This window comes from Eutrema salsugineum, unplaced genomic scaffold (genome assembly GCF_000478725.1).
Source record: "Eutrema salsugineum unplaced genomic scaffold, Eutsalg1_0 scaffold_23, whole genome shotgun sequence".
NCBI classification, from domain to species: domain Eukaryota; kingdom Viridiplantae; phylum Streptophyta; class Magnoliopsida; order Brassicales; family Brassicaceae; genus Eutrema; species Eutrema salsugineum.
This window is the reverse complement of record NW_006256805.1, coordinates 1012303-1084391: the sequence shown is the minus strand read 5'-3', so window position 1 is coordinate 1084391 and position 72089 is coordinate 1012303. Positions and strand designations below refer to the sequence as shown.

Here is a 72089-nt window from a genome sequence, read left to right as displayed (position 1 = left end):
TATAGGATGAATCCCGAGGAGACTAAGGAGGCAAGTCCGAGACTTAATGGACATAAGGGTATATCCGTGAGAGCCTCAGTCTTTGTGCTGTGCCAGTTCTCTTAGTGCCAAAGAAAGATAGTACATGGAGAATGTGTGTGGACTGCCGTGCCATCAACAAAATCACCATCAAGTACCGGCACCCCATTCTACGTCTAGATGATATGTTGGATGAGTTGAGTGGATCCACAATCTTCTCAAAGGTGGACTTAAAGAGTGGATACCACCAAGTTCGAATGTGTGAAGGAGACTATTGGAACACCGTGTTTAAGAGCAAACAAGGTTTGTATGAGTAGTTAGTTATGCTTTTTGGCTTATCTAATGCACCAAACACCTTCATCCGTCTTATGAACCAGGTTCTTCGAGCTTATATAAGTAAATTTGTAGTTGATTATTTCGATGATATACTTATATATAGTAAGAACCTTAATGATCATCTACAACACCTCGAACTAATGCTTAAAACACTTCGCAAGGAAGGCCTATATGCTAACCTTAAGAAGTGCACATTTTGTACTAACCGGCTTGTTTTCTTAGGCTTTGTAGTAAATGAACAGGGACTACAAGTAGACGAGGAAAAGATCAAGGCCATACGAGAGTGGCCTACACCAACTACAATCGGTCATGTCAGGAGCTTTCATGGATTTGCCAGCTTCTACACACTTTGTGCGAGATTTCAGCACGGTGGCAGCTCCACTCACCGCGGTGATAAAAAAACCGTGCCATTCTCATGGGGTCCAGCTCAAGATGCAGCCTTTGAAGCCATGAAGAAGCGTTTAACACAAGCACCTATTCTAGCCCTATCCGACTTTGATGAAATGTCTGAGGTGGAGTGTGATGCATCAGAAGTGGGAATTGGAGCTGTGCTACATCAAAGAAAGAGACCAGTGGCGTTCTTGAGTGAAAAGCTCAGTGGAGCCACACTAAACTATCCTACCTACAACAAGGACTTATATGCCTTAGTCCGAGCATTGGAGACTTGGCAACATTACTTGTTGTCCAAAGAATTCATCATCCATACCGATCACGAGACTTTGAAGCACTTAAGAGAACAAACCTCGCTTAAGAGGCGCCATGCTAAATGGCTAGAGTTTATAGAGAAATCCCTTACGTAATCAAGTACAAGAAGGGGCAAGAAAATGTAGTGGCCGATGCCCTCTCAAGAAGACATGCATTCAGCTTTATCATGGAGGCAAAGGTTCTCGGGTTTGCGCACATCAAGGAGCTATACAAAGATGATCCAGAGTTCAGAGAAACTTATCAAGGGCATGGCAAAGGAGCTTTTAGCTCGTACCACTTGCACGAATGGGTTTCTTTTCTGAGACAAGAGGCTATGTGTTACGCAAGGGTCATTAAGGGATCTATTGCTGAATGAAGCACATGGTGGAGGACTCATGGTCCATTTCGGAGTGGACAAGACACTGGCCGTAATAGCTGATCACTTCTTTTGGCCATACCTCAAGAAAGATGTGGAGAGACATTGTTCAGGCTGTGATACTTGCCATAAAGCCAAGTCCAGGTTACATCCTCATGGCTTATACTTACCTTTACCTAATCCTAACGCACCATGGATGGATATTTCTATGGATTTCGTACTAGGTTTGCCCAAGATCAGACACAAAGACTCGATCTTTGTTGTTGTGGATCGATTTTCAAAAATTGTGCACTTCATACCATGTGACAAGTCCAATGACGCCACACAAACCACCGACCTGTTCTTCAAAGAGGTGGTGAGACTACATGGAGTGCCAAGAACAATTGTCTCTGATCGAGACTCTAAGTTCTTAAGTCATTTTTGGAGAACCCTTTGGAGGAAGCTTGGCACCAAGCTCCTGTTCTCTACAACTTTTCATCCCCAAACGGATAGACAAACTGAAGTGGTAAACTTTACATATCTACTTTACTTAGGGTCACTCTTGGTCGAAATTTAAAAACATGGTTAGATTGTTTGCCTTTCATTGAATTCGCTTATAATCATGCTACTCACTCGGCTACTAAAATGTCTCCTTTTGAAGTTGTGTATGGTTTAATCCATTAACGCCCTTGGATCTTTCACCCATCCCACAAGCTGAACAAGTTAACTTAGATGGTCTTAAGAAAGGGGAGTTTGATAAGAAGATACATCAGAAGGCCCAAGATAACTTAGTAAATAAAATGGAGGAATACAAAAAGAGGGCTGAGAAGGGACGCAAGAAACTTGTATTCGAACCAGGAGAGTGGGTTTGGCTACACATGAGACCAGAAATATTCCCACAACAAAGGAGTTCGAAGCTTGTACCCCGAAGAGATGGACCTTTCAAAGTTCTAGAAAATATCAATGACAATGCATACCAATTGGAACTTCCAGATGAGTTTAATATCCCACATAGTTTTAATGTTGCTGATTTGTCTCCTTATGATGCAGGTGATACAGTTTTGAGGACAAACTGTATTTGGAACAAACTGTATGAGGATAAAACCTCTTGAAGAGGGAGGGAATGATGAGGTCATGATAAAGCCGGATTTTGACCATTTTTATGGATCGTTTTAATATCTTATGCAGGTGTTTTAACTTTTTTTCAATGGTTTTTAAGTGATTTCTATGTTTTAGAGTTTTAAAAGACTTTTCAGGAAACTTGGACTAAAAGTGTGCAATTTGGAACAAATGAGCAATTTTGGATAAATGCAGACCATCAAAAGTATAGCACTCGATGGAGATCTTCTCACCGCCTGATCAACCCCAAAATTGGGGACAGAATAGAGGGGATAACCAGCTTTCTAATGCAATTGGTTTGGAGACAATCCAACGGTTAGAGCTTCAGATATTCTCGATGCACTAAAGACAGAAAATGCAGTCTCGGAGGAGAGCATAGGCCGCGACCGCGGCCAGACCATGATTCCCCGCGGTCAGGACCAACGCGACTGCGGCCAGACAACGTTGACGTCCGAAAGTAACCTAATTCAAGCCCAAGTCCAGACCACTACTTATTCTTCAAACCCTATACGTTTCCAACGAATTAGAAGGCTATAAATACACATTTTAGGTCATTCTAATGACCAATCGTGGAAAGAGAGCAGAAGAGAGCCGCACGCGTCGGAGCCGTCTTTGGAAGAAGAAGGAGTCGCCAAAGGAGCCATCATCGATCTCCATCTTCATCCTCGTTCTTCGTTATTTACCCTTCTCTTATTTAATTTCCTGTAAACTACAATACTTCTGTGATGTTCTTATACCCTATGATTGAGTAATTTCCGTGTTGGGTTTTAAGAAAATTTTCAAAGGGATTCATGGATTGATTTCTGGTTTGTTAGATTAGGGTTTTTCTTTAGAGTTCTTCGTCGTTTATGTGGCTTGGATCGATCATCTAGCTACTGCGATTAGGTTGATTTACTCAGCGAAAGTGTTGTTGAATCGATTAACCCTATTTAGATGAACAAATTCTCTTAGAAAGCGTGAGTCGATCTAAAGCGTTTTGTGAAATTATCAAACTTATTTGTCTAGAAACTTAGAGAACTGAATGGGAGTTTAGTAAATCTGGGTGAACTGAATGGAACACATCTATAGAAAACTCTATGTTTGATTCTCTTGTTAGCTAGTCTATAATTTCCGGCGAATTCCCTAACGCCCAAGACCTTCTCGTATTGATTTGATCTTATTGTTTACTAGTTTTTAAGTTTATTATTTTCTATTTTCGTCACTGTTCACAACCCTAAAACAAACATCCATATTTTCATCTTAGCCCAGTTCTCATCTCAAGTAAACTCGTATTGCCATTACTTGGTCTTCAGTGGATCGACCCCTAAGTACTACAACGTACATCTGAGCGCTTGCAGAAAACTAGGGTTAAAAACCTGAGCACATCAAGTTTTGGCGCCGTTGCCGGGGACATTTATCGTCGCTTACGAGTTTCAGGTCAGAATCGAGTTTAAGGTACGTTCTCTTGTTCATTTTTGAAAAAAAAAATTATTATTTTATATAAAAATATATACATATATATAAATTAATATTAAAAAAACGAAAAAAAAAAATATATATATATATATATACTAACATAATTTTTTTAAAAATTATAGATATATATATAAACTAAAAAAACGAAAAAAAAATATAGAAAAAAAAAAAATATATATATATACATATATATATAAATTAATTAATTAATTAAAAAAAAACACACACACGAACACACACAAAATTAGAGATGGACGATAACGATAGACACTTGCAAGGTTTAGATAGGCTTAGAGATAACCACCACGTCCAGCATAACGTTGATAAGCACGTTAGATTCCAAAACGCTCCTCGCTTAACTCTAAGAGATTATAACACTCTGTATGCTTTCTATGAAAACCATTCTCCTATTAGTCTACAACCCATCAACGTAGACTATGAGATTAGTCCGAAACTCATAAAATTGGTCAAGAAGAACCGGTTCCATGGCAATGCATCGGAGAACCCCATGGACCATCTCGAAGATTTTGAAGAAATCTGCAGCACCAAGCAATCGATCGGAGTTCCTGCAGATTACATAAAGTGCAAGTTGTTTCCATTTTCTCTTTGTAATAAAGCACGTGCATGGTTTAAGTCTTTGTCTCCTGGTTCACTAGGATCATGGGACGAATAAGCAGCGTTCTGCTAATGTCTGCGAAGCAGTTAATGCAGCTCAGATTAATCATCAACTTGAAGCACAAGATCACGCCCATATGAATCTCCAATCTGCTCCAAAATCATCTCCAACCTCTCAAGACAACAAGCTCGAGCTTATGGTGCAACCACTTCTTATGAAGCTGCAAAGATTAGCAGACGATGTGGATATAAGAGTGGACTGCTTATACACTGACCTTAATGGTAAATTTGAAGCTCTTTCCACTCATGTTGATAGCATGGACATGCAGCTATCACAAACCATAGATAGTTCAAAAAGCACTGAAGTTATTGACAGACGAATCGCTGACATATGTGAAGAAATCGCCCATGACACCCGCAACCTTGAGCTTAAGTTAGACAACATGAATGATCTTGGGTACAAGTTAGACATCATGAATGATCAACTCAACAAGAACAATGAGGAGTCATTTCAGAAGTTCACTAACCTCTCAACTCATGTCAAGATGCTCGAGAAACAAATCTGACAAATTGGAGAAAGTGTGAAGAGACAAGATGGTCATCTTCCGGGAAAAACCGTAGACAATCCAATGTGGCGTTGCAATGTCATAGACACTGATGGTGAGAGAGAAGTCACGTCTATTCCTAGCAATCAGGACACTGAAGTTGAATCTCCAGCATGTCCTGAAGGGTATGATGCAATAGGAAAAGTTCCACACCAAAAAAAGCTTCATCAGATAAATGATTTGGTGAAGTTTGTCTTCCCCTGCATAATTGAAGGTATGGAATTTTCTGACTCTCTAAGTGACACAGGAGCAAATGTGAATGTCATGTCAAAAGCAATTGCAAATGAGCTGGGGATGTGTGATATCAAACCTCCTCACGGTTCTGTTAGGTTTGGAGACAATTCAAGCACGATTCCATATGGTTTCGTAATGGATTTGATGGTGCAAGTAGGAGGGTGTCTTGTTCCTGTTGATTTTCACATTTTTGATATGGAAAATGACTCTCCCAGGCCGTTAATATTTGGAAGTTCATTCCTTGCAACAATGGGGGCAGTTGTTGATTATCCCAACTGAAGAGTTTGTTTTTCTAAAGTCAAAAAGAGAATATTCTATCCTGCAGTCTGTAGTGGTGGAAGCTCTTACTGTATAACCATCTACAAGGAAGAGAAGTTGATTTTAGACCCTGGAGATAGCAAGGAAAGGTGCCAACACGTTTCTATACAAGCCCCTTTAGTCGAGCCTAAGGGAGTTATCGAGTCGAGAAAACCTAAGCACAAAGCAAGGAAGTCTAAGCCAAATCAAAGAAATCTAAATGCAAAACTACCTCACCTGATGCAAGCTCGACATCGACTTCTCAAGATCCTATTGAAGACGTCGAGAAAGATGGTAATGCTAAAGTAGTCACCCCAGAGACACGTCCAACCCCGCCTCCAAAAGCAAAACCTTCCGAGCTTCCTTGGTTTATGCATATCGCGAATTACCTAGCAGCAGAGGTCGAACCAGCACGATTCTTCGGCTACAACAAAAATAAGTTCTTGCGCGATGTTAAAAGGTACTTTTGGGATGAACCATATCTTTATAAACAGTGTGCAGATAACTTGTTTCGCAGGTGCATCTCCGAAGAAGTTCCAGAAATTCTTTTTCATTGTCACGGATCTAACTATGCTGAACACTTTGCTACTGATAAGACTGTAGCGAAGGTTTTACAAGCTGGTTATTGGTGGCCTACCATGTTCAAGGACGCCCATAAATTCATATCTAAGTGTGATGCTTGCCAAAGACAAGGGAACATCAGCAAGCGACATGAGATGCCACAAAACTTCATTCAAGAAGTCGAAGTTTTTGATGTTTGGGGAATCGACTTTATGGGTCCTTTTCCTTCGTCTTTTGGAAACAAATACAACCTTGTTGCTGTTGACTACGTGTCTAAGTGGGTAGAAGCCATAGCCAGCCCAACAAATGACGCAAAAGTAATAATGAAGATGTTCAAGTCGATCATATTTCCAAGATTTAGTGTTCCGCGAATCGTGATAAGTGATGGTAGTTCTCACTTCATCAACAAAGTTTTTGAGAATCTCTTGAAGAAAAATGGAGTAAAACATAAGGTAGCTACACCTTATCACCCACAGACGAGTGGTCAAGTGGAGGTATCAAACAGAGAACTCAAAACAATTCTAGAAAAGACAATAGGACCAACAAGAAAAGATTGGTCAGCAAAGCTTTATGATGCTCTTTGGGCATATAGAACCGCATTCAAAACACCACTGGGCACTACACCTTTTCAACTTGTTTATGGTAAGGCTTGTCATCTTCCATGGGAGTTAGAGCTCAGGGCAGAATGGGCAATAAGAAAGCTGAATTACGATATCCAGACGGCAAATAAGTTAGTCAAGATTCGCCATAAAACCTATGAGAATTCTAAGATCTATAAGGAAAAGACGAAGGAGTTTTATGACAGGAAAATAGTTCATAAGACGTTCTCACCTAATGACCAGGTTCTACTTTATAACTCACGTCTAAAATTGTTTCCCGGAAAGCTTAAATCTCAATGGTCTGGCCCTTTCAAAATCAAAGAGGTTTTACCCTATGGTGCTGTGGTTTTATGGAACTGCCAAGGAGGCGATTTCACTGTCAATGGACAAGGTCTTAAGCCATATCTTGACATTAAAGAAGAAAAGGAAGATCTGATCTCCTTAGCAGATGCACCTAATGCCTAAAAGACGACCAAGTCAAGCTAACGACTTAAAACAAGCGCTTAGTGGGAGGCAACCAACTTGATATGTTACTTATTTCCCTTTGATCTTTATTTTCTATTTTGTTGCTTTGTTTTTGTTTTATTTAATTTCAGTTTTTTACAAAGAAGAACGAATAAAAGACGAGAAGAAATCTTAAACCAAAAACGGCTATCACTCTGGCCCGTAGAAAATTCAACCTGCGGTGCCATCCTTCCAACCACGACTCATTCTCTGGCAAGGTAAGTACATCTAAACACTTCAAATTTCTATTTCCTTATCCATCATTTCTTAGATTTTATCACACTGAGGACAGTGTGAAATAAGTCTGGGAGAGGATGTTCATCCGTTACTAACGAATTTTTATTTGTTTTGAGTTTGTTTTGGACATAAAAAATTATTCAAAATGTTTTCAAAAATTTTTCAAAACGTTTTCAAACCAGAAACATAAATAAACAATACTATGATGATTTAGACCAGTGTGCTTCTACGCTATTTCCTCGTTTTTTGCTCTTTTTGTGATTTAGGCCTAGATTAGGCGGTAGCTAGAGTACTTACACTACAAACTCCCACCAGAGGACTTCTATTCATGGAGATTCTTTCTGACAGGATATACTAGCTCATTTTATTTGGACTTAATCTTGACTTAACTTTCTCATCAAAGCATTAGATCAGGGAAACGAATCATACATTCAGGACTCCTTTTCCCCTTTACCACTCTTTGTTGATCCTGAATGGCTAGTTCACCTTTAGCTAGTTCCCCACCGTAACCCAGCCTCTTTCAAACCACATGCACTCTTGTTTTTCACTGTCCTATATGAGGATATGTGCAAAAACGTCGGAGAGAAATATGATCAACGCGGTTTTCAGTCACTAAAGACAGAGACCTGCGATTTCATTGGAATGATTCAACAAAAGGAGAAAACTCAATTTGCCTTGGAAAAACTTCAAAATCTTGGTATAATTTCGTCCCTTAGACTCTCTCTCAATAAAAGGTTGTTTCCCCTTTCAAAAAAAAAATAATAAAAAAAATAAAAATAATATATCCAAAAAATAAAAATAAAAATAAAAATAAAAATAAAGAAGAAGGGAAAGGAAATTTAAAACCTTAGAGAGTCTAGGGGATCGAGTTTTATACTTAAGGCAAGCTTGAATCTGATTATCTTTCTGTTTCCTGGAAAAGATCTAAGTCTGGGGGAGTAATTGTTTACAATAATGGAGGAAGATTATGCCACAGAATTTGGCAAAGAAGAAGTGACTGAAAATCTGCGGTCATCAACATGTCCTTCTCTCTCTTGTGGTTTTGCATAATATCTTGCGGTTTTGCATAATATCTTGCATTCTCCAGTTCTTCAGGTAATCCGAAACACTTAAACTCCACCACTTAAATAGTCATTAACTACCAAACGCCATCTACCCTGAATGATGTTTTTCATGAGAATTCACTGTGCACTTAATGAATGTAAAGAGCTAGTTTACTGGAAGTTAGATCTAAGAGTGTAGATTTTCGCATGACGGATCAATGGACTAGTTATGTTTGTATTTTGGTGAGAATTTTCTAGACTAGATTCAGATAGATGTTTTACGATAGGTTATGGTTTAGAAGGACAGTCACTGAGATATAGTTTAGTTCCTGCGGGTTTTTAAAGATTCTTTCCTGGCTTGATCTATGTTTTGTTTGAGGACAAACAAAGGTTTAAGTCTGGGGGAGTTGATAAAGCCGGATTTTGACCATTTTTATGGATCGTTTTAATATCTTATGCAGGTGTTTTAACTCTGTTTCAATAGTTTTTAAGTGATTTATATGTTTTAGAATTTTAAAAGACTTTTCAGGAAACTTGGACTAAAAGTGTGCAATTTGGAACAAATGAGCAATTTTGGATAAATGCAGACCGTCAGAAGTATAACACTCGATGGAGACCTTCTCACAGCCCGATCATCCCCAAATTTGGAGACAACATAGAGGGGATAACCCGCTTTGTAATGCAATTGGTTTGGAGACAATCCAACGGTTAGATCTTCAGATATTCTCGATGCACTAAAGACAGAAAATGCAGTCTCGAAAGAGAGCATAGGCCGCGACCGCGGCCAGACCATGATTCCCCGCGGTCAGGACCACCGCGACTGCGGCCAGACAACGTTGACGTCCGAAAGTAACCTAATTCAAGCCCAAGTTCAGCCCACTACTTATTCTTCAAACCCTAGACGTTTCCAACGAATTAGAAGGCTATAAATACTCGTTTTAGGTCATTCTAATGACCAAGTCGTGGAGAGAGAGCAGAAGAGAGCTGCACGCCTCGGAGTTTCCGTCTTTGGGAGAAGAAGGAGTCGCCGAAGGAGCCATCATCGATCTCCATTTTCATCCTCTGTCTTCGTTCTTTCTCTTATTTAATTTCCTGCAAACTACAATACTTCTGTGATGTTCTTATACACTATGATTGAGTAATTCCCGTGTTGGGTTTTAAGGGATTTTTCAAAGTGATTCATGGATTAATTTCTGGTTTGTTAGATTAGTGTTTTTCTTTAGAGTTCTTCGTCCAAATTTGTGTTTCGTTTATGTGGCTTGGATCGATCATCTAGCTACTGCGATTAGGTTGATTTACTCAGTGAAAGTGTTGTTGAATCGATTAACCTTATTTAGATGAACAAATTCTCTTAGAAGGCGTGACTCGATCTAAAGCGTTTTGTGAAATTATCAAACTAATTTTTCTAGAAACTTAGAGAACTGAATGGGAGTTTAGTAATTCTGAGTGAACTGATTTGTGATTAATACTACGAGAGTAGGTTAGTCTGAGTTTGATTTCAGGAACACATCTATAGAAAACTCTATGTGATTCTCTTGTTAGCTAGTCTTTGATTTCCGGCGAATTCCCTAACGCCCAACACCTTCTCGTATTGATTTGATCTTATTGTTTACTAGTTTTTAAGTTTATTATTTTCTATTTTCGTCACTGTTCACAACCCCAAAACAAACACCCATATTTTCATCTTAGCTCAGTTCTCATCTCAAGTAAACTCGTATTGCAGTTACTTGGTCTTCAGTGGATCGACCCCTAAGTACTACAACGTACATCTGTGCGCTTGCAGAAAACTAGGGTTAAAACCTGAGCACATCAGGTCATCGAACCAGAATCAAACCAAACACTTGTTCCCGAGCTCAAAGAGACACCAATGACTCTTTCCAAAGCAAGGAGGCTAAGGGAAGGGTTCAACTTGGCCGTAGAAGCATTACTAAGCATCATGGAGCTTGGAGATGCATTCAAAACCGGTTCACAAGAGCACTACATGTGAGGCAGTCCCAAAGCACCCGATTTAGACATAATGGAAGGTTTCGCGCGTTTGAGCCTCAAAGAGAACCAGCCTCAACCCGAGCAAGGTATGCATGTTTACTTGCCAGGAAATGAAGCTCGGAAGACCAAGAATCCTGAAGAGACCGCCTCGGAGCTTCAAGATACAACAATCCCAAAACATGAAGCCGATAGCGAGTAAATGGAACAAGAAGAGGGACATGAAGTTGGACACGTGAAGATACTTGAAGAACTCACGGGACACCACATTAACAGGACTCAAGATGAAGAAAACATCAAGAATAACGAGCTGCATGGACCGGAACACGACTTAGTCAACTTCACATCAAACAAGACCCCACCGGCCTTAACCAGGTATTCTCAATTTATACGATTTGTGCAGGTAATATGGAAGTTTCCTAGTGGTGTCTAACACGCTAGTGAGCCTCAGAGATCGTCGGTTCAAGTCCAGAAAAGGCTGCATGTAGTTAGGTTATTTTTCTTTTTAGCTTAAGTAAACTTTCCTTTTGTGTCCAAATGAGACGCTTTGCCAGTATTCGTCTTATTTGTTTTACAATTCCTGTCGTTTAAGAGTCTTATGTCGTTTTTCTTTCTTTGAGTCGAATCCAAGAAGGTTCAAAGGTGACGGACTATTAACAAATTCCACACGTAGCTGTTGTAGACACACTTTTTACCTTATCAATAAAATAATGTTGTTTTCCTCTTAGCTTGTGTTTGAGAGACTTTGCTTGTGTTCTTGCGTGTGTGATTCACCGAAAGACAAGTCTGAAATATCAGAGATCCTTACATCATCTCTGTGGTGCCGTCAATCCACTTCACAACCATTCACCAATCCCTCAAGAGAGAGCATCAAAGCCAGCTTGACAGATCACATCTCGATTCAAGTCTTGTGGAAACAAGCCTTATCTTACCATCTCTATCCACTGATCATGAGAGAGCGTGAAACCCAGCGTGTTGATCCCACCAAGCCATCGATTCCGCAATCTTATAAGCCTCACCCGAGTCTTATATCAAAAAATACGATCACGCAGGATGTAATTGAAATCAAAGCTGTAAGCATAACCAAATAAGCTCATACAATATTAAATCAGGGAAAACGGTCAATTCATATTTCAACTTTTTCAACTGGTATCGATTAGTACCTGGACAATTTTGCTGTGCTAACTAATATTCAAACTTTTGAAAATTTGAATATTCATATCTCAACTTATATTATTTTGGCTAAAACCAACTTTGATCTAAATTCTGTTAGTCAATTTTGTTAAAATACTAACGGTGATGACTCAAATGCCATATGTCATCTTCGTTGGCACATAACAGTAAAACGATGTCGTTTTGTAAAAAAAAAAAAATTAATCATAACATGCACATGACATCTGAGTCATCACCGTTAATATTTTAACGGAATTGACTAACAGAATTTGGGTCAACTTTCGTTTTGGCCAAAATAATATAAGTTAGGGTATAAATATATAAATTTTCTAAAATTTGAGTATTAATTAGCACACCAGAATTTTTCAGGTATTAATCAGTACCAATTGAAAGAGTTGAAGTTTGAATTAGCCGATTTTCCTATTAAATGACCATCATCAAAAAATGAGTACGTAGGAGAATTGGATGAACTCCAACCATCTAGAAAGTTCTGGCATTTGAAGACTGAATTTGTGGTGATTCGATGGGAGCTCGATCTAAACCCTCGAATTTACTTCGAATAATTTGTTGAATCTCTCGAATCACGCATACAAAAAAATAAAATAATTACATATATGTGCCGTAAGGTAAATATCAAAATATCTTCCAATATTGTTACACTAGTGAATTTGCACAAGTCTTGCATGGGCTAATATATTTTTTTTGTTGTTGTTTAATTTATTTTGTATTGTTGAGTATATTTGTTTGTTAGATTTTTTTACATTTTAATGTTTGAAGACATGACCATAAAAACAGTGTAAAAGAGAGTAGATAAAAACATATTAATATTCAAATAATTTAGTTTAAATAGTTTTGAGATCTTTTGATCACTGTTCTATGTATTTTAGACGTAGTTTTTTGAAGTATCGTACGAACTTATTCGAAGAAGAATGAAGGAGTTAAACAATATATAAGGTTGTGAGAAAATTAGAGATAAGTCATACATATTTATACTAAAATATTTAAAGTCGAAAACCCTAATCTAGACATTACAAGTACCGTCATTCCATTAGACATTTCATTTATTCATTTTTTACATTTTTGTTAGATTTGACTAAATATCGGTTTTATTAGAGAAAAATGGTTGATATTTATACTAAATCATAAGAAATCGAAAATCCTATAAACATAAGAAATCGTAAACACTAACCTATATATCATAATTAGCGAAATTCTATTAGGTAGAGATGATTTCCTTTTTTTCAGTGATATTTCATTAGTTAGAGGTATATATTTCCTTTCTTAACATTTTTGTTAGATTATTTTTAAAATTTTGGTTTTCTAAAATTTTTAAAACGGTTTGATTTGACAGCGAAATAAAGTATTAAACCATAATAATTTAGACCGGTTTATTTAAAGTTTTTTTTACACATCATCAGATAAGAACCAATAAAAAAATAACATGTAATTGCAAAATAGGGTTAAACGATCTTTTTACAGCAGAAATTCTAGAGCTGACGCGTAAGCGAAAGACTCTAAAACTTGTTGTGAGCGCGACACCTAAGCAAATTAATACACAAATAAGTATATAGATAGGTCTAGATAGTTTATTTACTTCAAATTTTATTTTTCCGGTTTGGTATTTCTAAACAGTGACGGTGGTTAAAATATGAATTGCGAGAACCCAAAGCAATCGGGATGTGCTTTCCACAATAATCTGCAACAAAGAAGTGAGTTTTATTATGGCTCTATGCCTTGAAATTTTAAATGTTTGTGTGCAGTTTTGTGATTTGTTTGAAGGGATGATCATCTTAAAAACTTTTGACTTGTGTTAGTATAGAAATCATGAAGTTGATTTAGCGTATAGTAAATCAGATGTAGAAGAGTGGAAGATGATGGCACCTGACTTGGAATAGTTCTGACTTCTGAGTATCAAGCTATTCTTATTCATAATATCATTTGTCCCACTTATATGAATATGTATATATTGATATAATGTTATCTTATCTCATGTTTTAGAATGATGTAATAGATTTTACATGTGGAGTGTGCTATTATATTTTAAATAGATGCTTGTATCGTTTCGTTCCACGATTAAATTGGAATAATTTTTCAAGCTTCTTGGAAATTTCAATATCTTGGTAACTAGTTTCCTTGCCGCTAAGTTTTACAAGGAGAAAGTGGAGAACCGCATAAGCAATCATTACCCGCGAACACACTGGCCGAGAACTTTGTCCCCGAAAGCTTTCCACAAAGATGATTTTGACTCAAGTTTAGTTTTTTCAGTCCAGCCACAGACGCCAGCACCTTCCCAAATACCAAGTTTCGTGACAGATCCAGCTTTTGCAGCTTCTTCGCCAACGTCAGCTTCCCGAAGTCGAATCTTAGTTTGTTCCCAGACGCTTGGAACTCGTTCAAAACCTCTGTCTGGTTCAGGAACCTTGTTGGATTTCCTGAGATCTCGTTTTCTGATAGATCGATTTCATAAAAAGATTTGGTTTTTATTGGCTTCCAATCATCTAAGCTCATTTTGATTCTGGATTTAGCCAGCTTCAAACTGTAGATGATAGGCGATGAAGTCACCCATTTCGGAATTGGTTTCAGCTGAAATCTGTTGTACGAGAGATCCAGAGAGCCGATGCCGTTGTAAGTGTGGAAGGCCCAACACACTCCGCAGGCCCAACAAGCAAGCCCACCAACGGTAACTTGAAACAGAGGAGCTCTGCATCTGTCCTTGCCAAAGACGTCATGCACGGAAAAGAGATGCTCCTCCTGCAGAACAAATTTGAAGCTCTTAATTTATGTGTATAACAGCTAAGATTACTTTACAGGTCATGTAGATAAGATCTAGAGGGTTCTAAGACCCATATATAAGCATAGACCAGCTCACTTGTAAAGATTAACAAAGATAAGGAAAACATTTCCAAAATACCCTCTTTCTCTTTTGTTCTCATGGTATCAGAGCCATTGTGAACCCTAACAGGTCATTAATGGCAGATCCAAACACTCCTTACCCGTTTCCTAGCAATGTTCATGTCGTGAGCTCCGTTACACAACGTCTTATTGACTCAAACTATTTACTGTGGAAAACACAGTTTGAATCTCTTCTTTCCAGTGAAAAGCTTCTCGGCTTTGTCAATGGCGGCATCACGACTCCTCCGGCAACTCGCACTGTCGTCAATGGAGCTGTCACCACAGAAGTACCAAACCCTGATTACGACGCTTAGTTCTGTACGGATCAACTGGTTCGTTCTTGGCTACTCGGAACTCTCTCAGGAGAAGTTCTTGGCTCAGTCCACAGCCTCACCACCTCGCGCAAAGTGTGGTCTTACCTTGCTGAACACTTCAACAAAAGCACCATAGCTCGTGAGTTCACGCTCCGGCGAATCCTCCAACTACTCAGCAAAAAGGGTAAAACTTTGGCCGAATACACTTGAGATTTCAAGGTTCTCTGTGATAACTTGAGCTCTATTGGTAAACCAGTGGATGAATCTCTGAAGATTTTTGGATTCCTCAACGGCTTGGGACGCGAGTATGATCCTATACCACAGTGATCAAGAGTTCTCTCACCAAACTACCAGCACCATCTTTCAACAAAGTAATATCTGAAGTCCAAAGCTTTGATAGTCTTCTGCAGTCTTTTGAGAAAACTGAGATAGTGACTCCACACATGGCCTTTCAAACCCAGACCTCGAACCCTCCACATTTCAACCCTAATCAGAGGGGAAGAGGTCACAACAACCGTGGCAGAGAAGGCTACAACACCAGGGGGAGGGGTTTCTCTCAACACAACTCTGCTACAAACACCTCCGATGAACGCCCGACCTGTCAGATCTGTGGCAAGACTGGACACACAGCTCTTGAATGTTACAACCGGTTCAACAATAACTACCAGCGTTCTGACAATCAACAGGCCTTCTCCGCTCTCCAAATCTCGGATCCGAATGGCAAAGAATGGTATCCGGACTCAGGAGCCTCCGCTCATGTCACAGCAACTACAGGAAATCTTCAGACCTCATCTCCTTACGAAGGTAATGATACAATCCTAGTGCTGATGGCACTTATCTTCCCATAACACATGTTGGCTCTACCACCATCTCATCAGGTAACATTCAGTTAAAAGATGTTTTGGTTTGCCCGGATATTCATAAGTCCTTGATATCAGTCTCCAAACTCTGTGATGACTACCCATGTGGTGTCTAATTTGATGCTAACAAAGTTTGCGTCATTGATCTTAACACTCAGAAGGTGGTGTCAAAGGGTCCCAGGCGTGAGGGAAAATCAGGAGCTTGTGGCCTTCTTCTCAAACCGTCAAAGTGGAGCTACAGAGGAGATATGGCATCAGAGATTGGGGCACGCAAACTCTCATATTATCCAACAACTCAAAGTCAGCAAGGCCATTGCAGTGAATAAGAGCAGCACTTCCTCCATTTGTGAACCTTGCCAGATGGGGAAATCATCTAGATTACAGTTTTTTAGTTCAGAATCTCGTGTATTGCATCCCCTAGATCGAATTCTTTGTGATCTATGGGGACCCTCTCCAGTTATATCTAATCAAGGATTCAAGTTCTATGTCGTATTTGTGGATGATTTCTCTCGTTACTCTTGGTTTTATCCGCTGCAACATAAGTCTGAGTTCTTTGCAGTATTTAAAGGTTTTCAAAAGATGGTAGAAACACAATTTAACAGCAAGATCAAAGTGTTTCAAAGTGATGTAGGTGGGGAGTTTACAAGCAATAAACTCAAAGAATATTTCACTGAACAAGGAATCAGACATCTTATATCATGTCCTTACACGCCTCAGCAAAATGGTATCGCTGAAAGAAAGCATCGGCACACTGTGGAACTTGGTCTATCAATGCTCTTCCAAAGCCATTCCCCTCTCAAATACTGGGTCGAAGCTTTCTTCACTGCAACTTACCTTGGTAATCTCCTTCCCTCAACAGTCTTGGACAACAAAAGCCCATTTGAAATGCTGTGTCACAAGTCTCCAAACTACTCAAGTCTTCGAGTATTTGGCTCTGCCTGTTATCCGTGTTTAAGACCTGTTGCATCTCATAAACTGGACCCAAGGTCTCTACTCTGTGTCTTCCTTGGTTACAGTACACAATACAAAGGCTATCGATGCCTTCATCCCCCAACTGGCAAAGTCTATGTATGCAGACATGTAATTTTCGATGAACAGAAATTTCCTTTCAAAAATAATTACATGTCTCTTGTGCCTCGGTATAAGACTCCTCTTCTCTGTGGATGGCAAGCCTCTGCACTCTCTCCTGATCACTCGCAGACCTCTCAGACCTCTGCAGAGCCAGTAACACGCATTCTTCCCATCCCACCACCTCCACCAACACCTGTTCAGGCTCTTGTTGCTCCAATCACTGCAGCACATGATCCAGCACCTGTGGATAACGATCAGCAGGTTCCTGAACCCATGTTGCCTAATACTCATCCCATGACGACAAGAGCTAAAGCTGGCATTCACAAGCCCAACACCAGATATGTTGTCCTCACTTCTAAGTTTCACACGGTGGAACCTAAGTCCATCACTGCTGCGATGAAACACCCTGGTTGGAACACGGCTGTAATGGATGAAATGGGGACTATTCATATGTTACACACTTGGGATCTAGTTCCTCCGACTCAAGAGATGAATGTACTGGGTTGTAAATGGGTCTTCAAGACCAAACTCAAACCAGACGGTACTATTGACAAGCTTAAAGCCCGGTTAGTCGCCAAAGGGTTTGATCAGGAAGAGGGTCTCGACTATATGGAAACATTTAGTCCTGTCGTGCATACAGCAACTATTCGAATGGTCCTTGATGTGGCTACCTCTAAAAACTGGATGATTAAACAATTGGATGTCTCCAATGCATTCTTACACGGTGAGTTTCAAGAACCGGTCTTCATGATGCAGCCTCCTGGATTTGTGGATGAGAACAGACCAGACTATGTTTGTCGTCTCACAAAAGCCCTTTATGGACTCAAACAAGCGCCGAGGGCTTGGTTTGACACGTTCAGCAATTTTCTTCTGGAATTCGGGTTCATCTGCAACAAATATGATCCCTCTCTCTTCACATATCATAAGCACGGTAAAAACTTAGTCCTGCTATTATATGTGGATGACATTCTTCTCACAGGAAGTGACCAAGATCTACTTGAAACTCTTCTTCAAACACTGAATAGAAGATTTTCAATGAAGGACCTTGGTCACCCGAGTTATTTTCTTTGGATCGTGATTGAATCTCACTCTGGTGGTCTGTTTCTGCATCAAACGGCTTATGCTCAAGACATTCTCCATCAGGCCGCCATGTCTGACTGCAACCCCATGCCGACACCTTTGCCACAGAATCTAAACAATCTTGATTCAGAACCATTTCCAGAGCCAACCTATTTCAGGAGTCTTGCCGGAAAACTTCAGTACCTCACCATTACGAGACCTGATATCCAGTTTGCGGTTAATTTTGTTTGTCAAAGAATGCACTCGCCAACAATCTCTGATTTCAGTCTGCTCAAACGAATTCTGCGATATGTGAAATGAACAATTCATATGGGATTACACATTCGCAAAGACGCTGACCTTTCTCTCTCTGCTTACTGCGACAGTGACTGGGCTGGATGCAAAGAAACACGCCGTTCAACAACCGGTTTCTGCACGTTACTGGGTTCAAATCTGATTTCATGGTCAGCAAAAAGACAGGAAACGGTTTTGAGCTCATCGACTGAAGCAGAGTATCGGGCCCTCGCAGCAACCGCAAGAGAACTCACTTGGTTGTCGTTTCTACTGCATGACTTCGGACTCAATCAGCCCTCTGCAACACTTCTCCAATGTGATTATCTCTCCACCGTATACCTGAGTGCGAATCCGGCTCTGCACAATCGATCCAAACATTTTGACACAAATTATCATTATATCCGTGAACAGGTAGCCTTGGGTCTTATTGAAACTCAGCACATTCCAGCGACAGCACAGCTCGCCGACATCTTCACAAAATCCCTGCCTCGCCGAGCGTTTGAGGATCTCCGGCGGAAACTCGATGTATCGGAAAAACTCACACCAAGTTTGAGGGGGGCTGTAAGTGTGGAAGGCTCAACACACTCCGCAGGCCCAACAAGCAAGCCCACCAACGGTAACTTGAAACAGAGGAGCTCTGCATCTGTCCTTGCCAAAGACCTCATGCACGGAAAAGAGACGCTCCTCCTGCAGAACAAATTTGAAGCTCTTAATTTATGTGTATGATAACACCGTATTTTGACCACTTTTATGGATCGTTTTGAAATACTTTTTCTATGTTTTTAATTGCTTTTAAGTACTTTTATCACGTTTTTCTAGTATTTGTAGTTCCAAGACTCTTTTCAGGTAACTAAGGGAAAAACTTAACAAAATGGATAGAAAACCAGATTTCAGCTCAGAGTCAAACCGTCAGAAGTTCACCCCTGATTGAAGGCCTCCTCACCGTCTGATCCAGCTCAAATTTGGAGACCTTAAAGATGGAAGTATCAGCTTTCCAGTGCACTTTACGGCTTGGCAATCCAACGGTTCAATCAAAAGATACGCGAAGAGCAAGATGTCCCGTAAACCAGCCGGCAAGCACTTCCACCCGCGGCCAACAAGCATTTTCCCGCGGTCAGGAGCATCCCGACCGCGGCAAATCACCCATTCCCCGCAGTCACAGCACTCCCGACCGCGGCCATCAACCTCCGAGCCCAAAAAGCCCATTTGTGAAGCCCACATTTGGAGATACCCTAAGTGACGTCCAGAGAGGTCTTGAGCACTATAAATACATGTCTTAGGAGCCCTAGAAGAGGGTGTAACCGAATCACCACCGAAATATTTTCTTCATACTTTTATTGTTTTTGCTTTAGCTTTTAGGGAGAGAGAGATTTGTTCTCTTGTTCTTTCTTTTTCAATTTCGGTTTCTATTCTACTTCTTAATACTATGTCTTTGATTTCGTTCATTATGTCTGAGTAGTTTTATTGTTGGGATTAAGGGATTTTCGATGGGGATTTATATGTTCGATGAGGATTCCATGAGCTTTTGAGCCGAATCTTAGAACTTTTTCTTCTGAATTCGTTTTTACTGCATGAGGGTAGCGTCATGAACTACAATCTGATCCAGATGCTTGGTGACACGAAAGTGTTCATCAGGTATCAGATCTAGTTTGGGAGAGCAAAACAAACATAGGAGTGGAAACCTACCTATGGGCGATTTGTGAATTAGGACGAGTCTTAAACATAATGCATCTCTTCTCTTCCAGGGCCAGAGTGGAAACCTACTGGTCAGGGTTGAGAGAGATAGTTGTCTATGATCACGACAGTGGCGTATTCATACGTCCGTGACTCCAGTTCGAAAAGTTTAAGCTAAGATCTTACCAATTTCCTCTCTAGCAATGTTTTGAATCGTTCGTACCCCTGAGAAAACTTCCTTGAACCCCAACGCCTTCTTTCTTATTGATTTACACCGATTTTCTTTAAAGCTTTAGTTCAATATTATCTTTCCTTTTTAGTTCATTTTCATTTAAGCAATTAGATATCCGTTTTTTATCATTTTTAGTCATTTTCGTTAAGTTTAGTTATTACGCCATTTAATTTCCGTATTCTCTTCGTTTTTAGATTTTAAACACACTACCAAACCCCTACAAAACCGTTTTTGTTCTAGACTTCCTTACTTTAACTTATTTCAAAGGCTTTTTGCAGGAAAAGATCCTCCTTCCCTGTGGATTCCATCCCTAAGTACTACAATCGATCAGCTGTGCACTTGCGGCTATTGATTTCAATTAGGATAAAACTTGACAACCCTCTCAACACACGACAGCACACATCAGTGTATAACAGCTAAGATTACTTTACAGTTCATGTAGATAAGATCTAGAGGGTTCTAAGACCCATATATAAGCATAGACCAGCTCACTTGTAAAGATTAACAAAGATAAGGAAAACATTTCCAAAATACCCTCTTTCTCTTTTGTTCTCAGCCGTCAACGAACTTCAAAGCGGGGAGTGGACCGGTTAGAAAATTGTGTGAGAGGCTGAGTCTAAAAAGACCGGTCAGATTGGCGAAACTCATCGGCACGACACCTGAGTACTTATTCCTCGAGAGGTCCAGTGTGGAGAGCGTTTGGAATCTTGATAAATAGTTAGGGATCGTCCCTGAGAGGTTGTTCTGGCTCAAGTCCAGATACGTGAGAGTCGGTGCAAGTGATGAAATCGAAGGAGGAAGTTTCCTGGAGAAACCATTGCGGGAGAGATCGAGAGATTTGAGCTCCGTTATGGATTTGAAAATGTCAGGGATGGTGCCAGAGAAGCGGTTGTTGGCTAGACTGAGCCAATTTAACCGAGTCCAATTGAAAATTGAACTCGGGATTGAACCGGCGAACTGATTATCTTCAATAGTGACATCTGTAAGCCTTAGCATTCCAATGTTATCCGGAAAGGGACCAGAGAGAGACGAGTGCCCGTGATATGAATTAAGTATAGCTTTGGTAATTGGAAAAGGAATTGGGGAAAAGGTCCAGTGATCTTAAAAAAGCTGAAGTAAATCGCCTCGAGGTGCTGAAGTTTGGCTAGCAACGGTGAGATAGTTCCCCAGAGATAGGTTCCGGATACTACCAGTTCGGTGACGCGGCTGCTGCCGCCGGTTTTGCAAGTTACACTCACCCAGGAACAGCAGTCAGTTCCTTTCTTCCAAGCGCCCAGAAAGCCCAAAGTATCTCGGGTGATACCCGATTTGAAAGCTAAAAGACCCACCTCGTCATGGGGATGACACGTGGCTGCTCTGGTGGAACTTAAACAACGGAGAAAGATAATGGCCGCAAAGATGAAGGTAGTGAACTGTGAACAAGTAAGAGTTCATGGTGGTGTTGTGTGGTGAGACTCTGAGAGGAAACTCTCACGTCGCTATCTATTAATAACGAAAACCTTCTTTTATTTCTTGTAGAAAAGTTTATTTTTTCGAGAGCAATTTGTACGTAGCTATTGAACTATTAATCAAGTGACAGAGACGCCTCGAGATTTGCGGAATATCTTAAGCTCGAGAATTTCATTTTTTATTTATTTTACAAAGTTGACGGAGTTTGACCAAACCATTTGCATGTGGCAGTAATGGTGTCTATGTTCGGATTTAGACCAAACCACTCCGACGGATCACATTTGCTTCTTTTCTTTGTTTATTACTCCCTCCGTTTCACAAAGAATGTCGTTTTAAGGTTTTTTTTTGTTTCACAAAGAGTGTCGTTTTATATTTTCAATGTATAATTTTAAACAATATTCCAGTTTTGACCCTATTGATTTAATGTATTAATTAGAGAAAAAAGTTATTTAATGTATTAATAAAGGGTAAAGTAGTATTTTTAATAATTTTCTTAATAAGTGTGAAAAATGTCAGAGTGACACTCTTTGTGAAACGGAGGGAGTATTTCTTACGTATCGTCTGTACCTAAACACGTGCATGTGTTTATAAAACCAAGAGACCGGATTTATAAAAAAAACAAAAAAAAAACTGCCAGAAACTGCTTAGAAGGATTTGAATTGCTAAAAGCAACAAATTATAGTTTTCGAGAACACTAGATATTAGATTGAATTAAAGTAAATAAATTTCATGGGATATACTCTAAAATTGAATATTTATGAATTTAACCGCTATACTGATGTGTATTTATTAAAATATTATACTAATCAATGGAATCCTTCATTTAAACATAATCGATAGTTCTAAAATGTTATCAAAAGTCAAAATTCAGAAGAAACGATTTGGAAAAGTGATGTGATCCTGAGAAACACCGTAAAGAAGGAGAGTTTGAACCAAAGCAAGGAACCAGGGAGCAGCTCAAAGCTGAGGAAAACATATTTGTAAGAACAAGAGTTAAGGCTACTAAACTCAAAGAAGGCATTGGCGTGAAACTCAAACAAAGGCAAGACCAACACCATTCAAAGACACATCAAACCTCACTGGTTATGATTCAGGCCCAAAGAAATCACTAGATGGATTCTTTGTGATTCATTTGTGTACTCTTTTTCCCTTGGTTTGGTTTTGTCCCAATGAGTTTTCCAAACTAAGATTTTAATGAGGCCAAATGATTCACAACATCATTGACCCATTTTTGTGATCTTCCTCAAGTCTAACAAGCACATTTCGTGGAGTGAAAGAAGATCAAGGGCTCTTAGTTTCTAATTCAAACTCTAGTTAATTATTTTGCTTATTTTCGTGAAGAGTTTAATGCTCTTCATGCATGTGTTGTGTTTTTCTATTTAAAATCTTTGTGTTCTTCTTTGTAACTCATTCTGGATTGGATCATCAAACCTATTTATCAAATAAACTCTTTTCTTATCAAAACTAGTCGAAATGCTCTGATCTCTTGAGAGTGATTCGCTGCTTGTGCAACATCTTTATCATCTCTCTTTTCAACAGATCTTTGTTTTCTCTTGAGAGTGAATCGCTGCAGAAAATCGCTGCTTCTGCAGCACCTTTTCATTTCTCTTCTTTCTCTTGTGATCAATTCAACTCTGATCTATTCATCTCTTCGGTCTCTGATCAATCTCTTTCAAGCTTCTGAGTGCCGAGCCTTGGGAGGATAACATCAGAAATACAACATTTTTTCTGGTTTTCTGAATTATAACTAGAAAATAGATGTTATCTCAAAATATCTTTGCATGATGTTATATAAAAACTCTCATATGTTTGGTTCTGAAGTATCATAATAAGAATGATATTTGAGAAAGTTGTTAGATCTCTTTCATGATTTAAAGATGTGTTTTCGTATTGCAAGAAAGAAATCTAAAGGAATAGATATGTATTTAAGAGTATGTAAAATAAAAACGCTTAGAAGACCGTATGTAAAAAGAAATTTGGCATGAAGTCCAAGTAGATGAAGAAATATTTTCTATGTGAAAAGGATGTTATGGACCAGAAGCCCAATATCCTGAGAAATTATGGTAGTCATACGAGTGTATTAACTTAGATTATGCTTATATCAATTTTCTAAAGATATATATAATTAAGATGCATGGCATGAAGACAATACTTCAATGGGAGAAAATGATGTGCTTGGTTGTACTTTTCTGTATTATTATTTTTATCTCACTGAATTTTTCTATGATAAAGTTTTAACGAAGCAATAAAGAACATACAAATGATAGATACCTAAAAGAAATGCAAATATGAAAGTCAATCATAATTTCAAAGATTACTGAGATCATCAGAAGCAAAGAAAATAGTAAAGATAAATCATCTGCAACACCCATTAATTGCAGAAGAATGGTGGTGTACATCTACTACATATTCGTTCAAGTAAAGATTTGGAAGACTTACTTATCAAGACATCTCCAACTGCTACTTCAAGAAATTAATTTCTCATACAGGATTGCGTTGTCTCAAATATTTTAAATGATGTATTGAGGGGAGTAATAGTGTACTGCACTCTTTTCCTTTTAACAATGATTTTCTTATTGAGTTTTTCTAGTAAGATTTTTAATGAGACAATATCTGATGCACATTACGAATAAGATATGAACATCTAAGAGGATTGTTACAAATATTATGTTTATCATGTGGATGCCCATTATAGACCCGTTAGAAGGTTCTAGAATATTCTAGGTTTACTTCTTCCTCAAGTTGAATTTGTTCTCAAAGTCTTTGTATACCTCTATATATCTCTCATTATTATGAGATAAAACATGATAATTTTCTCTCTGTCTTTTATCCACAACAAACATTTATTTATAAAACTATTATTTTTTAGCACTTATCCAATATGTCATCTATAAGTTAGCATTTTTTTAATATCAAATGATGAGTTTGCTCCTGCTTCTTATTGGTCTTTTTACTGGACATGTTGAGATACACAGTACTATACCATGAAAATACTGGAAAGTTAATGCGTGTACAATACATAAATTGCTACTTTTGCACACATAAATTTTAATACAAATAATATCTCTCACGCTCTCACTGTCTTCACATCAAAATCCCCATCTACGACCTCAGGTAACACATTCTGTTGGAAACTTGATATGAATTTAAATCTTATGACTCCTTTAGCCCACGATCTATTATGTGAATATACTTGCATAAAACTTTAACAAGTTAGAGTAACTTACTTGAACTTATCTTACAAGAAGATGATTGGTAGATGATCTTCTACCTCCATGTATACAAATTATTCATCTACGAAGAAATGGGTGTTTGTGTAGAGAATAAAGAGAAGTATGTCTTAAGAGAGAGAGAGTGACTTTTTTTCTTTTGTTTTTCTTGATCATCTCTAAATGAAGCTAAAGGCACCTATTTATAGAAGAGAAGAAAACCAAACTTGCACACAAAGGTTTTTTCTAGCTTTGTCTCCAAGTTTTCCTTTAGCTTGGAGACAAAGCTCCCTAATTTCCTCTCCATTCGCCACATGGGTAAACACATGCCTTGTTTTCCTCCATGGCCGCCACATAGCTCACAATAGCTTACTCACCAAGTTTTATCACACTTCTCTCCACCTTGTATACTTCTTCACATCATGATATATATTGAACCAAATTATATATATACTTTTAAAAATTGTTTACACTCAATATCACTTTTTGACTTTTAATTACACTATATATCACTTTCTGCTACTCTAACACTTTGGTACCTTTTACATTATTTAGATTACAATTATCTCTTTCTTCTACCCTTTTTTAATTTATTGGCTAAAAATAAAACAAAAGGAAAATAAAAAGTCACTCTCTCTCTTTTGTCTCCCTCTCTCTTATCGACAGTAAAAATATATTTTTTACTCTTTTTTTACTTTCCTTTCTTTTTTCCTAACTTATATTCCACAGACTTTATTTTGTTATTTTTTTTATACAAATAATTTAAAAATAATTTTTACACTATCAGTTATATCTATTTATATCTATATTTTGAAACTCATTTTACAAAAGTTTACTTATATATAATTCGCATAAATAGATAAAACATACATGTATCTATATAGTTGCATACACGTGGATGCATACATATATCCATATGTAGATGTATCCACAAACATATAGTACACATTTGGACGAAATTACATGGATAGACGTATTCACGCACATATGGTACATGTGGATGCAATTACATGGACATACATGCCTATTATGATAATATGGTATACATGTACCCACCTATATGGATATGTATATTATTTTTAGACAATATATGCGAATTATATATAAATAAACTATTATAAAATGGGTATCAAAATATAGACATAAAATAGATATAACTGATAGTATACACATAATTATAAAATTATTTTTTATAAAAAGAAAATAAATAAAATAAATAGGAAGAATATAAGTTTTGGGAAAAGAGAGGAAAGATAAATAAAAATAAAGAAGAACGAAAATGTGTTTTCATTGTTGACAAGAGAGAAAGATAAAAAAGAGAGATAACATTTTATTTTTGATTTGCTTTATCTTTAACCAATAAATTACAAAGGGTAGAAGAAGAAGATAATTTTTTTTCAGCCAATGTAAAGTGCTAGAGTAGCAGAAAGTGATATATTTGTAAATATGGTGTAGAGACAGTGATATTACATGAGCTGTGGACCATAACCAAATCCAAAAATTGTCACTTAACCGGTTTAGTATTTTGTTATCTAATTCAGCCCATCATAGAATACAAATGAGATCTATATTGATCTCTATGAATATAACCTCCATGTTCAAATATATATTATATTACCATAGTCCAATTGTTTTGCCATGTTAATATTGGACCAAGGAGACATAATTGCAATAAGACGCAAATAGATCTACAATGATCACATACATTAACACAATAAAGTGACATTAAACTAAACATGGATGCATAGCATAAAAATTACACACGAAATGTGATCATTGTGCCTATTTTTAACTAGTCCTACCTTAGCAAGATCAACATTATGAACAAACAACACAAAGTGATGATACAAACACTAAACCATATAGTGTTCTAACTTTATTGCATTAACCATAAATGCACATAACCACAATAGAGCATTACAAAATAGATACAAAACTTCCAGTAAATCGATATATTGTCTAAACCCGTATGAGCAACATGCTCCCAAAAGACTTTAGGTGGAACACCTTTAGTCAACGGATCCACTATCATGGAGTTTGTGCTTATATGCTTAACTAAAATTACATCTCTTTGAATCGTTTCCCGCACAACACGATACTTAATGTCTATATGCTTTGACTTTGTTGTGCCTTTATTGTTGTTCGCATATAACACTGTCGAACAATTGTCACATAAAATCTTAAGGGTCTCGACACCTGAAACTATATGTAGCCTTGTGATAAAGTTTCACAGCCATATAGCATGATTGAATACCTCATAACATGCCACGTATTCTGCTTCCATAGTGGACAAAGCCACACGTTTTTGCTTGGCACTTCGCCACAATATGGCTCCCTCGGCAAGCATGAATACATAACCTAAAGTGGATCGACGGCTGTCAAGGCATCCAGCATAGTCAGAATCAAAATGACTAGTGATCTCGAGCTGGTTATATCGTCTATAAATGAGCATAAGATTCCAAGTTTTCTGCAGATATCGCATCCCCGGTTTAGCTGCTTTCTAATGAGTCTTGGGGCATTGATCTAAACCGAATTTATCACCTTAGAAATCGGGATGTTCATCGATTTACAATTTTTCATGCCATACCATTCTAAAACTTTATTGATGTAGCTCTTTTCTGATAAACCTAATATACCTCGAGAACGGTCTCGATGTATTCTTTTACCCAATACAAAAAAGGCTTCACCAAAATCTTTTATCTCAAATTCCTCAAAGAGAAATTCCTTAGTATCTTGCACCAAACCTACATCATTTGTGGCAATCAGAATGTCATCGACATACAGGAGCATGAAGATAAACTTCCAACCACTGATCCTTTGGTATACGCAATCCTCAACTTGATTCACTTCAAAACCAGATGAAAATTGCAATACCATTGACGAGACGCTTGCTCTAATCCATAAATAGATTTTTTTAATTTACATACAAATTTCTTTGGGTTTACCAGAAAGTTTTCCGGCTGTTGCATGTAAATGGTTTCTTCAATGTCGCCATTGGGAAATACAGTCTTCACATCCATCTGATGGAGCTATAAATCCAAACGAGCTGTTAGAGTCATAATTATCCTTAAAGAGTCTTTCGATGATACCACAAATAAATTCTCTTGATAATCAATGCCTTCCTTCTGAGTAAATCCTGTAGCAATAAGGCAAGCCTTATACCTTTCCACGTCAACATTTGCATTACGTTTGGTTTTAAAGATCCATTTACAACCAATGGGTTTAACACCTTCTGGTAACGGGACAAGATCCCAAACTCTATTGTCAATCATGGATTTATAGTTTTCACCCATGGCATCAGTCCATTTATTATAGCTAACACTTTGGATAGCTTGACAGACACTTAATGGATCATCGTCTATCAACGCAATGCCATCCTCATGTTCCTGAAGAAAAACCACATAATACTCTGAAATAGCCTTTTTCTTCTTTCTTATCTCCTTAATGGCATTAATTATTAAGGTTCTTCAGAAATTTGTTCTTGAGACTGAATAACTTGTTCCTCATGAGATTCAGAGATACATTCTTGATTTTCAGTTGTATCAACATTTTCCATATGTTTTCCAACTTTAACTGCAATGGGAGGAATCAAAACCATTTCACTATGGGATCCTGAGTTTTGATTCATTTCCTTATCAATGAAAAGATCCATATTTTCTTTGTTCCCAACTCCAAGTTCCATATCCTCAAAGAACATAACATTTCCTATCTCAAACAATGTTCGTCTATCTGGATCATAAAACTTATACCCCTTAGATTTCTCCGCATTACCAGAAAAGCAACAACTTAGCATTCTAGGATTCAAATTCTTTGATTTGGATTAAATTGTCGAGCTTCTGCTGGACATCCCCATATGTGAAAGTGCCTCAAGTTAGGACATTTTTCTGTCCATAACTTAAAAGGCGTTTTAGCTGTTTCTTTAGTTAGCACTCTGTTCAGAATATTATTTATTGCTTTACCCCAGAGGGACTTTGAGAGAGTAGAGAATGATATCATACTTCTCACCATGTCTTGAAGTGTCCGATTTCGTCTTTCCGCTACACCATTCATACTTGGAGTACCTGACATGGTGTATTGCAGAACGATTCCACACTCCTCTAGGTATTTGGCAAATGGTCATGGACGTTGTTCACCTGATCTGTCCTATCTACCATAGTATACACCACCACGATCAGATCTAACGACCTTAATGTGTTTTCTGAGTTGAAATTCTACTTTAGCTTTAAACACTTTGAAAACATCTAGAACCTCATACTTCTTGTGTAACAGGTAAAGATGATTATATCGACTATAACCATCTATGAATGATACAAAGCAGCGTTGTCCATTCCATGATGTCATAGGGAATGGTCCATACACATCTATAAGTATCAACTCTAACACTCCTGAAGATCGATGCGTATCTTTTCCTCCTTGGTTTATCTGTTTTCCCTTGATACAATTGACACATTAGCCAATATCAAAAAAATCAAGAGTTTCTAGAAATTTTTCTGAAAAGAGACGCTTATTCTCTTTTAAGAGATATGGCCCAAACGTATATGCCATAGCACAGCGGATGTCTCATTCATCAATTTTTATTTTGTACCACGTGTGTCAATATGCAAAATTTTTGGATAGGAAGCAATAGAGTGTAATATATAAAGATTATCAATATTACCCAAATGACCTATGCCTATTACATTCAAATTATTTGAAAAGGTAACCTTATGGTTTCCAAAATAACAAGAGTACCCAAGCTTGTCTAATATAGATACCGATATTAAGTTACGTCTAAAAGACGGTACAACATAAACCCCTTCCAAATTCAAAAACGGTTGGTCTTTAACTAAATCCTAAAGCTTCTGATTGCTTCCACTTTAACGCTTTTACCATCACCCACTTAAATCAGCTTTTCAGTTTCATTAGGTTTGTGGTAATTGAAGCAATGCTGCATTGACACACTTATGTGGGTTGTAGCACCTGAATCAACCCACCGAGAATATCTAGGTTCAGAAACTAAATTGATCTCAAAACAAACCAAAACGAGAGTCGTACCTTATTGGCACGTGAAGTGTGATATGTAGGACATGCCTTCTTCATATGAATTTTCTTATGGCAAAATAAAAACTTTTGTTATTTGGTGATACCTGATGCCTGATTCCTTTTTTTGTAATCCAGATCCTAAATCAGCGATGTTTTTCTTCTCCCAGATTTAGGTGATTTTCCCTCTTAGGTGGTGGCAATGAGAGCACTTTCTGTCTTTTCCTTAATGAACCTGTCCTCTTATTAGACACAATGAGCTATAAGCTCATTTAAACTCCATTTATCCTTCTGGAAATTATAACCCACCTTAAAATGAGCAAAATGTCGAGGAAGCGATATGAGGACAAGGCACACTAGGACAACATCAGCCAAATGAATTCCAAGTGCCTTTAACTTTGATTGAAGATTAGACATTTTCAAGATGTACTCTCGTATATTTCTCGTGTCTTTGTACCTCATTGAAGAGGTCATCAAACCAGAATCAAACCAAACACTTGTTCCCGAGCTCAAAGAAGCACCAATGAATCGTTCCAAAGCAAGGAGGCTGAGGGAAGGGTTCAACTTGGCCGTAGAAGCATTACTAAGCACCATGGAGCTTGGAGATGCATTCAAAACCGGTTCACAAGAGCACAACATGCGAGACAGCCCCAAAGCACCCAAAGTAGACATAATGGAAGACTTTGCGCGTTTGAGCCTCAAAGAAGACCAGCCTCGACCCGAGCAAGGTATGCATGTTTATTTGGCAGGAAATGGAGCTCGGAACACCAAGAATCTCAAAGAGACCGCCTTGGAGCTTCAAGATACAACAATCTCAAGACATGAAGCCGATAGCGAGCAAAAGGAACATGAAGCTGGACACATGAAGATACTCGAAGAACTCACAAGACATGACGTTAGCAGGACTCAAGATGGAGAAAAAATCAAGACTAACGAGCTGCATAGACCGGAACGCGACTCAATGAACCCCACAACAAGCAAGCTCAATTTATATGATCTGTGCAGGTAACATGGAAGTATCCTAGTGGTGTCTAACACGCTAGAGAGACTCAGAGGTCCACGGAACAAATCCAGAAAAGGTTGCACGTAGTTAATTTCTTTTTCTTTTATTTTTTTTTAATTGAACTTTCTATTTTTGTGTCCAAATTAGACGCCTTGCCATTTTCTTTATTTACTTTTTATAAGTCATGTTGTTTTGAGTCTTTAATGTTGTTTTCTTTCTAACTTTCGAACCCTAGAAGGTTCAAAGCTGACAGAATATTTATAAAATTCCACACGCAGCTGTTGTACTCACCTTTTACCCGATATCAATAAAATAGCGCAGTTCTTCTTAGCTTTGCTTAGAAGTTCGTCTTTGCTTGTTCTTGTGTGTGTGATTCACCGAGAATCAAGTCCGCAGTATTTAGAGACCCTCACATCATCTCTGTGGTGCCTTCGATCCACTTCAAAACCATTCACTGATCCCTCAAGAGAGAGCGTTAAAGCCAGCTTGACAGATCTCATCTCGATTCAAGTCTTGTGGAAGCAAGCCTTGTCTTACCACTTCCATCCACTGATCCACACGAGAGAGCGTCATAGCCAGCGTGTTGATACCACCAAGCCACCGATTCCGCAATCATATAAGTCTCTCACCGAGTCTTATATCATTTTGGTATCAGAGCCAAAGGTTCCTGCCTTTGGTTTTCTATCTCTTGAAATTCTAGTTTTGTTCATGCTTGTTTAGTTCCTTTTAATTCATAAAACCAAAAACCCTAGAAAAACCTAGTTTGTTTGCTTGCGTATTCATTAATCAAAAAAAAAAAAAAGAAAAGAATCTGTTTCATTGTTAATTTAAAATTGTTTTCTTTAGTTTATTTTACAAACCAAATCCGAAAACCCTATAAAAAGTTTGTCTAGTTTGTTTGAGTATTAAGTTAGTTTATTCTAAGCGAGTATTTATTCTGTGGTACCGTGATCTTTTTGTTGTTTTTGTTGTGTACAAGGACATCTAAGAAGACCTAGTTAGCACCATGACCGATGGAGAGCCAGTTCCGAATGACGCTCTCGTTCAAATGATGACCACAATGAGGGAAGAGTTGAGGAACATGACTCAACAAATGGGTAACATTCATCAAGAACTTGGAGCAAGGATATACCGAGTTGAAGCACAATCAAGGAGAGCCCCAGTTAGATGAGCACAAGTGCCAACTGGTGATGCAAGTGATGATGACGAGATTCCAGAGTTAGGGGATGATCTTCCACCCAATCCTCTTCAACATCGACAACAGAGGAGACATGATCCTCTAAGGAGAAATCCAGCTAGGGTAGTAGACACCCGAGAGCAAACTAATGATATTAAACTACACCTCCCACTTTTTCAGGGAAATCTGATCCCAAAGCATATTTGGATTGGGAGAGACGACTAAAGCACATCTTTGAGTGCTATTACTACTCTGAACGCAAGAAGATGGCTGTTGCGGCTGCACAGCTCACTGACAATGCATTGGCGTGGTGGGACAGAAACGTGGCCGAGAGAAGAAGACAACGTTTTGGACCGGTCATAAATTGGAGTGACATGAAATTTCTTCGACGACTTATGTATATACCTGAACACTACCATAGAGACTTACAAAAGCGTTTTCGCAAGTTGTCTCAGGGAAACAGGAGTGTAGATGCGTATTTTGAGGAATTTGAGAAGCTGATGAACTCGCTGGAGTTAAAAGAATCGGAGGAAGCCTTAATGGCGCAATTCATTGACTGCTTGCAAGAGAGAATTGCAAAAAAGGTGGAGAGAGCTCAATAAAATGGATTGCACGAGTTGTTGCAACTTGCCGTGCAAGTGGAGCAGCAAATCAAGCGCAAGACATCTCTCACCAACCACAACCATACGAATCAAAGATGGAATGCCAGCAGCTCTAAACCAGTAGACAAAGGCAAAGCCGTGGAAATCGATTCAAGGTTTAAAGGCAAAAATGCCAAGGCTCCCAAGTTCAACCGAGATAAGCAAGGTAAGTCTTCTAACAATACTTCAAGAACTCGTGACATAACGTGCTTTAGATGTCAAGGCAGGGGTCATATGTCAAGGGAGTGCCCAAATCAATGAGTCATGATCATCACACCAAGTGGGGATTAAAAATCTCAAGATAAACAAGAAGACGATTCTAATGACATGGATGAGGAGGTCAAATATCCTTATACTGGTGAACTATTAGTAACTTAAAGAATTCTAAGTGTTCTTGTTCACCCCGAGGAGACAGCCCAAAGAGAAAACATTTTTCACACTAGATGCACCATCAAAAACAAGGTATGTAACCTTATCATAGATAGTGGCTCATACACTAACGTGGCTAGCAAGTATATGGTTGACAGATTAGGTCTTGAGAAGACAAAGTGATGTGTCTGCTGCGTGAGGGTTGTCAAGTTTTACTCTAAATGAAATCGATAGCCGCAAGTGCATAGCTGATCGATTGTAGTACTTAGGGATCGAATCCACAGGGAAGGAGGATCCCTAAGTAATATGTCTTTGAAAAAAATATGAAGTAAGGAAGTCTAGAACCAGACGATTTTTGTAAGGGTTTAGGTGGTGTCTTTAAAATGTAAAAACTAATCTTAACGGAAAAATACAAGAATTAAAATGACCTAATAACTAGACTTTAATGAAATCGACTAATAACGAGAAAACGGCTAGACCTAATTGCTTGTATGAAAATCTTCTGAAAGAGTAAAAATACTAGGCTAAAACTTGAATGAAAATCGATGTAAATCTATAGAAAAGAGGCAGTGGGTTTACAGGGAAACTCTCTCTGGGGGATGAAAGCTTCTAAACATTGCTAAAGAGTAAATTTTATAAGATCCTAGTTAAAACTTTTAGAACTCAAGTCACGGACGTATGAATACACCACTGTCATGATCATAGACAACTATCTCTCTCAAGCCTGACCCAGTAGGTTTCCACTCTGGCCCTGGAAGAGAAAAGATGCAATATGCTTAAGACTCGTCAATATTCACAATTCGCCCATAGGTAGGTTTCCACTCCTATGTTTGTTTTGCTCTCCCAAAATAGATCTGGCCCCGGATGAATACTTTCATAACACCAAGGACCTGGATCGAATTATAGTTCATGATGCTACTCCCATGCATTAAAAGTAAATTCAGAAGAAAAAGTTCTAGGATTCGGCTTCAATAGATAATGAAATCCTCATCGAACACGTGTATCCCCATCGACCCAACAATAAAACTACTGCGACATGATGAACGAAAGCAAAATCATAGTATTAAAAAGTAGAGTAGAAATCGAAATTGAAGAAGAAACAAAAAGGGTTCAAGAGATAGATCTTTATCTCCCTAAAACCTAAAGTATGAAAAACTTAAAAAGTATTCTAAAACAATAAGAGTATATGAGATGATTGAATATGATACGAATTAGGGTTCTTAAAACATGTATTTATAGTGCTCAAGACATTTATGGGCGTCACTTAGGGCTTCTCCAAATGAGAGAATCATTTTGGGCTTAAAATAGGCTTCGGGGTCGGACAGACCAATCTCTGCGGTCGAGGAGGACGTGGCCGCAGTGGATGGATGCTTGGCCGCGGTCGTGTGGCTTCTGACCGTGGTGAAATGGCTGTTGGCCGCAGGTGGAAATGCTTGCGGCTGGTTTACGGGACATCTCGCTCTTCACATAAATTTTGATTGAACCGTTGGATTGCCAAGCTGTAAAATGTGCTGGAAAGCTGATAGTTCCATCTTTGAGATCTCCAAATTTGAGCTGGATCAGATGGTGAGAAAGTCTTCAATTGGGGGTGAACTTCGGACGGTTTGACTCTGAGCTGAAAATCTGGTCTTCTATCCATTTTGTTATGCTTTTCCCTAAGTTTCCTGAAAAGAATCTTGGAACTACAAATACTAGAAAATCATAATAAAAACACTTGAAATCAATAAAAAACATAGAAAAAGTATTTCAAAACGATCCATAAAAGTGGTCAAAATACGGTGTTATCACAAAGCACCATCGCCCTTACAAATTACGGTGGTTAAACGATCAGACCGAGCTCAAGATCTCTGAGCAAGTATCAGTACCTTTTAGTATTGGCAAGTACCATGATCAAGTCACTTGAGACGTGGTGACAATGCAAGCAGGGAATCTCTTACTCGGCAAGCCGTGGCAGTTTGACCGAGCAACAAACCACAATGGTCATACCATCCATTACTCTTTCATGCACAAGGAGCGTAAGTATAATCTTGCACCTCTTAGCCCCACCGAGGTACATGAAATGCAAGTGCATATGAACAAAGAGGCCGAGACAAGTAAAACCAATTTTTATTTATCATCTAGTAATATTTGTAAAACCATGAGTGCCAATGGCACCATGCTACTAATGATGTTTAAAGAGTGTTTGAGCGCAGGCATAGGTAACTCTGAGATCCCACCCAAAGTGCAAACTATACTGAATAAGTTTAGAGACGTGTTTCCCGAAGCGATACCTCCAGGTTTACCACCACTTCGTGGAATAGAGCACCAAATTGACTTAGTTCCCGGATCAGCATTGCCCAATAAACCAGCTTATAGAATGAATCCCGAGGAAACTAAGGAGTTGGAGAGACAAGTACGAGACTTAATGGACAAAAGTTATATCCGTGAAAGCCTCAGTTTTTGTGCTGTGCCAGTTCTCTTAGTGCCAAAGAAAGATGGCACATTGAGAATATGTGTGGACTGCTGTGCCATTAACAACATCACTATCAAATACACTGGCACCCCATTCCACGTTTAGACGAAATGTTAGACGAGTTGAGTGGATCCACAATTTTCTCAAAGGTGGACTTAAAGAGTGGATACCACCAAGTTTGAATGCGTGAAGGAGACGAGTGAAAAACCGCGTTTAAGACCAAACAAGGTTTGTATGAATGGTTAGTTATGCCTTTTGGCTTAACTAATGCACCAAGCACCTTCATGCGCCTAATGAACCAGATTCTTCCAGCTTATATAAGTAAATTTGTAGTTGTTTATTTCGATGATATACTTATAGTAAGAACCTTGATGATCATCTTCAACACCTTGAACTAGTGCTTAAAACGCTTCGCAAGGAAGGCTTATATGCTAACCTTAAGAAGTGCACATTTTGTACTAACCGGTTTGTTTTCTTAGGCTTTGTAGTAAGTGAACAGGGATTACAAGTAGACGAGGAGAAGATCAAGGCCATACAAGAGTGGCATACACCAACTACAATCGGTCTTGTCAGGAGTTTTCATGGATTGGCCAACTTCTACAGACGATTTGTACGAGATTTTAGCATGGTGACAGCCCCCACTCACTGCGGTGATCAAGAAAAACGTGCAATTCTCATGGGTTCCAGCTCAAGATGCAGCATTTGAAGCTACGAAGAAGTGCTTAACACAAGCACCAAACTCCTGTTCTCTACAACTTTTCATCCTCAAACGGATGGACAAACTGAAGTGGTAAACCGAACATTATCTACTTTACTTAGGGTCACTCTTGGTCGAAATCTGAAAACATGGTTAGATTGTTTTCCTTTCATTTAATTCGCTTATAATCATGCTACTCACTCGGCTACTAAGATGTCTCCTTTTGAAGTTGTGTATGGTTTTAATCCATTAACGCCCTTGGATCTCTCACCCATCCCACAAGCTGAACAAGTCAACTTAGATGGTCTTAATAAAGGGGAGTTTGTGAAGAAGATACATCAGAAGGCCCAAGATAACATAGTGAAGAAAACGGAGAAATACAAAAAGAAAGCTGACAAAGGACACAAGAAGCTTGTATTCGAACCAGGAGAGTGGGTTTGGCTACACATGAGACCAGAAAGATTCCCATAACAAAGGAGCTCTAAGCTCGCACCACGCGGAGATGGACCTTTCAAAGTCTTAGAGAAAATCAACGACAATGCATACCGATTGGAACTTCCAGGTGAGTTCAATATATCACACAGTTTTAATGTTGCTGATTTGTTTCCTTATGATGCAGGTGACACGGTTTTGAGGACAAAATCTCTTGAAGAGGGAGGGAATGATGAGCTCATCGACCAGGATCAAACCAAACACTTGTTCCCGAGCTCAAAGAAGCACAAATGACTCGTTCCAAAGCAAGGAGGCTGAGGGAAGGGTTCAACTTGGCCGTAGAAGCATTACTAAGCACCACAGAGCTTGGAGATGCATTCAAAACCGGTTCACAAGAGCACAACATGCGAGACAGCCCCAAAGCACCCGACAATACATAATGGAAGACTTCGCATGTTTAAGCCTCAAAGAAGACCAGCCTCGGCCTGAGCAAGGTACGCATGTTTATTTAGCAGGAAATGGAGCTCGAAACACTAAGAATCTCGAAGAGACCGCCTTGGAGCTTCAAGATAAAACAATCTCAAGACATGAAGCCGATAGCGAGCAAATGGAACAAGAAGGACATGAAGTTGGACACGTGAAGATACTCGAAGAACTCACAAGACATGACGTTATCCTAGTGGTGTCTAATACGCTAGAGAGCCTCATAGGTCCACGAAACAAGTCCAGAAAAGGTTGCACGTAGTTAGTTTCATTTCTTTTATTTTTAAGTGAACTTTCCATTTTTGTGTCCAAATGAGACGCCTTGCCATTTTCTTTATTTACTTTTTACAAGTCCTGTTGTTTTGAGTCCTTAATGTCATTTTGTTTCTAAGTGTCGAACCCTAAAAGGTTCAAAGCTGACGGACTATTTATAAAGTCCCACACATAGCTGTTGTACTCGCTTTTTACCCGATATCAATAAAATAAAGCAGTTCTTCTTAGCTTTGCTTAAGAGTTCGTCTTTGCTTGTTCTTGTGTGTTTTATTCACCGAGAATCAAGTCTACAGTATCAGAGACCCTCACATCATCTCTGTGGTGCCTTTTGATCCACTTCAAAACCATTCACCGATCCCTCAAGAGAGAGTGTTAATGCCAGCTTGACAGATCCCATCTCGATTCAAGTCTTGTGGAAGCAAGCCTTGTCTTACCACTTCCATCCACTCATCCACACGAGAGAGCGTCATAGCCAACGTGTTGATCCTACCAAGCCACCGATTCTGCAATAATATAAGTCTCTCATTGAGTCTTATATCACTCATAGAGACAAGTTTCGTCAAAAGAGTGATTGTTTCAGCTTTATCATTCTTGGCAAAACTTTTATCCAAGAAATCGAGATATTCCTTAGCCAAAATCACCTCATCAGACACAGAGCCCCTAAAGATTGAAGGAATCAACTGCTTGATCAACATAAGGCACGTACGATTCAAGGTTTCCACAAGTATACTGCAGTCTTGATCAGTACTTGAATCCTTTATCGTGGGACAATCCTCCCTTAATTCAAGATCATTGCCCATTAACGCAAGGGCTATCGTCAAGCTATCTTTCCACTCCGAAAAGTTAGACCCATTCAGCATTAGAACTGAACTCAGGTTAAGGGAGATACTAGATGCAGTCTGTATGACTGAAAAATTAAGGAAAACTTATGTTATACTTACACAACAACTTAATCGAATGCTGAACTTTTAAATTTTCCTAACAAGTCATCAGCGCAACATCATTCCCTTAGACTTTGGACATCAGTTATGACTCGCAATAGATGGCTCAATGCAATTACAAACAAATGACAATAGAACTTTCCTACAAAGGGTTATCCTTTGGGCTTAGCATCGTAGACATGGCACCTAATAATCATCATCTATACCGTGAGTGCCCCATAAATTTAATACTGCCAAATAATGAGTATCCTTTGGTCTTATCGCAATCTGCATGCACTAAATTTATGACCTCTTATTGATTCAACATTCATTGAATAATTATCTCAAGAGAGCCCACTTTGGTAGAATGTTAAGATAATTCACAACTTGAAGCAGTAGAGAACATTCGATAATCAATTTTTCTTAATTAAACCTTATTCACAAAATTGATTTGTGACTACCTAACCATTGTCATTATATCTTAATCAACACAAAAGTTGTATTTCTAATCACATATTTTTTAAATATTTTTCAGCATCAGAAGTAGCCACCTTAAACTTTGCAAAATTTAAACCGAAATATAAACTAGCATAGATAGTTTAAGCGTTGGGAAAATACTATTAAAATATGAACTAGTCAGGAATCAAACCCACCATCTTGCTATTTTAATTTTATTTTCAAAAACTCACATTGGGTTTATAAATAAAACATATACAACTAAATAGCCAAATAAATAATTAATTAATTAAATTTTTTTTAATTAATTACCAAAAGGCCATTGTCTTCAACCTTTAGCTAAAAGATCATTTTTACATGAAAACAAGGTTTCTTGAGATTTTAAATCCGAAATAATGTTTCATAAACCTTGTGATTCATGATAAACCAAACCTTAAGATTTTAAATCACAAATCTCATGCATGCTTTTTTATTTTTAAATAAATAAAAAAACTCAAAAGCTTTGAATCTAAAAATTTGATGTAAACTAACTAAAACACTAAATTATAAAAACAAAACATGCAAATATACCACATAGTAGGTGGCTCTGATACCACTTGTTGGAAACTTGATAGGAATTTAAATCTTATGATTCCTTTAGCCCAAGATTTACTATGTGAATATACTTGCATAAAACTTTAAGAAGTTAGAGTAACTTACTTGAACTCATCTTACAAGAAGATGATTGGTAGATGATCTTCTAGCTCTATGTATCCAAATTATTCTTTGACCAAGAGATGAATGCTTGTGTAGAGAATATAGAGAATTATGCCTTAAGAGAGAGTGTGACATTTTTCTTGTGTATTTCTTGATCATTTTAAATGGAGCTAAAGGCACCTATTTATAGAAGAGAAGAAAACCAAACTTGCACATAAATGTTTTTTTATAACTTTGTTTCCAAGTTTTCCTTTAGCTTGGAGACAAAGCTCCCCAGCTAATTTCCTCTCCATTCCCCACACGGGTAAACACATGCCTTGTTTTCCTTCACATAGCTCACAATAGCTTACTCACCATGTTTTATCACACTTCTATCCACCTTATATGCTTTATCACTTCATGGTATATACTTTTAAACATACATGAGCTAGGGACTATAACCAAATCCAAAAACAGTCACTTAACCGGTTCCGTATTTTGTCAGTTGATTCAGCTCATCACAGAATACAAATGACATCTAATTGATCTATATGCATATAACTTCCATGTTCATAATTTATAATCTAATACCAAAGTCCAATCATTTAACCAACCGATCACATTCGATAGACTAAACCAAAATGACAATTCTTAATCCATAAATTCCACATTTAGTACACATATCTCCAACACATTCTCCTCTCGAGCATTATATGTCTGATGATTTGTCTCATCTGGTCATTGAGCCTTTCTCGCAGAAATTCTCCTAGGAGTTGAACCTTAGAGTTATAAAGAGACATTCAAGATAAACTCTGGCACAGTGCCATATCTTTTGTAGTTGATGCTTTGAAATTAATAAAAACTTGACTATAGCTGAAATTCTTCCAAAAAAGAAGCTTTTGGCAACAAATGGGTACTAAATATTATGTACAATATGGATGAATCTATCGAACGATAAAAGCATGATTAGTTGATTCTGAAAATATATCATTAGATTTGAGGTGAAGTTTTGACAAGACCTTTGCCTTAGTTTTTGAACTATTCACCGTTCCTAAATTGGAAATACATTAGATGGAGCTGCAAAATGCCTTTTTCATGGTGATTCTGACGAAGTATACATATGAAAGTTTCCTTAGGGTTTTTGTTTTTAATCTTTAACAAAGTTTGTCGTTTACAACTAAAATTGCAACTACATTAACGACGTTTGGAATTACTCACTCATATGCTGATTATTCACTCTTTACTCTTACAGGAGGTGATATTAAGCTGCATGTTCTGGACTATCTTGATGATTTTTTTTATTTATTTGTGGTAATGATATTCATAAGCTGAATAATTTCAAAGATTATTTGAGACATTGTATTTTAATGAACGATTTTGCTGAGATGAAATACTTTCTTTGTTTGGAGGTGGCCGGAAAAATGATGATATTTTCTTATCTCACTGGAAAGAAGCATTGTATATTATTGCCAAGGGGAGTATTCTTGAATCCAAACCCATGTATACTCACATGGAGCAAAAATATTTTGGCTTGTTTGGAGGCAAGTCCTCTTCTTTCGAATCCTGCATAGCATTCCAGACTTGTTGGCTGCCTTATCTATCTTGTTATCACACAACAAGTTCTACTAGATTCTAACCCGCCCATTGGTGGGTGGGCGTGATTTTTGTTGTTTTAATATTTAAAAAAAAATTTGGGTGTTGAAAATAATGTTTAATTAAATATATAGAGTTTTATGTTATGGACGAAATTATATGTGGAGTTGAAACATCGATGAGTCTGAATTTTATTATGTGGAGATATAAATTTATTATGTGGATATATAAATCTCAAATGGCCGGTCCAATATGGATGGGTAGATGTGAAACAGTCCAATAGTCTAAATTTGTGTTCATACAAATATTCTTATACAATATTAAATATTGGAACAAAATAAGCAACAAAGGTATATATTTTTTTTCTTAAATAAGACTTCAGGATTTAAAAAATCAAAACCATAGAATGACTGATGATGTTAAATTATATAAGAGAAAAAAATATTTTTTTTACAAAGGGATCTTAACCATGTTGGGCCGTCCCAGTTTATGATGATCTCTATTGTTTTTGCATTTCATGGTTTTCATTATATAATATAGAGTACATATAAATTGATTCTACTTATGTATCTGATATGCGCCGCCCATTCTAATTTGAATGGTTTTCATTTCCATACTACACTCTAATATTTTAATTTTGATGTTTTGCATATTACCACCTCAAATTTCAGGTTTGACTATGCAAATCATTAAAACATTTTTTAGTTAGTGCTATAAGCCTTCCGTTAAAAGCCTAAAGTTATCCTCATATTCCAAATTAATTATTATATGTAGTCAAAATGCATAAATTATACTTCAAAACAGATTATTACTTTTTTTTTTTTGTCAACAGCCTCTTTTTCTAAACCGTAGTTGTTAACCAAACCGGTGGAGATGAATTCATATAAATCATATTCCCTGGGTAGACTCTAGCGCTGTGAGCTAATGCGTCTGCCTTGGTGTTCTTCGCTCGTGGTATGTGGATCAGTTTGAAGTAAAGGAACTTCTCTCTGTATTTCTGGATTTCCCCCAATTGTAGTGCAAATGCTGGCCATTCCGTTGGTGCCGACACCATCTTCACCAGATCAGAACAGTCTGTTGCAAAAAAAACTTCTCTTCGCTGATTTTCAATCATGCACAGCATTGCCCATAATAGTGCCTCTACTTCTGCATGTAAAGGAGATAAGCTTCGTCGTAAATTATGTGCCCCCATTATGGTCTCGTTGGATTCCTCTCTCCTATAATACCATCCTATACCTGAGGTTTTATCCGTCTCTTTCCAAGAACCATCCACCGAACACCATCCATTATTATTAAAGGAGGTCGGGTGCGATGGCAATTGAGGATGTTGTGTTTCCATTTCAGTTACCGAGTTTTTTGCCTCAATCCATAAAAGGCTTTCCGTTTCCGCTAGTTTAAGCGTTAATCGTGGATCTTTGTCTATGTTTGAGAATAGTTTGTCATTTCTTGCTTTCCAAATGTACCATACTATCCATGGATATGATCCATTAGAAGTTTCTGTTGGTGTACGCCAAAACAAATAATCCAAATTTGCATAAATAGATCTTCCTGGGAAAACTCCCGTAGGTGTTGGGATCTGTGACAAAGCCCACGTCTGCATTGCGGGTGGACATTCAAATAAAACATGATTGATCGTTTCCTCCTCTGCCCCACATCTATTGCATTGCGCATCACATTTGATTCCTCTGTTGTTCATGTTTTTGGCAACAGCCAGACAACCTGACAGTACTTGCCATAGAAAATGGCGTAATTTAGGGGGACACCTCAGTTTCCATAGTTTTACTAATAGGGGCTCGAAAGTAGGTCCATATAGATTTTGTGTTTCTGCTTCCGGGTTTTGATGTTAAATTTGGTATCCAGATTTGACCGTGTATTTGCCTGATTTTGTGAAGTGCCAACTCAGTACATCCGGCCGAAAAGAAGCGCTGATGGGCATCCCTTGTATTATTTCCACATCTTTTGGATCTATAATAGCATTGAGGAGCCCCATATTCCAAGTACTAGTCTGCGGATCTATGAGGTGATTAACCATGAGATTTGGGTAATAATTGTAACCCTTACATATTGCTGATCTCGGGCGAGAAGATGGTATCCAGGGATCTTTCCAAACCGAAGTGGAACATCCAGAACCAACTCTTTTGATTAGCCCTTTGTTAACCAGAGATCGAGCTGAGATAATACTTCGCCATCCGTAAGATGGGGAATATGACTTTATGTTGTCCATTGGACCTGCATTCCGATAATATCGTCCTTTGAGTACTCTCGCAAATAGCGTATCTGGCTTTTCTATTAATCGCCATAACTGTTTTGCCAACAGTGCCGTATTAAAATTCTCTAGCGACCTGAAGCCCATGCCCCCCACCGATTTGTGTCGACACATCTTTGGCCATGCTAGCCAGTGCATTCCTTTTCCTTGACCTTTCGTGTTCCACAAAAATCTTGCCGTGATGCTAGTTAACTTTGTGGTAATTGATTTTGGTAAGCGAAAACAAGACATGACAAATGTTGGCATAGCGGAAGCCACCGATTTTATTAGTACTTCCTTTCCCCCTTTTGATAAAAAGTTGGATGTCCATCCGTTTACACGGTCCTGTTGTCTGTCAGCTAGAAACTGGAAAATCTTGCTTTTTGTTCCCCCAAGGTTTTCCGGTAATCCTAAATATGAACCCATTCCCCCCATGTTGTGAATTCCTAAAATTTGTTTCATCTCATTTTTCACTATGTCTGAGACCTTATGCCCGAATTGTATTGACGACTTGTCAAAATTTATTTGTTGACCCGAAACGTTCTCATATTGGCGGAGCACCTGCAGTATCTGCTGACATTCCTCTTTGTTTGCTTTACAAAAGAAAAGGCTGTCATCCGCAAATAACAAGTGTGAGATCGAAGGGCTTGATCGGGCTACTTTCAATCCGGTCAGCTTTCTGTCTTGTTCTGCCTCCTTTATATTAGATATCAGGACTTCCGTACAAAAAATGAATAAGTATGGGGACAAGGGATCCCCTTGTCGGACTCCCCGATGTGGAATTATCCTTCCTTTAGGTTGCCCATTCAAAAGAACTTTATATTGTACTGACTTTATACACCACATCATCCAGGTAATCCATCTTTCCGCAAATCCCATTTTTCTCAAGAGATGTTCTATGAGATCCCATTTGATCCCGTCATAGGCTTTGCTCATGTCCATTTTAATTGCCATGAATTTACCTTGGCAGGACTTATTTGTGCGGAGCCCATGGAACATTTCCTGTGCAATCAGAATGTTATCCGAGATCAAACGTCCTGCGACAAAAGCCGATTGTGTTTCTGAAATAATATCGGGTAATAGTATCTTTAACCGTTGACACAATACTTTAGAAATTATTTATATCCAACATTGCATAGACTTATTGGTCGCAGTTCCGTCATTCGAGTTGGCCTGTCCTTTTTAGGAATTAAACATATGTTAGTCATATTTAGTTGTTGATCGAAGATCCCTGTTTCCAAGAAGCCATTTACTAACCCAAGTAAATCCGTTTTAATTATCTGCCATGATTTTTGAAAAAATAAGGCTGTCATTCCGTCAGGCCCTGGAGCCTTTTCCGGGTTCATCATAAACAGATTATTACTTATATTATCAAATCAATAGATAACTAAAAAGAGTATAAACATTATTATAAAACTCTTAACATCGTTCGAAAAAAAACACCAAATTTATACAAAAAATGTTATTACTAAGCAAACATTGCTCAAAAATCCCATCTCCGATCGATACCTAATATATAAATGTGAATACAACTTAAGTAGTATTATAACACATCATAGAAAATGATGATATATATATATATATATCAATATTAACTTACTTCTTCATGAATTCAATGGCTTCTTGTATTTGTGGGTCTATTAAAAACTGTGGACAACCCCTAACAGAATGAACACACATCTGCCCAGCATCGTGATATACATTAAAAACTGTTTATTAGCAATCTAACTTACGTATATGTTGTATACATACTATGGTATATATGAGCGTTAATACTTAATAATATTTTTACTAACCTCTTCGTTCTTTAATTTCCCAAAAACGGAGAGAAAGCTGTCATCCTGGATTTCTTTTTGAATGGTTTCGGAACACAGACAGAACGATAAGTTCCACTATGCATCCACTCATACTTGAAATCTTTTGCAATATCACCAAATGCAACACAGCCCATAATACATGCGCTTCAATATTGTCAATAAGTATTTCATAAGCTAAAGTACAAATTCGAATAAAGAAACTAAATAATAGGTCCCCTAAATAATATGAAGATGAAGTAAAACTTACTCTGCGTCCTCCAGATCAAAATTTAATATATACTGTCCTTGTTCGTTTAAGAGTTCGCCTACGGCAGAGACAGTTCCAACTAATTCTATGTATTGATATACATGCAAAAGGAATATGTTAAATAAACGATTGATTAAGAAATATCAATAATAAATAGTTTAAAATAAAATAGTGTTTACCTGTCAAAACATAAGGGCCTGCCTTTCTTCTCAGAATATTTACGAATTTTGTAGAATAAAAAAAAACTATCTGTCTTGGGCTGAATATTTTCGATAATGGTTGAGTTCTTCAATAGAATATAGTATATATTGCGTGTAAGTCTTCGAACATCATTATTTACAAATACTTTTAAGCCCCAAAAAAGCTTCCAGTCTCCTTGTCGAAGTTTGTCTTCATGATGATGCACATCTCTTGGTTCTAGTTTAGCCGATATCTTCAACCCCTTATAGTATTTACAAATAAGTGCAAAATATAATGAAAATTTTAAATTTATAAAACTCTAGTGTCTGCAAGTGCACATATGTACGTTGTAGGACTTAGGGTGTCGATCCACAGGGAGGAGGTCTAATCTGCGAGAAACAACAAACTTGGAAGTAAGCAACGTCATAAACCAATAAAAGTTTTAGATTTTTTGGTTAAGATCCTAAACTAAACCTAATCTAATATTCACAGGAAATAAGATGCAATGCAAACGAATTGTTAAAAGAATATCTCAACCATATCGACTCAAACTAAAGACTCTTAAACTCATAGGTGGCGATTTAGACTTCTCTGGTTTACTCTAATCGATGTATGATTCTTCATCTGTTTCTGGGAATCTGCATTGAACTAGAATACACATATGTATGATTAACCAACTCTCGTCACCTTAATCAACTAATCTCTTAGATCTAGCAATTAACTCTCGCTCTCATGCTAAACTTAAGATAATGCATTAGACATAGAATTCATCTGCTCACATCTTCTTTATAGGTAGCTTTCGACTCCTATAGCGACTATGTTTTTTGAAGCTAGGTACGGATAATCTGATACAGCACTCTCGTGGCTCTGATCGATCCTGGGCTCAGAGAATAGGTTATGAATCTACTATCATGCTTTATGAACAACTTAGAAGAGATGAGATCCAGAATATGGTCTAGAACAATAGAAATCCTAATCGATATATATGCTCGTCGATATCTTCAAACAACTTGACTCTCTAGGACTAATCTACATAATGCAATGAATGATGAAAGACATAGAAGAATGCAAAAGAATAAAACAGAAAAGTTACTAAAATAAAAAGGAGAAAGAACAATGGATCTGGGGAAGAATCCCCATCTCTATCGCCTAACCCTAGAAAACAGAGTTTGGTGGCTCAAAATCTCATTACAGGAGAACACCCGTTTAGGACTGGTAAACAATGTATTTATAGGTCCTAAGGTCTTCCAGGTCTCATTTAGGGCTTCTCTTAAGAGGAATGGCGAAGTGGGCTTTGATGTTGGGTTTTGTGGCTTGTCCTAAGGTCCACTGGGGGTTAGAGTCTTCCAGGGCAGGTAAAACATGGTTTTACCGCGGGTGAGAGTCTTCCGTGACTGGTGAACTTGGTCAAATTGTTCTCCCTGTATCTTTTGATTGCACTGTTGGATCTTCGTGATGTAAAGTGATATGAATATCTGGTTGTCTCCTCTTGATTGTCTCCAAATTTGAGCTGGATCAGACGGTCAGAAAGTCTTCATTTGAGGATGAACTTCTGACGGTCTGACTCTGAGCTGAAAAAGTGGATTTCTTCCATTTTGCCATCATTTTCCCTAAGTTTCCTGAAAAGAGCCTTGAAACTACAAACACATAGAAATCATAATAAAATTTCCTAAAACTGATTAAAACCTTTGAAAAAGCATTAAATCAATGGTAAAAATGGGTCAAAATCAGGTGTTATCAATGTTATAAATGAATCGATTAACGAACTTTACTCAATGAATTATTATAACAAGATAATATCCTTTGATATAATAAGATATAGTTAATAATGATAAAATTAATCTAGTTAATAATTTAATTTCCATATTTCTATCACAGATTCATTATAATTTATTAACGATCATTGATAAATATGTAAGCAGATAGTCATTTAGATATGAAAATAAAATATGTTTACGGAAATACATAAACAACCATTGTAAAAACAAAACAAAAATTAATAAATTCAAAATATTATATTCATAACATAAATATAAATAGGAGGACATATCTCCTTTTAACGAAAATGTGCTATAATGTAGTCCGGTTTCATCTGCACATCTTAATTTCCTGGTTTGATATTTGACTTCTTGTCGGCCAGAACGAACCTGTTGATATAAATATGAATAGTTAGCAACTGTAAATTATGATTTTGTTTAACAATAAAGATAAAACGGCTTACATGTATGCAAACTCTTGAACTTCAGTAATCTTTGGGTTGAAAAGAAATCGAGACTGACCTCCTCCATTTCTGACAATGTGTTCACCTACAAAGAAAAATATAATCGTAACATTTGACACCGTTATATACTTTGTTAGAAGTTCAGATACCAATTCAATAATAATACATGGGGTATCTAACCTTTATAGACATCAAGTCTCCACTCAGTTAACAGAACGAAAATGCGATCAGTCTTTCTCGATTTCCAGGAATTATCAAAATAAATTGCGCAGTTATCAAAGGCAAAACATTTGATAACAACATCCCTAAATATAAAAGTAAACATAACAATAATGAATAATACTTATAAAAAATAAATTTGCATAACATATAGAAAATACACCAACAAAATCGAACACACCAACCAAGAATGGCAGTTAAAATAACATTATGATTCCCTAACGTATAATGGACTAAATATTTTTAAAAACAAATAAATTAAATTAATCAATAATGAAAATAAAATATTACCAATAGGAAATACATGATCCACTTTCCTCTTCACAATATCATCGAATTTGATTAAAATCAAGAAATACCAATTAGATACCGGCTATCGTATAAAGTCAAGCGTGGTATCTCGAGTAAGAACGATATTGTAAGGATGTTTAGTTAGGCGTTCGTTCCAATTGTTCCAGTCTGAAGATCTGACAGTAAAATTGTGAATTTCAAACCATTCTCCTTTGTGACATTCATTCTTGAAATATTAATGGATCCAGTTATGAGCAGACGCATGAATTTTGCAGCACTAGAAAACAACAGATTTTAAAATTCAAAAACTATTAGGACAACATTTTTTACGGACATCACCAAAAATTCATCTAGCATAAAAGATTAACTTGTTTACCTCTTCGTCGGCAAATATGAATTCGATACGATCCCGACCACTGTTTTCTTTCTCAATCCATTTCTTGTAAATAACAACACGTATCACCGGATTTTCTTCCCATGGTGTAAGCTTACTAACTAAGTCATGGTAAGACATAATTCGAGAAGTTCGTGTTTTGAAATTTTTTTGTTAAGCAATAGTCTCTGAAAATGACGAAGTTATACTGAATCATGCTCGTAACTGTATAAATAAAATAAAAATAAAATGGAACCGTCGTCAAAAACGAAAAGGAGCACTTCTTCGAATTAGTTTTGGCACCGGTTTGGTTTTCTTGTTAATAAAAAAAAAGTAATGATTACACCTATCGTAGCAACTAATGACGTTTATATACATTGAATGCAACATAGTTTTCTATATTGTATTAATTCATGACAAATCTTTTTTGAGATTCATATTCCAAAATATATACATAAATATTTGTTTTCCTATGTTAGGACTGAAAGTAGTTTACATGATATATAATTTATATCTCATTTAATCAAAAATTCATTTTCACATTTAATACATTAAAGTAAATAGTATAATTATTGGTTATACATTTTTAGATATGGAATAAAAATCACTCCGATAACTGAAATAAAATATACTTAATTCGTTATCATATGTTAGGAGTGAAAGTAGTTTATGAAAAATAAAAATAATTATAAATAAACTTAATACCGCATATGATAAAAATAATTATCATATGTTAGCATATCGTTATTGATTAATTTGGCCACACATAAAAGCCAAAATGTTATGAAAAATAAAAATAATTATAAATAAACTTAATACTGAATAGTTAAAAAGATAAAGAAATCATTGATCTTCGAATGAGACAAATGCTCTAGCAAGATAAGCTTCTCTGAATATGGGATGAGTAACACCATCAACAGTCTTAAGATCATAATAAAATGTAGGACCTCTTATGTTGTGCAACAATAACCACAAGTAAAAAAGCTCAGAATCTTCAATGGGACATTTTTTAAGTACCTCAGATTTACAAACACCACGTTTTCTAAGTCTGCATTCTTTAAGTCTGGCATTCCACACAAATTTGGTAAAAACTTTATAGAAGGTCTCGACCATTTTCGTACTTTTGTTTACAATCCATCCAAGCCATAAATTTGTTTTTAGTAATGACTTTACCGCGTCTGAGGTCTGTTTCGCCAAGATATAAAGGAAGATGGTAACCCATTATTTCTGGTACGAAAACAAAACATATGTAAGTACAAACCTTAATTATTAAAATTAAATATATCGAGAAACACTAAAACTTGGCATGTTCGTTTTCAAAACCAACAATGGAGCTAAATAGACTCTATTAAGAAGTGGGAAAAGTTGCAAATAAAATCAACTATAAAAATATTTTTTTACTGTATACAAATATATCCTAATAAAATCAACTATAAAAATAAGTGGGAAAAGTTGCAAACAAATATATGACACCATTTACTTGGGTAATTATAAATATGATGAACCAAATCTAATTAATACTGTTCATTTAACACAATAGTTGTTTCAATTTAAATTAGGAAATATAAACAGTTACCAAATATATAGGTACATTGTTTTACTTAAGTAGTGATATCAGTATATATTTTGATACTGAAAAGCGAAAAAATATCAAACATAAATATAAAAGAATATGCTTTGTCAGTTGGAAATGTGATGAACCATTAAACTACTTAGGGCTTGACTGCTTTAAACGCAGCGGTTGCGGTTGCGAGTGCGGAAGTTTGCGGAAACAGACGATTGCGGTTTTGAGCGTTATTCAGCGGTTTGCACGACTGGTTAAATTTTTTAAAGCGGATCTGTTTGCGGGACAATTTTGACTGGCAAACCAGCGATTGTTTTAGCGGTTAAATATAAAATTACCAAAATAAATATCATATATAATTATAAAAAAACAGAAAACTATATTATTATGATTAATATCAAAATCAATAGTTTAAATTAATCAATAAATTATAAATAAATACTAAATAATTATTTTAAAAATTAAGAAATTTTATAATAATATGTTTTATTTTAATTATTGGGAACATCACACAAAGTTGTGTCTAGTACTGAAAAAATTTGCTCCAATACGTGGATCTTCTGAATTTGTCTTATGCATGATGTAAAATTTCTTCAATTGATCTAATCGATTTTTTACACGATCCCAACTTAAATCAACTCCAAATTGCTCATTAATATTCTTCAAAATACGTTCTTTCTGGAGTGCACTCAAAAATCTAGGATATTTATCTTGATTTCGTTTTTCCACAATGATCCGTTGAATTAACGCACATGTCATCTCGTTTGATCATGTAATTTTCTGAAGAACAAACAAAAAAGAATTATAACAAACTAATTTTGTAATTAATAAGATACATATTTATAATTTCTTACTTTAAATTTAAATGTGGAAATAGAACAATTAATATAAATAAATTAACTAAAATATTATGACACTTATGCTTATATCTTAATTTTCTTCAACTTATATGAAAGCCATGATTAGAGACTAGAACTTGATAGAAAAAGTGAGAGGTTAGAGTTTATATATATATAAGAAGATTAGTAGGGTTAGGGTTTTATAATTGTTTTTAACGTGATCTTTTTTTTTCTAGCATGATTTTATTTATTTTTATTTTTTTACCCAACCGCTACCGCCCGCAACCGCAAACGCTGACGGAAAGCAGCTTTTGGATTTCAGCAGTATAAAACGATACAAAGCAGTTTGCAGCGATTTTTATGATTGTGATAAAACGCCACTAACCGCTATCACCCGCAAACGCAGCGTTTGCAGGTGATAGCGGGTGAACCAATCAACACCTTAATAGGGATAATTATACAGTAGAATTGATTAAAATATATTAACAAAATCTAATTACCTACCAGATATTTCGTTAAAATTCTGAAGCTTTATAGATTGTTTCATAAGTTTTACTTTTCCTTTTCTTTGAACAGGTAAAGCCTTTTAACATAACTTGAAATTATTAGGTAGCTTTATATTTTTACACTAATTAAAATGTTCACATATAAATGCAAATGAAAACAAAAATAAAAATTGGCGCTAAATCAGGGAAAACGATATAGATAAACAGTTCGACTTCCAGTTAATAGATTTATATTTGTTACACATTTTGATTTTTAAACCTTATATAAAAAAATTATTAAAGAATTATAATGGATAAATCATTTTTTTTTGTTATATATAGTCCAATTCTATTGTAACGTTATGTACTTACTATGAGAAGTGATCGATCACAAATAAAACTGAGAAAAACTACTTATACTGAACGGATTCGTCGCAGATGCATAAAAAATACTAAGAACTGAACAAAATATTTTGTTCTTCGTTTCCACGATATTTTTTATACATCTGTGAGAAATCAAATTAGAATATCAGTTGTATTATCATAACTTGATGAAAATTCTCTTATACTGTTTATTTATATAATAAATTGATGGTTACTACTCATGTTTTTCTGTGTGTTTAATTTTTTCCAAAAGTATTCTGTAATAAAAATATTAAATACCATTTGACCGAAATATCACAACTTCTCAAATAAGATGTTTTCAAATATATGGATTGCTTATTATTTAAAGTAATAGAATATATTTTAAAATTTGAATAAGTAAAAAGATTATATATCCATATATATTCAACACAAATGTATGAAATTTAAATCTCTCTTACATAATATTATTTAAGTGACTTTCTATAACTGTAAAGTATATCAATATATTATAAGTAAATGTTCAGTTATGTAATACATTTTTTTTAATATATTACAATTAAAAGTTAATTATTATATCAGTCATTTATTACAAATAAAAGTTAATTCTTATGTGTATCAGTTACTTTAAGTTCATTTTAAAAATACCAGTAACATTCGACATAGTTTTATAAGTATAAGTTCAACAAAAAATAGAAACAAATATGACATAAAAAAGGAAACAGTTTTTAACAATCGACTATTCTCATAGAATGGCATGACCCATTCACAGTACTCATCTTCAACATCAATTAAATCATCTGTGCAGTCCAACCTGAAATAATTTAATAAAACAATTATTAAAAACAATATCTAACAAAATTTTTCTCATATACGGGAAATTTTAATATGTGCATATTTTATTATACTTACATGATACATGAATTCTTAACTTCCAGAATAAGGGGATCAAATTTAATCTCCGAGAAGTTGTCATTGGGAAAAATACGTATGCCATCTGCAATATAAAAAAATTTAATTTAGACCTTATGCATAATACAATTCCAGTAAACAATATAAAATTAAAACTGATTACCTCCATATGGTCCAACCTCCCAAAATCTTAAGACACATATGATTACTTTGTCTCTAGGTTTTGTTAGCCAGAGCTCTCAAACTTGACAGCATTGTTACCAAATGCGACACATTTGATATCAACACACCTATGAAAAATATGGAAATATATGTATAACAACCTAACAAAATAATTATGATATATTGAGAAAATTAGTATATATGGTTACATACTCAAAATTCTGAATCGTAAATTTGATACACTTATTGGTAGCAATCCCTTCTCTCCTATATTTCATCTCTCCATGTTCAGGCAATTTGCGAACTTTTACTATGCATCCAATCAAGTCAACTATACAAATGGTATTTCATATATGTTAGACATCTGTCAGTTACATATAAAAGTCTAACATATGAACAATAAGAAAGATGAATACATACTATTTTTGGATGATGTAGACAATAACATTGGTAATAATTCAGTGAATTTTGAAAAAGAATACATACGATCTTCCGATTTTGGGGATGTCATATGAAACCGAGTATCATCAGTTATAGATATCTGATATCTATTGAATTTTGCATTAGATGACGATGAAATTTCATTGATACAAAATTTGCGAACGAAATACCAATTTCCCTCCGAACATTCATTGTGATTAATAGACATTATATTCCTAGGAATTGTAGCAACAATTCTATCACCCTATAAGAAATTGAAAATACCAAATCAGGAAATAGGATCTGAAATTATCTGAAATAAATGTAACGCTTATAGACCCAAATTGTAATATATGAATTTAGTAATTGAAGAACTTACATGTTCGTCTGCCCAGACCATTGTTGCGTTATAGTCACTCGAATCATTATCTTCAACAATTTTCTTTATGATTTGAATGCATATGCTACATCCTTCAGATGATAAGGTAATTTCAGATATTTTTTCGCATGGAGATATTTTTCCCGAGAAAATACAAAATTCAAAAACGATAATGGATATGTTAACAAAGAGTGTTTTATTTTTAATAATATCTATATATATAAAAATATTTTGCAAGTAACGGTTAAACAATTAGGAGGTTTCGTTATTTAAAAGTACCGTTTAATCAGTAACCGCATGATTATAATATATAAAAATATCAACCATAATGGCCATACATAAAATTTCAATACAATTATATCCTTAAATAATTACGCAGTTAATAATTCATGTATTAAATAATATCATATCATTATTTGATAAATAGTAATTTGTATGTAGATTAACAATTTGAATAATATGAGGAGTATTTATTTAAACTACTCATATATTATACTTCTATTTTTTTATTCAAATGGATAAAAATGTATAACATGTGACTGACGAACATAGTATGCAAAACCAAAAATATTTTATTAATAATTCAACTTATAGAAACAAATAACCAACCATAAAAAATAAATATCCGAATGCTCAAAATATTAAACCAAATATTGGAAAAGAGAAAATTATTCAATAAAAAATTGAATAATAATAAATTCATAAACTGCAGAATATATGGGATCACATCTTCCCATTTTTGCCTCCCTCTTTGCCAACAAATTTACCACCACCACGTACTCGAGTTCGTCCCTTTGCAACACCTTCATTGGATTCACTTGTAAGAATAGCGTTCACCAAAACATCATCACTCTTCAGTGTATCCTCATCAATCACTTCATTCACATATGTTGTTTCCACACTAATCCCACTATTACATGACTTCTTAGACGATGACGATGAGTCGACTGAATCTTTCGAATCATCACGCTCACGCTTTGATAAAGGAGTTTTGATATTACCAGAAACATCATCCGAAGACTCTTGGCTTTGTGTGTTCATCAGTGATGCCTATAAATAAAAAAATTTCATGATGTAATATTGTCCCAAAAACATAAAAAATACATTCACATGATATGAATTTCACCTGATCGCCAGACATGAGTAAACTCTGATCACCCCCATCTTCAGATTCATTCACCTCATCAACTGTGGTAGTCAAAATCTGATTGCCTTTCCAAACCTTTCCGACCTTGTATGTATTACTACCACCGTAAAGATTTTCTTTCTCAACACAAATTAGAAACTGAAAAGTCTTCCCAACCAAGTTTTGCAATGCATCAGGAACGACATCCGGATCTTGTATCTATGTTGAAAAATAATAAGTATTTGGGAAATGATTTTTAATATAAAACTCATTGAAATAAAATACATAAAGTGTATAATACCTCATCGTATGTCCCTTTTAAAATTTCATCAGCAGATTGGTTAACAATATCCTTCGCACTTGAATCAAAAAGAAAACATTTGATCTTGCTCGTGTTGTCCATTACACAAAGATAGAGTTTGTATCTACAATATAATTTAAATGTAAACATGTGATTATATGTTTTTGCAAACAATATGTTATTTAGTAATTTATAAAATTTAGTTACCTCGCACTGACAGATGAAACTTTGGCATCACATGTTTCACATGAATATAGCTTCTTAGTTTTATCACAAAATTTTTCGTCTTTGCGTTTTGGGATTTTGTAGACCTTTTTCCTATATTTAGTGCAAACCAAGTAAAACCATGACCAATCTGTATCAACCGCATATACAGTACACATGATTTTACATTTTCCAACCTGAATATTTAACAATAGAACAGTCACCATAATTGCATAAACTCTATTGATAAATTAACACATAAAATTTAAGGTTTGAGTTATACCTTTAATTTAGTCGATACCATATATAAAGTTTTACACGCTTTAAGTATTTTATGTTATTAGTTTTATATTAAAAAAACATTTCCCAAAGATATATCATTTTATCAACATATAATAAATTTATGACAACTTTGTTATATAGCTCCAGATAAACTTGCAGTTCAGCAATAGTCACCATTGGAAACTGATCAAAATTACTCTCATCATCATAAGAAATCCTCTGATGTGGCTTGCTACTCAAGAAAGTAATATTTCTGCCATTTGCAGGTAAACTTCATATTGGAAAACAATTCTTATTAATAATCACATTGTCAAATATGTGTGTGATATATAAATAAATTATTTACCTATTTTTGAAATCAACGACATCTGGATCGTTAAGATCTATTAGCACCTTAGAGGTTTGGAAAGAACTGGTAATTTGACGTTCACCTATAATAATTTAAACAAATAATGAAAATGCATTTTATCCTATGTTGAAACAACAATTTTGTAATTAAATATTTTTACCTCTAAACACATTGATTTTTCCAAAATGGATTACAATGATGACACCATGTTCGCCAGCATTCTGACAAGCCGAATAGACTTGCTCGCCAAATTTACCCCAAAGTGTGCATGGTAAGCGCTCCTCTCTATATATAATCCGGTTCAATTAGATTAGAGTAAATATTTAAAAGGATAAAAAACGTTAACCGTATATACTCACTTCGCATTACACAAGTCGAACTCAAGCTTGCTTGTGTCCTTGTTCATGACATGGATTGTTTCAAGTTCACGTACACTTTCAACTCGTCCAATAACATCTGGTATTTTGAAAAATGACGTCAGATGAATATGTATATAAATGTAATAAACTAACTATATAAATAAATGGAAACTCACCGATCAAAAAACTTGTACTTGTGGAACCGTTCAAGATTGTATCATAATCTAAGAACTAAAAAAATCGACTGTCAGATCGATTAACACTTTTGCTAACAACGGTGGATGAAATGAAGGACATCTTGAATTGATGCTTTGTGACGCGGTTTTGACCTGACGTCTGGTTCAATGAAAAGTTCACGATGAACTTCCATTCACCGACAACCATCAACCGCTTGAAACGATGCAACAGGTTTTTCTTGACAGTAGTGTGGATTTTGGTACCCTGAACCGAAAAAATATTTATAAGTAAACCATTAATAGTTAGTAAAACAAAATTGTAATTACACATTCACTTGATCATACCATTTCATTTGCGAGAATGATTTTGAGAGACTCTCCACTCTTAGTCTGGTATTGTGTGAAGCACCTTCACCTGCACCTTCCACCCAGTCTTGAATGGCTTTAAGTCAGCCAAAGGGGTTAACCTCATGTTGGAAGCCATTGCAAAGAATTGAAATGAACAAAAAGTTAAGAAAGTTGTAGTTGATGTGGAGTGAAATGGAATACGGTAGTGTCGTATTTGAAACAGTATAGAGTTTTCGCAATACCGTTGAGCTGTATGTAAATTGGCGGCCAATTATTTTTTTTTCAATTCAAATTGAACACAATATCGAAAGAAAATAGCGAATCCTACTTTTTGTAAAGTAGATGTTATTGAGTATCTATACGGTGATGCGAAATAAATGGATAGTATTCAATAACAAACTAATAGCATATTCTCATATATTGAGATTTAGCAATAGTTCAGAATAAAATTTGAGGATTTTGTACAATGCCGTTAAGAGGTAAGATACATTGGTGGCGAAGTATAATTGTTCAAATTAAATTTAATACCAATATTAGGACAAATAGCCAAATACGTCATTCTTGGAAGTTGTTATTATTGTGTTAATATTTGGATATGCGAAAAAAATGATTTGAAGATTTGTAGATTTTCTCTTATATTTTGAATCAAGATTCTCTCATAGGTAATGTTCTTAATATGTAAATATATTTATTGCGATATCTATTTCATTTATCCCGATTATTAGGAGCTAAATACTTCAAAGAGATTACATCTTTAAAAATCATTAATTGCCTAAAATACAAAACGGGTCAGAATTAGGATCCGCGTCCTTTTAAACGGGTTTAAAAGGACGCGGATCCTCTTTGGTTTGAGTTTTTTTTTTTGTTTGTGGGATACATTTTTATTCAATGACATTCATTGTAATATACCACGTAACACCGAGGTCAATTTCCTAAATGTACTTCTCCTTTAATATTATAAGATGTTAGTCTGTTAATGTACTCTAACAATTTATGCAAGCTCCAAGCAATGGTCATTACGAAGCTGCTCTTCCAGTTGTGCATTTTTTTGGAGGGCTCTCCTAGTCAAGGGAAATTGTTCCAAGCTGATTTGGATATATGGCTCATTGCATTTTGTTACTCAAATTGGACTGCATTTCCAGTGAAAAACGGTCTAGCTGATTTCTTCTATCATATTTTTTGCCGGCTCCATGTTTCTTGGAAAACCAAAAACAACCCACCATTTCTCTTTCTTCTGCTGAAACTGAATATTGGGCTGCATCTAAAGCCAATGATGAGATTACTTAGCGTCGTCAACTACTCTCGGATTTAAGTGTGCGTCAAATTAGGCTGTATCCATTGTTTTGTGATAGCCAGGTTACTGTACACGTTGATGCGTATCTGGTATTTCATGAACAAACTAATTAAGCATATTAAAATTGATTGCCACACGGTTCGTGCAATTCAAGATGGGATCATTTCCACCGTTCATGTTGTGAAAACTCAACTAGCAATAGTATATTTCCTAAAGCTTTGGTCGTCAAATATGTTGATCGTTTAGCATGCAATTTGTGAATTTCTAATCTTCGTGCTAAGATTTGAGGGGGAGTATTGGTCCTGGTTATATCAGTTGTGCTTGGTTAGTATAAATTGATGTAAATTAGGTACGACTAACAAAAAAATGTTATATTGTTATAAATTGGATAATTATTCAAACTCACCGCTCACCCTGGGCTTTCGGGTATCCAATTCGGTTCCAGGGAGGTACCAAACGGTTCCGGGTATTTTGGTTCTTAACCAAATAGGTACCTACTTAATTTTGGTTTGGTTCCGGTTCGGTACCTATCGGTTCTGGGTCAGTTCGGGTATTAATGTTCATAATCGTAAAATATCCAAAAAATTGGTTCTCCAAATTTCGGTTCTTAAACAGTTTTATATATACGAAATCAGCAAGAAAAAAAAATCTCAAAAAAATCAAAGTTCATATCCGAAATCAATTATAAGCAAGTTCTATACTCTGAAACAATAAGTACATAAACAAGTTCAGAAGCAAAAGTAATACATGAAATAAATGAAACAAACAAAAAAGCATGAAGGTTTAAAACACTGTCTACAATCCAACACAAAGAGGAATGCATACAAACTCTGTTTCATGATGGGTTGTGTGACTTGTGTCGTTGTGACTCGAGTAAAAAAGTAGAAGCAAGAGATGCAATTCTTCTGAAGCATGAATTGTGATCTGAAAATGCAAAAAAACAGAAAAACATCATAATCAGAAATTGGAATGATCAGAGAATTGTGTAAAAACGTGGACTCCTTACCAGAATTATGGTCCTTGCTCCTTCATTGACTCCTTAGTCTTGAATATCAATTTCTCCAAACTCTGTAGAGTATAAATGATTGAATGATGAGAAAAATTTTGGAAGTTTTAGCTTATAGTTTAAAACAAATAGACAATTTACCTCTCTAATGATCATCAAGGAGTTGTTCAATAGTAATAGTTCCACTACGATCCATACAAATCTCACTCTTCAACCATTGCTCTGTATGCATCAACACTTCTAAAATGTATTGTGTCAAGCAACTCCTAGATGGATCCAAGATGCAACCACTTGTACTAAAAGCAGACTCAGATGCAACTGATGAAACTTGCATTGCTAGAACATCATACTCATTTCCTTCAAAAATATGAGGATTTTCCACATTCTCGGCCTGATACAACTCAAGCTTAGCGGTTACTTTCTGAAATTAGATTTCTTGCACCAGCTCCTTGTAAACTATACATCCATTCTTTCATAACGCGTACGACCAGCCAAGTCCATTCTACGGTTTCTAGTTCTACCTAACTCTTGAGCTCGAGGCTGAGATGATGATCCACTTACTTGTGACGGATCAGAAGTAGCAGAAGTAGAAGTGGCATTTGAAGTTCTATTCAGAGAACTAGCAAGTCTAGTATTATACTCTTCAAACAATCTCTTCAGAATATCCATGACTGAATCGTGCATTTTTGTAGCAATCATACTCTCTGGTCCATATAGCTTCTCAAAAAAAGCTTAGCAACTTTCATTTTGTTCCTTGGACTGAACACACTGGCTAATATCAACATCCTATTCATTTCTGTTTCTAACCTAAATAGATCCCAATACTTCCCTAACTTAGCTATCATAGCAGTGGCTTTCTTCTTCAACACTAAATCGGGATCTAGGGTCAATAAGACTAGATTTCTTTCTATGGTTACCATTTCATTGCAACATTTATGTGCACGAGGTAACTTAGTAGAAGAAAGGACTAAAGTAGCATTGCAGAAGATAATGAGAAAGTTAAGTAACATATCAACTTCGTCCCAATCTTCTTGTATAGGCTGTCCAATCCTCTTCTTCCCATCTACTCTTTCTTTAAAATAGTCGTTACACAACTAGTCCTCAGCAACCATCTTCTCAAACTCCAGCCTGAAGTCCATAGCTCTATTCAACATTAGATATGTTGAATTCCATCTGGTTTGCAATCGAGAGACAGACTACCCCTTGTTATCTACCTTGTGTCAACACGAAGCTTGAAGGACATCAACCTTGGCGTAGAAGACCTCACGAATCCTACAACATTCCGGATGTCACAAACATGCTTGTCCACATCGTGCAGTCCATCCCTCACAATGGGGTTGATAATGTGAGTAGCACACTGTATGTGTAAATACTCACCACCGAGCACAAGTGAATTATCTCACAGTACAGTGAATTGTTCCTTAAGTCTTCTAATAACATAGGAGTTTGATGTTGCATTGTCCACTATGATGGAAAAACAATCTAGAAGAGCAACACATATAGTACATCCCTTGTGATCACAAACATGCTTGAATCTGATGATCAGCTTCTTCAACTGCCTACTACAATCAATGAAATGGGCATTGATTACCATGTAGCTAGCATTGGTGGTGGGATTTACCCATATATATATTAGTTGTCAAGGACAGCCTCTGCTTATTGGCGCCAAGCACTTTCTTCATAAGTGTTTCCTTTCTCACAAACATCTCCACAATTTCCCCTGTAAATGTTCTCAGAGAGACAGGCTTGTACAATTTAATTCTGTTGTAGAAATGCCTCCAAGCTAAACAGTCTACGAAAGACAGAGGCAACTCACCTATCACTAGATCTCATTTCTAGCTTCTCTGACCACAGTTTCAGAAACTTTACACAGCTTGAGACCATCATTACCTTCTGGATCTAGTTGCTGTTGATTTGATTTCTTTGATGCTACCCACGCCTGATGCTGCTTACAGAAGTCAAGATGCTTCTTAAGCTTAGAGGTGCTGGATGATGATGCACAACCCATTGACTTCCCATAGTAATGACAGTTACACTTGTCATAGTTGGCTTTCGTTCTTGTAAAGTGGTTCCATACAAGGGATCTTGTTCTTTTTCTTCCCGTACCCTTTGCATTAGCCTTCCGTGTCCCTTTAGTTGCAGAAGTAGGAGTCTCACCTCATCCTCTGTTACCTCTAACTCATCATTCGTATCAATATCTGGCTCTTCATTCATGTTTGGTAGATCTGGATTGGAATCCATCTGCAACATATTAAGTGATTCAAAGAATAAGAAACAACATGATGATACAATAAAACACAAGCATTCAGAATCATTCAGAACACAACTAATCGAACAAAACTAATCCGATATATACACAAGTATATGCTTTAATTCATAACATATATAAATATAAATTTGAACTAATGACACCGAATTTTTTTACTTCAATTAAACTATTGAGCTTTGTGTTTGTAATATAGCTAAATTCACCTCATGAAAAATTCGGCCTTATCAGAAGGTGAGGCAACCATATGTCATGTGAGCTCAATATTAAATGGTCTACAAAGACTTCTTGTGAAAAGATAAAAAAACAGATCGTAATGGATGGAAGCTTCATTTTCTTGGAGTTACACTAGTATTTGTCCAGAGTCACAATTATATATACGTTGTCGTTGCAGAAATGAATAATATATATTTCATGTGTAACATCCCTATCCCAGGCTCCTAAGAGAGCGGCGAACCGGGTATGTTAGGTCGGCCATCAAACCGCGTCCGGTAGGATGTCCGATCTGGTGAGCACACAGGATCGCCAGGAAAACGCCCAGGTAACAATCAACAACACAGACTTAGGCTGATCTCTCTACTAAACCTGAAAGACAAGGGGAGAGGAGGGGTGAGTAATTGGGATTACTCAGTGAGGGTGGACCTTAAGGAGGCCCACAACATCATCAAACTAGCATAAATTGGTTTTAAGAGATCTAATCCTAAAGCAAGCCCAAGCAACACATATATAGATATATTTACTTATATATATAGACAACTCATTCCTAGCAATCAATCACACAGCATTCAAGGGTAACCCTACAAACAACTACGCAAGAAACGGGTCCCTGGACGCGGCAGTAGTGGGCTGCCACATGGGCCTCACCCGGAAAGGCAACCAGAATAATCACATCCAATGGCTGGCATATTACCATACCCATTAGTCAGGATCACTCTGCCAGTCACACAGACTGATCCACAGCAATCACCGAGACAGGCTATGACACTAACGGTCACTCAGGCGGCTTCTCATAGCGGTCTCACCAGAAAGCTGTACCCAGTGGTCCCTTTGGACGGCTCAATAAACAGTGGATCGCTAATCCACTCCAGCGATGGCTCTAGCCGTGCCTCACACGACAGCGATAGCCAACAAACAACACTGACTCCTGCCTCCAGGAGCCAGGGGTCCTATCAGAGATCTATATGCACACTCATCCATTTCAAAGAATCATCCATTTCTTAAAGGTCCTTCCATTATTAAGATGCACTTTCGGTGATACCAATTGTAACAAAAAGGAACAATAATCAGGTTAACATCACACAATCAATATTTTAAAGTCCAATAAGTTTAGATCCAAGTTCAGGTTAATTATCTCATTCCACCAGCAATCATCAACAAACAGGCAACATAGATCCAGGTCCTAAACAATTCTAGCAGCCCTAACAAGCAGATCTAAGCCTGATCTAAGAAAAGGTCACTTAAAAGACAACCATGCATATTTAAGAGAGGATGAAGCCACAGAGCCCTCACCTTGGCTTAGAAGGCTGAGAAACTGGAGGAGGAGGCAGAGGAGAAGCAGATCTAAGAGGAGATCCATCAGAATCAGCTCCCATCTCACTCAAAGGAGAAGGAGGCGGCGCAGACATCACAGCGAGGCAAGGAAGCTTTGACGGCGAGAGAGGCTTGGAGGATGGCGGCGGCCGCGGCAAGGAGAGAGAGAGACGTGGCCAAGAGAGAGAAAGAAGAAGAAGAAAACGCAGAGAGAGAGAAAGGAAGCAGCTCGGCGCAGAGAGGAGAGAAAGAGAGAGGAAAAAGGTGGCTAGGATTGATTAGGAGCTTAATGGGCTTAATGGGCTCTTAGAAAGAAATTAGGAAAAGCCCAAATAAAAAGGAAATAAATAAAAAAGGAAATAGAGATGGTTGAATTTAATAAAACCGGAATTATGAACTAGTAACATCCGATATTTGGTTAACCAAAAGTCGGGATGTTACATCATGTGAGCCAAATATTAAATGGTCTACAAAAACATTTTGTCTAGATGGATGGAAGCTTCATTTTCTTGGACTTACACAAGTATTTATCCAAGAGTCACAATTATATATACGTCGTCGAAGAAATGAATATTATATATTCCATATTTAAAAAATAAATAATAACGTGACTTTTGATCCAAAAAATAAAAAAAATAATAACGTGACGATGAAGATGTTGCAATTATTAACCTATAAATTATCGAAACAATTGTACTGTCAAATAAAAATTTAGTATAATAAAATTAGACTACATTGGCTACAGTCAAATTGCATGCATGTGGTAGTTTAAAACTTTGATAAAAAAAAACTCGATTTAGATGTTAAAAAATGATCAAGTACGAGGCCTGGTTGGCATATTTAAATTAAATGAATGATCGATCAATTAATCATAATCGCTATATAAGGAACGTCACTGAGATGTAAAAGAACCATCCTAAACATTTCTGTTGAAGATAACAAAATAAAAACTCAAAGCAAAATGACTTTGATAAAGTTTCCTCTCATAGGACTGCTTTTGCTCCAAACTATCGTGGTCTCTCCGGCAACAGCAGATGGGCCGGTTTGCCCGCCATCGACCAAACTAAGCCGGGCAAGTTTCCCTAAAGGTTTTCTATTTGGCACGGCTACTGCGGCTTATCAGGTACAGTATAAGTTTCCATGAATATTTCTTGATCGACATATAAAAAGGTGTTCAAAAATTATTTTACAACCTAGGTATGTTATCATTTATATATATATATATATATATATATATGCCACTAATGAATTCATGTTTTCCAGAACCGTATTTTCACAAAATTTATAGACTATAAACACTATATTATACAATATAATACTTTATGAACAATATAAGTTCCCATAAACATTTATTAATTGTTCAATTGTTTACTATAGTTAGATAGTATAGATGTAGGTCCCCAATGGAATTCATCTTTATCATTTTTTTAAACTCTATTTTCACAGAATGTATAGAATAAAACACTATATTATTCAATAGAATACTAGTACTATACTGTTTCGTATTTTATATCATTTGCTAACTCTATCAACTCTTTTTCTGTAATGTCATTAATTAGGTTGAAGGTGCAGTGAATGAAACTTGTCGTGGACCGGCCTTATGGGATATCTACTGTAAGAGGTATCCAGGTTAGTGCCTATACAATTTTTTTTTTCTTACTCTCTGAACATTGTATCTAGAATATTGGTTCAAAACTAATCCGGATAACTATCTATTTTTTTTAAAAAAAAAATTAAATTACAGAGAGATGCAATAACGATAACGGCGATGTAGCCGTCGACTTCTTCCATCGTTATAAAGTACATAAATTAATACTGATTGAAGACTTTATTTATATCTAGTAAATGTCCTATTATTTATTTATTATTAGATGTTAAAATTTTTCTCCTCTGGAAAAATGTTTGCAGGAAGATATTCAACTAATGAAGAATCTAAACACAGACGCCTTTAGACTCTCTATCGCGTGGCCAAGAATATTCCCTCGTGAGTTTATCACTAATGTTTTTCCTTTGTTTATGAGTTTGGTGTATTTAATGCATATGATTTATTGCTAAAAATATTAATGAAACGATTATCAGATGGGAGAAGAGAGAAAGGAGTCAGCCAAGCTGGTGTGCAATTCTATCACGATCTCATCGACGAGCTCCTAAGAAATGGTTATATATTTTTTAAAGCAGAAATTGGTTAACAAAACAGAAATTAATTGATTACGTTTTCATTATCTAAAAAAGTTAAATTCTTTTTATTTATTTATTTAATAATGTAAATTAATAGGTATAGTTCCGTTCGTAACTGTTTTTCATTGGGACACACCACAAGATCTAGAAGACCAATATGGCGGCTTTTTAAGCGAATTGATTGTGTAAGTTTATTGTAAAACAAAACCAAATTTTCTGTTTATACAAACCTGACTAAGTCCAACAATGCAGGAATGATTTCCGAGAGTATGCTGATTATGTTTTCCAAGAATATGGTGGAAAGGTGAAAAATTGGATCACATTCAACGAGCCATGGGTCTTTGCTCACGCTGGTTACGATGTAGGAAAGAAAGCACCAGGACGTTGCTCTCCTTACGTCAATCCTAAGTGCCAAGACGGACGATCAGGCTATGAGGCTTACCTCGTCAGCCATAACCTTCTTAACTCTCACGCAGAAGCCGTTGAAGCTTTCCGAAAATGCGAGAAGGTAAATGTTTATAGATCATATGAATTTATTTCAATCTTGTTTTACAATTATTGTGTCCTAGATATGAACCTTTTTTGTGTTACATTTATGGCCACAGTGTAAAGGTGGGAAGATCGGAATCGCACATAGTCCGGCATGGTTCGAACCACATGACTTTGATGATGCACAAGACGGTGCGTCCATTGACCGTGCACTTGACTTTATGATGGGCTGGTAAGTAGTTAATAATGTTTGCAATGTTAAATGCCCTGAAAGAAAACGGGTGCTTGTATCTATTAATTTCATTTAATAGAATTTGTTTTTTTTTTTTTTGGTAGGCATCTTGATACTACTACGTTTGGAGATTATCCACAGAAAATGAAAGACATTGTTGGACATAGATTGCCTAAATTTACTACTGAGCAGAAAGCAAAACTGAAAGACTCGACCGATTTTGTAGGGCTCAACTACTACACGTCCATGTTTTCTAACCATCTTGAGAAGCCCGATTATTCTAAACCAAGATGGATGCAAGATTCTCTTATATCTTGGGAAAGTAAGTTTCTTTTCCCTTACCTGAAACCGAACCAAGAAAATAGATGGCAAAAAATCAAAGGAAAAGAATCTTATATGGAACTAATTAAAATCTATATTCTTTTCAGCTAAGAATGCGCAAAATTACACTATTGGTAGCAAGGTATGCATTTAATTAGTGGTTGGTATTAGCCGCTTTTGTGTCACCATCTAGGTTCAAACTTGCATCATGCTTCTTTTTCTTTCTAACAAAAATCACAGATAAATATTGTATTTTTTATATGGCGTAACACTTTCACCTTTATTATATTTCAGCCTTTGACTGCTGCATTGAACGTTTACTCGAGAGGATTTAGAAGTCTTTTGAAGTACATCAAGGATAAATACGCAAACCCTGAAATTATGATCATGGAAAATGGTAACTAGAGATTTTTTCTTTGTTTATTTTATCTTTGAAATAAATATATATTGATCTTAATATTTAACTACTGTATTAGGATATGGAGAAGAACTTGGGGCCACAGATTCGATTGCAGTTGGTACTGCTGATCATAACAGGAAATATTATCTTCAAAGGCATCTTTTGAGCATGCAAGAAGCTATTTGGTAAGTCCTATTTCACATTTATACGATAGAGTTACAATTCTATTGTAGAATCTCTAATTAGAATATTTATATGTCCAAACTGCAGCATCGACAAAGTAAATGTTACGGGATACTTTGTATGGTCGTTGTTGGATAATTTTGAGTGGCAAGATGGTTACAAGAACAGATTCGGACTCTATTACATTGATTTCAACAATAACCTCACACGTTATCAGAAAGAATCCGGAAAGTATTATAAAGAGTTCTTAAGTGAAGGGATTCGTCCTTCCACGATCAAGAGGGATGAGCTTTGAGATGTAATTCGAGGATTTGGTTTCATTTCATTGTTTCTTTCCTATGGTTTAGTTTTTGATTGACTACTATTTATGAGATCTTGATTGAAATAAAGTGTGTTTATGTTTATTTCATTGCTTAATGTTATAAAATCCCACGTAGAGAATTTGTTCTGTTACTTCTCTTGATCTAGGGTTTAGTATTTACACGCAAGATCTAATCTCATATATAAAAAGAGTCAACTCTTTCTATATGAGTATCACATCAGCATTTAAGAATTAATATGGGATGATATGTATCATGCTTTTAATTTAAAGTTACAATTTTTTTTTAAAAAAAATAACTGATAAATTTTAATTTTTCAGTATTAAACAATTGACAAAATGATTTTTTTTTATTAACTCTTAAATAGAATTTGGATAAATGTTAAATAAAAATTATATTACAATTAATTACAATATTGATGGTTATTTTTATGTAAACTCTTGATTTTTTAATCATATTATATTTTAAATTGATTGATTTATAATAATATACTAACGCATAACAAATGATAATTATATTTTTATAAAAAAAATATAAAAATATATAAATTTGAAATAGTTGAAAAAAAATCTGCATGTTACATTCAGGTATTCACGTAATACAAATAAAAGGACATCATAAATGGTAAAGGAAAATCTTACCTATCACGGTTTTTACAATATATGTACAAATATCTTAATTACCCCTCAAATTGGAGTATATATTATGTAAATATCTTTATAACCCCTCCTCAAACTGGAGTATGAATTATATAAATATCTTTATAATCCCCCTCAAATTGGAGTATGCATGCAGAGTGTTTTAGATGTTCAAACACAAAAATATGCCAAACTCTTTGAATAGCAAAGCTTTTGTAAGGATTTTAACAAGTTGATCTTTTTATTACAAGAAAACAGGCAATTTGCAAGGAAAATTGTGATGGAAAAAATCCATTGAAAATTTGTAATGGATATTATGATTTTGCTACGGACCTCGTCTCAATAGCAAATCCCTCACAAATTTGTAATATAACGACAAAATAGTGAGGAGGCCAAAATCTTTGGGTAATCCCATCAAAAATATATGACATTTTTGCCAAAAAATCTTTTTGTTTTGAACGTCAATTTCATTGCAAGAAAGCCATTACACTAGTTCTGATACAAAATCTCTCAGAGATTTCTTCGCCAAGTTATCAGCAAGGACATTGGCGGTACGAGGAATGTGAAGAACATGATAAAAGAGAAAGAAAACAATAGAGATTTGACATCATGGAGTAGTCTGAAGAGATCCTTGATTCCATTGTCATTTGTGATAGCTTTGATGAGTTCCAGTGAATCAGAGACAAAGTGCAGAGTTTAGGACAAGGGCTTCTCCCACTAGAGGTGATGAGACAAAGGTCTCTATATCACATCCTTGACCAATGGTGATGTTTTTGGGATCCTTAAAAGTCCAGGCTGAGCCTGATGTTTTGACATCTTCCTTCCATGCTGCGTCTGAGAAGACCGATATTGCGTCTCGTAGTAGTGGAGGCCCTGGTTTGGAGATTGCCTCTTGTGTTCTATCTTCTCCTCCATATTGAGCTTATTGCCATTCATGAGCCATAGTAATTGCTTTTGACCAAGTTTCCGCAAGAGATATTGTTCTGTTTTCATGAATCTGTAGATTCCTAGAAATCCAGAGCTGCCAACAAATCCAAGGGGGGAGTGGCCATAGACCAACTCCATAGGGTGGTAAACACGTGATAGAGTAGTGGAAACTCAATTTTACGAGGGATCAAAGAACTTGATCTCGGAAGAACGGAAAGTCAATTTAGAAGTCGGAATTCGAATGCTAGATCGACGAAGGATGTGAATACTCTTCACAGTGCTTGAAATCTTTTTAAGTTTCAATATAAAAATCAAATGTATCTTTACAAAGGTTCCTAAGACAACTATATATTAAACCTAACAAAGATAACAACAAATCTCTTCTCTCCTAATCCCAGAGAGATCTCAAATATTCATGTACCTGAATAAAACCAACAATCCTCCACGGTAAACACGTAAAGCCCAAGAAGTGTTTACAAGAGGCCTAAAAAGAGTACGATGTGCTGCATCAGGTATCTCTGGGTGGGAGAGGATTCGGCCTCCCCTTCAAAAGGTGACAAGTGCTTAACGTTGAACACGTCTGATGTACACATTTGAGGAGGTAAACAATCTCTGTAAGCATTTGGATTGATACGCTCCAAAACCTCCACCAACCAATCTTGCGAGACTATTATACTCCCTCATAGGAACTCGATCCTTCAAAATAACAACCCAAACGAGGTCACCTGGTTCAAAAAGAACCTCATGCCGCTTAGAATCAGCTGCAGTTTTGTACTTAGACTCTGCTTTCTCCAAATTCGCCTTAGCTTGCAGATGAATATCCTCTATGACAACGAGTCCGATCAGGAAATGTAGTGAGGTTCAATGGCCCGTGAGGAACGATGTCGTATACAACACGAAACAGACTAAACCCAAGACAATGATTTGACGCATGATTATAAGGAAACTCTTCCTTGCAGAGCTTAGCATCCCACATCTTGATATTGTCTCTGACCAAACAGCATAAAAGATCACCAAAAGCATGGTTGGTGACTTCTGTTTGGCCATTCGTTTGAGGATGATACGCCATGCTCATATCAAGGCATGTCCCCAACAGCTTACAAAGAGAACGTCAAAGTGAGTGAGGAACTGCGTATCGTGGTTAGACACAATAGAAGACAGTAGTCCATGAAGCCGATATATCTCGTGAAAGAAAAGAACAGCCACACTTACTGCATCAGTTGCCTTCTTACAGGGAACAAAATGCGTCATCTTGAAGAATCGATCTAGTACAACAAAAATAGAGTCAAAGCCGTGTTGTGTTCGTGTAGGTCCCAAAACAAAATCCATACTCACATCAGTTCTCAGCTGTGTTGGAATCAACAAAGGTAGATAAAGACCACCATTAGAGGGCTTCCCTTTGGCCTGTTGACAAACGCAACAACGCTCAACAAAGCATTCGACATGACGCCATAACGAGATGAAGTGTTCTGTCTCTGCCAACGTGTCCCTCATGATGAAGTTACCGAATAATCTAGAGCCTGAGACACACACTAAGACGCACAGCCGAACACCCTTGAAGAGGAAACCATCTTGAACAGTGTACTCAGCTCCGAATCCCCGTTCAGCGTCCGCAAAAATGCGTGCAAAGAAGGGATCTGTTAGGTAAAGATCGGCTAAAGCAGCAAAACCTGTAACCGCCGTAAGCATTGTCATGAAGAGACCATGAAGGCGACTTAAAGCATCGGCAACTCGGTTTAACTTTCCTGGTGCTGAATGAAAAAGGTAGATTGTTGTCACCGGGGGTGCGGTTTTCACTTCCAACAGTTAGCCCCCCCCCCCAGTTCGACCAAAGGGGTTATTTTTTTCCAACTCATCCAAGTCCGATTCAGAAACCAGGGTGCAAATCAAGCTCGGATTATTCTGACAATCCATCTTCCAGAGCTCTCCAAACCCTAATTTAATAAGGCACGTGAAATCCGAAACGTTGCAAAGATCGATGAAGCACGATTCCTACTGTTCCTTTATAACATGAAGTTCACTTCGCATTCCTCATTTCTGCCTCTGCATATACACTGCTCTCATTTTTCTCTAGAATTGTTTCTCTCTGTAGCTTTTGTTTGCTTAATTTCTTAGTTCTCTCCACCGCACTCCTTTGAATTTTCCGATCCACCTTCAAACGCTTCCTCCATTCTGGCTTGAATTTTCCGATCCATCTTCATCTTGTTCTTCAATTTCTCTCTTTTCCAAATTCATCTTTTGATCCAAAATGTCCTCCGATTCCTCTTCAAATGATGTTTCTTACAACAGGATCCTTCCCGAAGATCGTCGCGAACCCTCTGAGCCTTCAAATTCTTTGCAACACACTAGATCAGCTGATATTCCTCCAACCTTAGTTCGTAAGAATTCTAGGTCGGCAGGCGCTGGGAGTAGCCGACCTCCTTCAACAGTTGAACCACCCGAGCTGCTGGCGAAAAAAACTCGAGAAACCAAAGCCCGAGTTTCTCCAAACGCTGACAACGAGAGTCTTTGATCCCACGACGAGGAGATCTGGGAGAACGACGAGGCTGGAGAAGATGCTGAGGTCGTAGAAGAAAGATTCAATGAAAAAACCGATGCTGAGGTCGGCATCAAAGCTGGCGAGGTAGAGGAAGTCCAAGCAGTAAATATCGCATCTGAACCCGCCCCAGCTCAGAAGGTTGTCCGTCCTTGAGATATGCCTGTATCTTCTTGTACTCCAGAGTCAATCCAAGCCTTCTCAATTCCGGTCTCACAAGCGAGTTTCAAACAGCTTTCAGCGAGGCTGGCAAACGTCGTTGGCCCAAAGCGTGGGAAGGTATTCTACGACGCCGATCTCGGAAGTCTGGTACGTGTTGCTTAATCTTTTTATATCCCCTTTTACTCTAGTTCGTTCAAACTCGTTCTCACATTTTTCTCTTTTTTCTCTCTTTTTTTTTTAAGTTAAAGAGCCGAAGCCCTTTCCTTCTAAGAGACGACCTAAGTCAAAGCTTCCGCAACCTCCCTAAAAACGTACCAAATGTTCAAAGTCTTCGACAATGCTTTCACTAGACAAGATTCCCCGCCTGTTCAGCGACGACCAGCCGACTGAGACAGCGCAGGAGCTCGCACCTGTTGCTGAAGAGGTCAATCCGACAGCTGGTGAAGTTCCTCCTCTCCCCAACTCACAGGATCAAGCTGGACAGAAAAAGGCGAAGAAGAAGAAGTCCTCAAAGAAAGCCAAAAGGGTGGAAGGCACTTCCCAGCCTCAAGAAATCGATGCTGACCACAATCCCACGGTCCCCACAACCTCCAAGCTCGCGATTCGTCAGGATTATCCAGAGCCGTCGAATGCTAGCAAGAGGCAGGATCGGGATTCCGCCGACAATTCGCTCCAATCTGAGC

The 72089-nt window shown here is 36.6% G+C and overlaps 2 protein-coding genes and 1 pseudogene across 4 annotated transcripts; 1 reads left to right on the top strand and 2 right to left on the bottom strand.

The window, feature by feature from the left end:
* Nucleotides 1-13957: 13957 nt before the first annotated feature.
* Nucleotides 13958-28665, bottom strand: LOC18015372 (annotated as a pseudogene).
* A 25837-nt stretch (nucleotides 28666-54502) lies between these two features.
* LOC112086122 lies at nucleotides 54503-57060 on the bottom strand. Its single transcript, XM_024154898.1, has 5 exons — nucleotides 56992-57060; nucleotides 55414-55607; nucleotides 55207-55330; nucleotides 54906-55124; nucleotides 54503-54829 (listed from the first exon to the last, which is right to left on the bottom strand). Exons 1-5 carry the CDS (start codon nucleotides 57058-57060, stop codon nucleotides 54503-54505), a joined length of 933 nt encoding a protein of 310 aa, XP_024010666.1.
* A 6921-nt stretch (nucleotides 57061-63981) lies between these two features.
* Nucleotides 63982-67215, top strand: LOC18015371 (beta-glucosidase 23). 3 transcript variants are annotated; one of them, XM_006397407.2, is made up of 13 exons: nucleotides 63982-64143; nucleotides 64580-64649; nucleotides 64765-64820; nucleotides 64929-65004; nucleotides 65100-65177; nucleotides 65296-65383; nucleotides 65451-65706; nucleotides 65804-65919; nucleotides 66024-66241; nucleotides 66348-66382; nucleotides 66535-66637; nucleotides 66717-66825; nucleotides 66911-67215. In XM_006397407.2, the coding sequence occupies exons 1-13, from the start codon at nucleotides 63982-63984 to the stop codon at nucleotides 67116-67118; spliced, it is 1575 nt and encodes a 524-aa protein (XP_006397470.2). In that variant the 3' UTR covers nucleotides 67119-67215. The 3 variants fall into 3 exon arrangements, with proteins under 3 accessions (XP_006397470.2, XP_024010630.1, XP_024010629.1); XM_024154862.1 differs by lacking the exon at nucleotides 66348-66382 and having other exon boundaries at nucleotides 66024-66251; nucleotides 66507-66637; XM_024154861.1 differs by lacking the exon at nucleotides 66348-66382 and having other exon boundaries at nucleotides 66024-66256; nucleotides 66503-66637.
* The last annotated feature ends 4874 nt before the right edge of the window (nucleotides 67216-72089 follow it).

Coding starts and splice junctions, on each gene's coding strand:
- LOC112086122 (XM_024154898.1), bottom strand. CDS start 57,060: ATGGCTTCCAACATGAGGTTAACCCCTTTGGCTGACTTAAAGCCATTC. Junction 55,608..56,991: donor AGACTGGGTGGAAGGTGCAG/GTGAAGGTGCTT, acceptor TTAAATATTCAG/GTTGGAAAATGTAAAATCAT. Junction 55,331..55,413: donor GTTTCATCTGTCAGTGCGAG/GTAACTAAATTT, acceptor ATTATATTGTAG/ATACAAACTCTATCTTTGTG.
- LOC18015371 (XM_024154861.1), top strand. CDS start 63,982: ATGACTTTGATAAAGTTTCCTCTCATAGGACTGCTTTTGCTCCAAACT. Junction 64,821..64,928: donor ACTTCTTCCATCGTTATAAA/GTACATAAATTA, acceptor AAATGTTTGCAG/GAAGATATTCAACTAATGAA. Junction 65,005..65,099: donor GTGGCCAAGAATATTCCCTC/GTGAGTTTATCA, acceptor AACGATTATCAG/ATGGGAGAAGAGAGAAAGGA.